This window comes from Sander vitreus, chromosome 22 (assembly GCF_031162955.1).
Source record: "Sander vitreus isolate 19-12246 chromosome 22, sanVit1, whole genome shotgun sequence".
Lineage (NCBI taxonomy): Eukaryota > Metazoa > Chordata > Actinopteri > Perciformes > Percidae > Sander > Sander vitreus.
Window position 1 is genome coordinate 16,792,927 of NC_135876.1, and position 60,948 is coordinate 16,853,874.

Consider the following 60,948-nt stretch of genomic DNA (forward strand, 5'->3'; position numbering starts at 1 on the left):
CTTCTTGGGTGTTTTCTTCAGTGGACGTGTCAACATTTTACAATCAGTCCTCATTTTTAGTTTTCCAAAAATGCTTTAGGGAAACAATACAACTTATTAACGTATTTTGTGAATTTTTTTTGATAAAATAGCTTCTGAAGACATGGTAACATAATGACAACAGATGTCTGAAGAGACATTTGCTTACGTAATTCGACTTTGGAGATTAAAATTAGTTAAAATAATATACATTTTCTTCTAAAATAGACTTTACGCACGTGTTTTAGATAAATGTGAAGGTTTCATTCTAAATGTAAAGTAGTAAAATAGTATACTAGTTATACATGGGTTGAGTATTTAAATGAGAAAACCTTAAAACGAATATATATTTTTTCATTTCATATGAAGCCGATCGTCTGATTAATGTCCATGTTTTTTTTTTTACCATATTCAAGACCATGTTGTGATACTGACAAACCAATGTCTGTGCCCCCCCCACCCCTATATCACCCACACTACAGGGCCAAGATCTCGCAAACCAAAGAAGAAAACAACCAGCAAAGAGGACAAGCGACCACGGACGGCCTTCACAGCAGAACAGCTGCAAAGACTAAAATCGGAGTTTCAGACAAATCGGTATCTGACCGAGCAGAGGCGGCAGAACCTGGCGCAGGAGCTGGGCCTGAACGAGTCCCAGATCAAGATCTGGTTTCAGAACAAGAGGGCCAAAATCAAGAAGGCCAACGGCGCCAAAAACTCTCTGGCCTTGCACCTGATGGCACAGGGACTGTACAATCACGCCACCGTCACGTCGAAAGACGAAAAATCTGACAGCGATTGATTTCCAGAGAAGTCACAGCAGCCTCCTGACGAAAAAGACCCTACAGTAATCCTATGATAGATTTTTTTATAGAGATATCACTGCAAAACTCTACCTACAGGAATATTTAAAGATACCACAGCAGATAAAAGTTCTATTTCTATCACTATAATGCTGAATCACCACAGTTACACTACAGAAAATAACAAATAAGATCATTGGACTAAGAGTCCCTACAGGAATATTTAATGATACCATGGTCTCTATTGGTTCCTATAGGAGTATTATAGCGATTTTTCGTTACATGGGAGGTTTTATCAAGCCTACAATGCAATAATTTCATCGAATAAAAGGGCCAGTGGAGTATACCAGCATAAATTGTTAAAAAAAATAAAATAAGAGATATTTCTGCAATATCACGTCTACAAAAGATGTTGTATAAAGGTATGTTTTCATTGTTTGTCGCCCCCCCACCCCTCCAGGAGGTACAAATGATTACACCCATAATTTTTTATATAGGCCTACTGCTATCCATGATTGTCATCATTTTACATTTAACTAACTGGCACTTGACGTTTCGATCTGTCAGCGAAGTGAACAAACTGAAGTCCAAAGAATATTTTTCTGCTGCATCCAGGCTACTGTGAATTTAAATAAATGCTAACCCGATTTTTATTTCGATGCTTGTTGGTTTCCTTGGTTGTGTTTTAATGTAAAAACGGACAGAGGAAGGTGCTTTTTGAGTGTCAGTTGCAGACCTAATTGGGCAGACAATGAATTTTGATACGTTTTTTAAAAGAAAAAAACAATCACAGGAACCGTTTGTTGTTATAAGTGACAGAGAGGTAGCGACTTTTTTTCTAACACGCCACTGAACTAAAATGCTAAGTTAGGCCTTGCTTATATGTATGTGGTCGTCTCATAGTCTTTCAACAGATATTATGTGCGTATTCCCTTCGTTATACCAATGCATCAGTGCAGCTATTATAGTTTTTAACTAGCAATATAAATCATCTTTTTGTAGCTTACTGAATTGAAGGCTATAATGCTGCCTATAAAGTCACACAACAACTCTGTAGCATAAAGACAATGACAACCATTCTGCGCACTCTTTGAGTATAGACTATAAAAGCAGGTTATAGGATGTTCTTGTTAAATCTTTCTCTATATACAGTTTTATTACATATCCATTTATCATTAAAGAAGGCAAATCCATCAGTGACCGTATTACAAATGTTGGAAATCTCTTATCGTTGTTGAAAGGACTTCATATGTGTATTTATATAGATTATATTGAGAAAAAAATCTATCCAATGGCCAGTGTTGCTTTAGAGTAGATATCTGAGGTGTTTACACTGCTTGTTTATCTTGCAATAACTTCTTTTTGTTTCCTTTTTTTGTGAATGAAAATAGTTTATGGGGCCTTTGCATGAAAGCTGCAATTTGTTGTACTTGGGCAAATAACTGTGTTTATAAACTTTGGTCTTTATCGACAGAAGTATGATCGAGCTAAGTTTTAGACTGTATCCATACCAAATTGTGGACTTTTTGCCTTTCAAAGTGTTTTTGTTGTGTATCTGCAAAAAGTGTGTGTGAATTAAAATCCACCAAACAGAAACACACTTTGCCTTAAAGTTCAAGTGTGAACTTTTTATGAAACAGAACTGTGCTGAATCAGAGAAGCAGTATTACTTCAAATGCATACTATTCAAGTTGAATGCCTTTAATGAAAACTGCTGGTATGACATTATGAATTTACTCATCAGCGTATATCTATCTATATATGAACATGTTTAAATAAAATTACAACACAGAGTTGTAGAATACAATGCTATTTTTTATTTTATGTTGGAAGTATTCTTTGGTATAAATGTACATAATTTGTATCATGTATTAATTGTGTAATTAACTGCCTCCTGAAAACTGCAAAAGAAGAGTACAGTAAATAAACCTTGAAGATTATACACAAACAAGTCTCTGGCATCTTAATGTGAAGCAAAGAGTTCATATATTGCCATTAAAGCACAGAAAAAAGAAAAGTGAGGCCTGGCTGAAGCAGTAAGTGTGACCTTCAATCAATGCTGAGCTTCTGCAGGCATTCTACTCTCGAAAAAACAAATGCATTATAGCTATAATTGTCTAGAAAAGAGAAATATGTACAAAAATAGTTTTAAACAAATGTTGCCAGAATTGCCAGATGTCAAATATTCACAAATGTAATCACAAACATTATTAATTTGCATAGCATGACAACCCTTTTCATGCAAACACCCACTCATTCTATGGGCGGTTCTGGATCACATTCATGGAGGATCAAATTCATGGGTTTTGAGATTAAAACATTTTTGAAAGCATCCAAACATTATGCAAGGGAAAGCCTTGAACAATTCCCAGGCATGTTTCCTCAACAATGCCTTATCTGCATTTCCATACTTGCACCGCTAGTCTTTGAACGCCATGTCTAACGGCCAGTGACTATAGCATTAGAGCGGATATGGCTGCTCCCAGCACTGTCTTCACGATGGTCAGTCTTCCTCGTCGCTTCTGGAAAGAGCCAGTGCTGCTACCACAAGGCAGGGGAGTCGAAAGGAAAGAGTGAGAGAGAGGGGAGGGAGGGGGTGAGAGAGAGAGAGAGAGAGAGAGAGAGAGAGAGAGAGAGAGAGAGAGAGAGAGAGAGCGCAAAATGAAGGTCAAAGCCTGTCATGGCTGCAGGTGGCTGGTTTCCCCCCTCCCACCCCTCAGTAACCCATTCTCCACACACAGCTTTCTCTCTCACTCACTCACTCACTAACTCTCTCGCGCACACACCTTACTATCACTTGGTTTTATTTTCTTCTTGCCTGGCATGCACACATCCCCACACAATTCATTCATTTCTGTTCCTACTCACATGCACACATACCCCTGTTGTTTTGGTCCTTCATTCAGCGCATCAATAGGAACCTTCATCAAAATATTCACCGGCAGAAAAGCTCCCTGAAGTTCAGATAGGGACACCAATGCATCAACAATAGCTGAAGCTGTAGGGCTGCATGGGCACATTCTCCTGGAACAAAAGCTTTTATCTGAGAATAATTTGTCTCATCACCAGAAGAAGATTCAGGTCGTGAGTGACCAGAAGTGGTCCTTGTTTGGGCCTCTATCTGCATCACGCAACAAAAAAGTCTTGCATTGCTGTGAGAACATGACAGTATGAATCATCATTAAAATGAGAAATAAGCATCTCTTCTGGAATAGGATGCAGAAGTTATAAAAATGCCTAGAATAAAAGTTATTTTCTGGAGCATTGCTGACAATTTCACAAAGTTCTTGTGCTGTAGAAATGGAAGTGAGCACAGGATACATCAGGAAAGTATCAATGTCTACCTCTAAACACAAAAGGGCCCCATCCTGCTATGACCTCTCCTACCATCCTCCCCCTCCCCTACTGTGTCATTTACCCAGTTTCTAAATGCTTCCTACGGCAAGAGTGGAATCTGCTCAGAGGTGCCTAGGCTTTGTGGCGGAAACATAATTAAAGTGGTGAAAGATGTAAAAGGTGAAGAATGGGGATGACATCAGGCCAATTTCACACTTGGCACTCGAATGGCTAGGTCCAAGCCAGGACTCTTGCCTCGCAACACAGATCAAAGCCCACCGTCACCGCACCAGTGCAGGCAAAAAAAAGAGGCAAAAGGACACCTAACTATGCTAATCCCCAGGACGAATATATTTTAATCTTGTTAGAATACAAGTTAATGCTGTGGCTCAGTGACTGAACTTTCTGGCAAGAATAAGAGGTGGACAGAATTACTTTTACCTTTTCTACATGAGGTGCCTCTGTCTGGCACCGGATAAACAGCCAGAGTCTGAACAAACTTTCTTTTGGGCAAACTCAGCACATTAGCAAGCCACATACTGTACAGGCAGCAGATAGTAGTCACAAGCCAATGAAAAAGCAAGCAACAGTTTTCATTACAATGGAGGGAGAAAAATTAAAAAAAAAAAATCAACCCCAGTTGATGTGTCAGTGACCCCGTCTGAATCCCCGCTAGGGCACCTAACATGCGAAGGAAATGAGTATTTTGTGGACTGGTTTGTCCCCTCTCACATTGAGCCCTCCTTTCTCAAAAGCACCTTGGTAACCCTTGATCTCTCATGTATGGAAGTCAGGGCACTGGGGCCTGCAGAAGTTGACTAGGCAGACAATAGCAAGTGGATGCTTTCTGGAAAAGTAACACCCAGGCAACTCTCATTTCACACACGGTGTTTGAGCGACCCTCGTAAAGAGATACCAGACTTTTCAATAAAAGATTATTTTTGTTCACTTAACGAAATTCAAGAAAAATCTTTTTTTCCCCATGTAGCTACCATATCTAGCTTTTTGGAGTGGATGTTTCCTGCTTAGGGGGATACATTAAAACATGAAATCTTGCACTAAATTTCACAAAGTTGTTCATAACATGGTTTGACCAGCAGTACGTCTGGTCTACACTGACTGAATCCTGGATGGGTCACAAAAGATTCTTCTCTTCTTTTTTTGTTGTTGGTGGAAACAGTACTGTGAGAAGTCTGTAGCAAATATTTCTTCATAAAGAGTTCATATTTGTTCAGAAAAAATCTAATTATGTTACATTTCAGATGATGACATGTTGCATTGATTGTTTCAGTTACACTGACTGACTTCACTTTGACTTTTTTGCAGACTGCATTTAAAATAACATTGACTACATCTTTTGGTAATATTACTTGCTCTCACTAGTAATTCAGGTACAACAGATCAAACCAAGCACTTCATGATATACTAACTTTTATGATATACTGATATGTTCTCTTCTTAGCAAATGGAAGCAGATATTCCTCACTGAAGAAAACAATTTTAACCCATGAAACATCAACAGATTGTGTTCATTTTTTAACTACTGTATATGTTTACACCTAACATAATGAGGGTTACAACTAGTTATTTATCATTAGTCGATTAATCGTTCAATCTATAAAATGTCAAAAAGTCCTAAAAATGCCTCTCAAAATTTCCAGAGCATGAGGTGACATTTTCAAATTGCTTGTTTTGTCCAACCAATAGTCAAAAATCCAAAGATATTTAATTTATGTGGACATAAAACAGAGAAAAGCAGATAATCCTGTTTAAAAGCTGGAAAGTTTGGCATTTATGCTTAAAGGTGAATTAAACTTATCGATTATCAGAATTGTCATAGGTTAAATTTTTTGCTCATCGACTAATCAATTAATCAATTGTTTCAGCACATATATATATATATATAAAAAAAATATACCAGTACAAATACTATTGTGTAAAATTCGTCACACTTAAACTTGTGTTCTTTCCTTAATACTAATGCATGAAAAACTCAAATTATATTCAATCCACAATTTCTTTATGAAGGGTTGCAGTTAAACTCTAATGCTTCTTTGGCCGTTTGCCCATGTGTCCCGTTCAGTAAATAACCTAATAAAGTTTCTCAATTTATCAAGTAAACTTAGTTTCGAAAATTGTTGCAGACGACTAATAATTAAAGTGGTGAAAGATGTAAAAGGTGAAGAATGGGGATGACATCAGGCCAATTTCACACTTGGCACTCGAATGGCTAGGTCCAAGCCAGGACTCTTGCCTCGCAACACAGATCAAAGCCCACTGTCACCGCACCAGTGCAGGCAAAAAAAAGAGGCAAAAGGACACCTAACTATGCTAATCCCCAGGACGAATATATTTTAATCTTGTTAGAATACAAGTTAATGCTGTGGCTCAGTGACTGAACTTTCTGGCAAGAATAAGAGGTGGACAGAATTACTTTTACCTTTTCTACATGAGGTGCCTCTGTCTGGCACCGGATAAACAGCCAGAGTCTGAACAAACTTTCTTTTGGGCAAACTCAGCACATTAGCAAGCCACATACTGTACAGGCAGCAGATAGTAGTCACAAGCCAATGAAAAAGCAAGCAACAGTTTTCATTACAATGGAGGGAGAAAAATATCAACCCCCAGTTGATGTGTCAGTGACCCCGTCTGAATCCCCGCTAGGGCACCTAACATGCAAAGGAAATGAGTATTTTGTGGACTGGTTTGTCCCCTCTCACATTGAGCCCTCCTTTCTCAAAAGCACCTTGGTAACCCTTGATCTCTCATGTATGGAAGTCAGGGCACTGGGGCCTGCAGAAGTTGACTAGGCAGACAATAGCAAGTGGATGCTTTCTGGAAAAGTAACACCCAGGCAACTCTCATTTCACACACGGTGTTTGAGCGACCCTCGTAAAGAGATACCAGACTTTTCAATAAAAGATTATTTTTGTTCACTTAACGAAATTCAAGAAAAATCTTTTTTTCCCCATGTAGCTACCATATCTAGCTTTTTGGAGTGGATGTTTCCTGCTTAGGGGGATACATTAAAACATGAAATCTTGCACTAAATTTCACAAAGTTGTTCATAACATGGTTTGACCAGCAGTACGTCTGGTCTACACTGACTGAATCCTGGATGGGTCACAAAAGATTCTTCTCTTCTTTTTTTGTTGTTGGTGGAAACAGTACTGTGAGAAGTCTGTAGCAAATATTTCTTCATAAAGAGTTCATATTTGTTCAGAAAAAATCTAATTATGTTACATTTCAGATGATGACATGTTGCATTGATTGTTTCAGTTACACTGACTGACTTCACTTTGACTTTTTTGCAGACTGCATTTAAAATAACATTGACTACATCTTTGGTAATATTACTTGCTCTCACTAGTAATTCAGGTACAACAGATCAAACCAAGCACTTCATGATATACTAACTTTTATGATATACTGATATGTTCTCTTCTTAGCAAATGGAAGCAGATATTCCTCACTGAAGAAAACAATTTTAACCCATGAAACATCAACAGATTGTGTTCATTTTTTAACTACTGTATATGTTTACACCTAACATAATGAGGGTTACAACTAGTTATTTATCATTAGTCGATTAATCGTTCAATCTATAAAATGTCAAAAAGTCCTAAAAATGCCTCTCAAAATTTCCAGAGCATGAGGTGACATTTTCAAATTGCTTGTTTTGTCCAACCAATAGTCAAAAATCCAAAGATATTTAATTTATGTGGACATAAAACAGAGAAAAGCAGATAATCCTGTTTAAAAGCTGGAAAAAGTTTGGCATTTATGCTTAAAGGTGAATTAAACTTATCGATTATCAGAATTGTCATAGGTTAAATTTTTTGCTCATCGACTAATCAATTAATCAATTGTTTCAGCACTATATATATATATATAAAAAAATATACCAGTACAAATACTATTGTGTAAAATTCGTCACACTTAAACTTGTGTTCTTTCCTTAATACTAATGCATGAAAAACTCAAATTATATTCAATCCACAATTTCTTTATGAAGGGTTGCAGTTAAACTCTAATGCTTCTTTGGCCGTTTGCCCATGTGTCCCGTTCAGTAAATAACCTAATAAAGTTTCTCAATTTATCAAGTAAACTTAGTTTCGAAAATTGTTGCAGACGACTACTTTCCTGCTCCCCGAAACTCTGAAAGCTTTTCAATTGAAAATATAAGCTATTTGAGCTAAAATCAGTATGCAACGAAACAAATCCTTTATAATAAACAAGCTTTAAAAACTAAATCTGACTCCACAGAAATAATACCTTTCTCTGACATCTTTTTTTAAAGTCCTAAAGTGGCATTGGATGTTTAATACTTTATCTGTAATGCACTGAAGTATACAATGTTGAATATCTACCGAAATCAGTACCAAGTTCATGTTTGAGACAGGTTCTAAAAACATCCAGTGCTCTGGAGGTAACAAATGCACACAAAGGTATCAAAGGTGCCGCCTGTAATGTGATATGCTGCATTATAATTTCATAAGATGAGGGAGTTTATGAAAAGAAAACCAGATCCCAGATCCCTTGAACAGAAATAGTCAAGAGGGTTGTGTTTCTTACATTCTTTTTCTATATACTAAATTAAGATGTACAATGTACAGTCATGCCATTTCTGGCCTTTGTTAGGGAGTTTGTGTTGCTTGCTGACACAGCTAGACAGGGTCAAGGATTCATCTGACTCACCTCAGGCCCCCTGCTCTCCCCAGGGACTGACCTGTCACTCACTTTGTGGTTACGCATCATAACTGACAGAGGCACAAAGTGAGAGCTTGACGCTGCATCAACAGCAGCAACATCATCACCAAAACCCATCCCTCGCATGACATCTTCCTCCTAGTCCACCACCAGCTCTCTACACTGTGGAGGGAAGGAAAGAAAAAAAAACATATTCACAACAAGAGCCAGTAATAAAATGCCATGGAGTGTGAGTAGGAAGACCTAAAAATAGAAGATGTGGACATTTACCTTAACATTCTCCACACTGCAGTTTGGATGTGGGATGCCTTGCAATAGAGTTGTTACGAAGTGGCAGCCCGACCTGCAAAGGTTTATTGGGTATAATACTTCATTTACAGGTTTATTTAGACTGGATACACACATCTACACTGTGATCCATTCTAAATGGGTCTCTAGCTCATGGAAACAGCTTTGGGTTGGTGTAGCGTATAGCCTTTAATTGGTATTAAGTAGATGATATAATAAGCACACGCATAGAGCTGTTTGACTAAGAGCAAAGGGTTTGAATGGCCACTGATCATAGCACTTTGTTCTTTCTACATCAAAAATGAATATAGTCATTGAAATGCTGTACCACTTCGCTGTCAGCATTGCCGCTATGGCCAACGCTGACAACCCAAACTAATACATATATACAGAATAATATAGCTTGTTTTTTACATGTTAGATGCTACAGAGCAGAAAATCCTGTGATAATCAGCAAGTGTCCGTTCCCCGTGCCAGCCTGCAACCAATAATTTGTTGAATAAAATGGCAGCCCACCAAAGACCGGGGTGAAGGGTTAAAACATGTTAACACTTTCTATTATATTGTAGTAATGGACACACTAAATCCAAAAAGCACATTTAGCGTTGACGTTTTTCTATTTGGCTGCATTTTCACTATGAAAATAATGTAGCAGTGGGTTTGCTAATTATGTTTGGATGGATTTAATTTATAAACATTCATTTCAAAGAGGAATATACAGCGGCATTTAGTTCTAAGTCGAGACAAATTGTGGCTGGAAATATAGCACTATCGTGAACTACTGATTTTGGATAAAGCGGTGACAAAAGAGGTTAACCCTTCACTGATTTCTGTCCAATCTACCTGTCTAGACTTCTTCAGATTGTACATTGTTCTCAGACAGCCGAATACACCAAAAATAATCATCTCAGTTTGAGTTGGCATACAAGGCGAGCTATGGCTCAGTCGACCGTGCCTTAGCTCACAGTAGTGGGCGTCTCTCTCTTTCTCCATCTCACTCATTTTGCTACATGCTGCCATTTTAACTGTTCCTGAGTGGCAGGCGAGAGGGCGGGGTTGGTAGTGGCGGCCATGATGGTGGAATCACAACACCCACTCCTGAGGATCAGCCTCAACATCAAAGCCAATTCACACATTTGGCAATGTTGTGGTTCAGGCCAAAACCAGGGATTCTAGGTATAGGACGAAGTATGACATGATAAATAAGAATAACACCAACATCCAACTGCATCCACAGCAAAACATTTCTATTAGATAATAAAACATACTAATTACATTATTTTGACAATTTGAAAACAAGAGAAAATGTTGTTCTAATTATTTCATAACATTTCTATAAAAATAAATTCTACTCATCTGATTTGTGATATTAGTATATGTTTAAATTCAAAAGTACATAGTATACATCAATAGTAGGCCAGTACAGTATATAGAACAACAGTATACACCAATACTGTATGTCAGTGCTGTATGTACTTTGTTTATTTACCAAGATTTGGGCTCAGATTTGCATTGTTTATTGCACTGCACTTCTTGGGCTTATATTTACTCATTTTTTTCATTAAAATCGTGCATGTATAAGCTCTGAACAAGTGCAAATTATGAGAAAAGTCCATGTTAAAAAGAGCTGCTCATTACTTTCATATAGTGAAATATATAAAATCACAATTTCATAAAGATAAAACAGAATAAAATAGAACGCAACATTACTGTCTGCCTAAGATAGAAAACTGCCTCGGCGTAACAAGGCACAACATAAAAACAGCTCAGTACGACGAGTTTTATCAGCAATGTTAAAAAATGCATGTCAATGTAAGAATATTTGTTTTACATATAAACCGCCTGTTGAGTATAATATTTAACAACATAAAACCTATCAAATTCAATGATTACTTACTGTGCATGAGAAACAATGTCCAAAAATGTATCAAAATCAAAAAACTATCATGATCCAAAAACAGCATGACTTCTTTTACATGTCACAAATAAAACAAAACTAAATCAGTCCCCCTTCCAAGAGTGTCATCGTGGGATCAGATGAACTAAAGCAAACAAATCAAAAAATGTCAGGAAAGTAACATTGTCGTTTCAGAGTTTAAAAGGCGAAGGATTTTGTCAGCTATATTGTTGTCAGCTATCCTGATGTCCTGTAACCAAACTGAAAATGTCACACAATTATTAAAATAAAAAAAGGAAGTTTTGCCAACAAATTCATGCTTGTGGTCCCTCAAAGCAGATTGTGTATTATGTGGGTCACATCAGTGCCCCTGCCTCATTTCCCCACCCCCAACCCTGAAAATTAAAAAGAAAAAAAAATGTCTTCCTTGGATGACCAGAGTGGCTCCTAACCAACTACATTTGAGGTCAAAGTTCATTATGTCCCCTTGGCAACACCAGGGCAACAAGAAACGGTGTCTAGACAGGTCATGGTATCCCCCCATGCCCAAACCAACCCACCACCCCCTGGCTCTTTCCGGAAGGAGGTGTCAGCAGCAGCCAAGTGCAGGGTAAACAGGGTGGAGGGGAGGGGAGGAGGGGAGGGGGGAGAGGGGTGGCCTTTGGCCCTCGCGAGGTCGGATAAGCACCTCCACCCTCCACTGATCAAAGATGAGGATCCTCCATGCCAGGGCCTTGGTCAAAGGGGGCAGGGTCGGGAGATGAACTCTGCATTTCTGTAATCTAGACGTGTCCAGACCTGATTGTCTTCTTTCACAGCCCAAAATGGACCCTTCCGGTGCCGCTGATTACATTAGGGAGCACAGCCTCTTTTCACTGGGGCGCCCGGACAAAAGAGCCGCTTCCGTGCCCCTCACCATCTGGTCCCAAAATAACAGAAAAGGTCCCAGAAAAAAAAAGAAAAAAAAAAGCTCAGCCAGCACACAGCATTAAATTAAGGGAACACTGTTTGAATAGATGGGATGGCTGGACCATAAGCAAACTTACAGTAAAGCCTCCCACATTTACGCAGAGATGGGAAGCTAATCTAAATCAGCAAATAAAGCAGTGTACATGGGCTCTGATGAGCAGGTCTGCAAATCATTGATGTATTTAAGCAGAAATGGAATTTTGCTGTGCACCAAATAGAGAACTTTGCCACACATTCATAAATGTTATTGCAAAATATCAATGACCAGAGGGTCTTCATTAGTTTAAACTAATATATGTTGTACCAGAGTGGCCCCCATGGATAGAATTGTGATGTAAAAGAGAAGAAAAACAAATGTGATAGTTTTGAGATTTTAATAAAATACAGTCAATAGAAGGAGGCAAATAATTTAAGACATAGTACATTGGGCATAACCATAACTAAAAAAGCCAATGTATGCGGTGGTTAGTAAATCACCATTGTTGCTACACAGGTGTGTCAAATTAGGTTGCCAATTAGCAACATTTGCAACCTTGAATAGTCTGCATGCTGTGTATCTGTCATATCCCTATTGATTAGTTTTACCCTGTGCCCAGTCCACTTGATCAAAGCTGTTTCAGTGTTATGACATGGCGTCATAACTTTTGGCTGTTCCTTTCACATATCAAATAATTGTTTTGTTTTTTTTACCGATGCAGCTGCTGTTTGGACACAGATCATTTGGCCCTAATTGCTGCTCATGTTGCCTGGAAAACTCCCAGAAATCCAAGTGCTGATTACTAGACTGCTATTATAGCTGAAAAATGCTGCTAGCTGGCATTCCCCATAATATTACTAGCATTTGTAACATTGTTTGCCCATGTGATAAAGTTTCTTTAGAGGTAAGATGAAGTGTTTATCGCCATTATGTGTATGTCCTGTAACTAGTGGAGTGACACTATAGAATAACAACCCATCAAATCAAGAGTCTGGGTTTGAAAAAGACATTACTGTTAAAATGATTAGTCACCAGGACATCTTTATTGTCAAAGTTGTGGTATTTTGACATAATCATCTGGGTTTTTGAAAACCTGACAGCGATAAATATAAAGTAGCAAATGTTAACAAAATGGGTATTGAGCACATTTTAAATTAGCCTTCAAAGTGCTAATCACCAGTCCGGAAGTCTTTATCGTTTTCCTTTGAAGATTATGCCATTTAAAATCCAGCATGACTTCAGGTTATAATAATGTGGTCTGTTCACTTCAGCAGCCTCTTTGAAAGGTTTACATGTCTAACATGCAGGTACTTCAGGTAAGCTACACAGCGTTACACGGTCACAAAATGTATAACCTGGAGCTTTTGGAGCCCTGTTTGCTAATGCTGATTATAGGCTCTGCATGGCTTGTTTCTCTCTCATAGTCCACAAGGAAATTTGGTAAATAAACAACCTCATTAGTGGCAAAGGTGATGCTGCCCTTGATCTTGAATGGTTTTGTCAGGAGAAAGGTGAATGTGCAGCATTGAGAAGTAAAGTTAGATTGAGTAGCCTGCCCATATGGGACCAGCTATGTTATGAAAACTGATTTCATAACAAAGCTAAAAATCTAATTCAGCTCTTGACTGGCACAAGCCAAGCAACGATTATATGGAAAGAAGTACAAAACTACATCAAAAACTTATTTGTTTGCACACATTATATGATTCTAACAGCTACAAATAACAGACACATAATGTGCCCCAGGCCTAAATTTAATGTTAAACTTCAAAATTTTGGGAATTCTTCAAGTTTGTCTGACAAATATGTCACACTGTCCACCAATCATTTCAGACAAGGTGGAATTATGATCCAATTTACTGTCCTCTCTTTAAACTCACAGTAAACAAAACCAAAACAAAAATGTTCAGAACAAATTGATGTTTTAATGAATCATGAGATGCATATCAGTGGTAAAACTAGGACACACAGAATATCCAAGGTAAAACTCAAAACCTAAACACAGTTTCTCGTATTAGCTTTAAACTGCAGAGAAATTATGTAAAGCTGATTTTAAGTACTGAAATTTCATGTAATTTTAATATCTTAAATAACGCTTCAGTGTTAAATTTACAGTATTCGAGGTCTGACATAACACATTTTCTATGTACAGCATTTGGGTGAATTAGTTACATGTACCTTCTAACTTAAGGTCCTAATTATCTACCTTTATCTCTCCCTTGCTGCTTTCATTTTAAAATCAAATCCAGGCCCAAAACTTTCAGTTGTCTGCTTTTAATCCACTTACAAATAAGTTAAAATAAAAGTGAAATGCATGAAAAGAAGCAAATAACTGAACAAATACCCAAAATAACTGTGGTTACACATTAAAGGATGCACATCCGAGTAACCGAAGATGGTCAAATGGCACAGATAAATAAGCCAATTCTTAAAAAATTAACTGAATGACAGCCTACAGGTATCCGTTTTGACAGCTATATCCTGAGAAGAGAGGAAATTACTGTAGACTTCAATGTCTTAAAAGACCTTCACACGTGACAACAAGCTATTGGCATCCCTGCTGCAGCAACATCCTGCAAGTGTTTTACATCGGATTTCTTCATCCGTGTCATTTCTACGAGAAGATAAAAACAATATGGAGAGGACAAACTGAAGCAGGTGAGGTGCTGTGATCTATCCGCTGTTGTTGGTATCAAGCTCAAGAGGAAAATAAGAGGCTTTTTATTCAATACCAAATAAAAGTTCCAAACTTCAGAGATGTGGCACATAACTGCTCTGTAATGCTTAAGACATGCACTCAAATAATGATTTGACATGAATAAGCATAGGTTGGACAGTTAGTTGTCAACCATATTGGTTGTTTTTTGTAATGATGAGAGACACACACACACACACACACACACACACCTTTTCTTTGTTTTCTCAACAAGTACTTTTCAGCCTTGCAATTATTGATGAAAAGCAGTCCAAAAAAGAGGTTTGTAAAAAATAAAATATGACTTTAAATGTTTGGCAGTAAGTTGCACACTGTAGATATATGTTGTTATACACAGCTACATTTTATTTAGAAAATCACTTAATGTATTTGTACTTGTTATATCAGTGCAACGCTGGTTAAACTTGCTCAATCTTACAAACTGAAAACTGTTTTATATTCATTAACTACTTTTTCCGGCAAGTAGAGTGGAGAAAATAATACAGAGATGAGATTCACAACCACAGCCAGAAGTAAAGCAAACTCCTCATACAGTCCTACATATGACCATAAGTCATGTTCCTGCCCTGCTAAAGATCTATTTCCAAAACCTTTGATTGAAATATTTTAGACAAAATGCTAGAAAACCAGAGCTCTTCCAGCAGCAGGTCAAGCCACAACATCTGACAAATACTGTCCAGCGAACCACATGTACTAGTACTACGTGCCGAGAAACACATATTAAACAGTATTTCTGGGACTTTCTCTCCAATGCTCTGACTTTCTCAATGTTCCTACAGTCCCAATAAAGGCAGCAACACTGGAGGGAGTTCTCTTCCTATCCTGTACGTCACTTCAAATCTTTTGTTTACGGGTAAATAAAATCTAAATAACAAACGCATTATCAAGTCCAACCCACTGCTGATTAACTGCATATGTGTCTGCTGGGGGTTGCACATAACTGGCAGACACCAGCTCGGTTTCACAAGTGTGGGATAAGTGAAGTGAGTGTGACATATAGAGGGCAGGTGGTGCCAGTCAAGTGAAGTACACAAGCAGAGTCCCAATCTGTAGTTTCTTAGCTCCATAATTAGTTATTTTTCCATAGCAATATCCAAATTATGTCATCAGGCCTTACAGAGAACTCATTATTCACTGCAACAAACAAGCTGGAAAGAACACTCAATCCTATGGAGACCTGAGAACTGCGTTCCAGGGAGGGACTCGAGTCGCTGTGTGAAACCAACAAGAACCAACACGACACCTGGCATTTTACAGCTAAAGTGGGCTGTTGCACACTGCTGAGCACAATGGAAAGACATGCTTCTTAATTGTGCAGGTTTGATTGTGCTGAGAAAAAAAATAGATCAAATATGGTTGGCCATATAAAAGGCTTAAAACCTGCCGATTGTTTCTTATGAAAATGTATTTATGAGGAAACTGGCATGAACGATGTTTGGACATCTTTAAGCGATGACAAAAAATTACCGAAAGTTACTGTGGCTTAGCAGCATCAGTTCGACGGAATATCACATGTGTGAATCATGCCAATGTACAGCCCCTGTCTAGTCAGAGTTTGCCTACAGTATATACTCATTTTAAGTCTACGCATTCAATAGTATAAACATATAGTGTATAACATCTGAGAAAATCAAATCAGGAAAAAGGGAAGAATTAAACCTAAATATCCGATGCAAAGAGTCAAATGTGTTTAAAAATGGTAAACTTTTCTTGGAATGTATCCACAGAACAACATGTTATTGTAAAAGGCGCTTTGGATCAATTACTGTGTTCAGTCCACATTGAAAAAAGTGAAAAATATCCAAAAGGTTACAACTTCTCTCACTCTTTACTCTTTTTTTTTTCGTAGCGTGCCTTCTAAGAACCAATTATTATTTTGCTATTTAGGATAACACTTATTAATACTTTTAATTCTGCCTTGCTGTAATCTTGAAAAATCACAACAGTTTTTGTTTATCAGCAATGCTCTGCAGGGTGTCAGGCATTCACCGTTACTGTCATTGTGAATGAATGAAAAATGGCAGGTTGTACCTGTCTCATAATGTGGTACTCATTTTAAGATTGAACATGGCTCAACATTACTTGAATTATTTCCTGTTGAATCCTAAAGCTTTCAAAAAGTAAAGGTTGTCATTATGCACTAAACACTTTCATACTATACAAAACTGTTTAGATCAAATAAACTGATCAGTGGATCCAGGCAGCATTTCTTAAAACCTCACTGAGTTCACCCCAACAATCTGAGTCCTTTCTTAATTTCTGATAGAACCTTCATATTGTAGCAACACAGTCATCATATCATCACAAATCAAATAATGTCTATGTAACTGGTATGTAAAAATGTAAAGTTTGTGAAAAGTTAATTTTGCATAGTATTTCTAAACATCCTGAATTATTATAATTAGTTATCTCTTGCATTATTGTAATCACTCGCCTCAGTTTCAGGCATTTCATGATGAAATCATTTGTTAAAATGAAAAAATACTGCAATTACTGGGTACAGTGTACATTTTAAACAAAGATGTGTGAATAATGTGAACATTTAGTATCAATGTTGCAACAACAATATAGTAATTTGAAGTGGTCGTCCACTTTACTAAACTAGAGTGAAACAACTATAATAGCTCAGCTATAAGAAGCAATGAAAAGGTTCCATTACGGTCTAGTGACTAGTGATACTAACTATAAATTGCTAATTCAATTAGAGCTTATAGGGTTTATAGTATGAAGATCCGAGAATATAAACATTAGAAGTTACTAAGGTGAAGCTCTTGGAAACAGGTACAGCTCCTGCACTTCGTGCAGTGTCATAAAAGTGATAAGGGTCCTGACTTAAAGTCCAAACATTTTAAAGAGGATAATTAGTAAACAGTTAAAGGCAGTAATCACCTAGTGAGGAAGATAAAAGGACTCAAAAGGAAAACAAACTGGAAATGGGCTGGTACCATTCACATCACAGTCGGATTCTAGAGGTCATGTGCTAAGTCCTGTTAAGATCCTCAAAAGGGCAAACGCTGAACATTGGGCACTCGTGTGCGAGTGTTTAGAGACACTGCCAGATTTTAAGCACACAAACATGAAAAATATCAATTTCACATTTGGTTTAACGCTTTCACACTTTGTGTCACTGACACCCAGAGAGAAGGGCTGTGGAAGACAAAACACAGCTCCTGGATAAGGATCATGTTAATGCCTATCAATTAGGATCAAAAAAGGATTAACCGGCATGGTTGCAGCGGTAAGATGGAGGCCCATGCAAAGTCACTGAATACTAGGGGTCACACCCCCGACTTCATTAGGCCTGACCTTTCCACACCATTGTGTGGCAGGAAAGAGACCCTGCAGTCTGTGTTTCCCCTTTACCCATCTTAGAGGGCTTACGGAGAGTCAAATATGAGACATGCAGAAAAGCTGTTAGAGATCAGTGAAATATGAAATATTCACTTTCAAAGTCCAGGGAGACTTATTAGGTTACTGCAACTTGGAGCAGGTGGGTATTTACTCATCAACCCCCAATCTCCCTGCAAAGGAAATCATTTTTTTCACCTTAGAGAGAAGTGAGATTTACTAATTAGTCATGGTGCAGCCTCCCCTCGCTATGATGTACCGCAAGCTTGACGAACTCCAACTCCGCCTTGCCATCTTAATTCACAAAAAGGTCAAATGGCAAAGTGGAAGGTGTGTCCAGGTGTGTTAAAATAAGCCCCAATTAAGGAAAAATGCAAGCACACCCTCAAGTCTCACATAACCAACTCAGAAGGAAACTTTCAGTAAAGCTCCTAAACTGGGGCAATTTTTAAGCTGTAGCATGTTAGAATACTTTTTTCATACTCATTACATAAAGAGAATTAAGAAATAAGTTTTGCACACAAGACCCTTGTACGATTATGATATTTAAACAAAATTATTGGTCACATAAATAGTGGGTTGTCGGCATTTACGCATGACGAAGTGTACAACTGTAGATTGTACTTGTTTTGGCTAAACAGGGTTTTTTTAATTCATTAAAAGTAGTCGCTGTAATATTTTTTTACACCTGAGATGCAACTGAGAGCTTAGACAAAACATGTATGACTTTATAGTTTCTCGTTAGTCAGTATATAAAGTATATAAACTTAATTCAAAATGTTACACTTGAGTTTAAGCATCTTTAAGGTTAAAAATGGCAAAATGTATAGCTTTTGAGTACGGGAAATGAGCACAAATCGTTTTACTATACAGTTCTCAGAATATATTACTATTATTATATTACAGTGTGACCAGATGCTTTTTTTTTAACTTCATTTACACAAAGAAACTTACAAAAGTATTACTATTCAAACAAATAGTAACATGGCAATGTAATCGCTCGAGGTTTGTACTCACTCTGCTAAGAACAATTACGTTATTGTTCAACTATCATAACTGAATTGATCCTTGATTAAAATGTATAGAAAGTAAACATATCTGCTGATGTATCATTATGATTTTTTGTTCTACTCCTAAATATCACTACCAGGCTCTAAAATCCAGTATTGGTCCAGCTCTACAGTATATAGTATAGGGTTTCAAGGACACCTGGTACTTTACGTTCAACCAAGCTGAACAGGTCTGGCGTGCATAAAACCCTGGCTGAGAGAAAGGTAGACCTGGGATAGATAACAGAGGGAATTGACCCATTCTCACCAATGGCAACAACTTTGTTTCCTTTCATCAGCTTTTGTGTAAAAGGGTAAAAAGAAAAGCCATTAAAATCTTTTAGTTGACAATTGAGTCCAAACATACATGTTTCAGATTATTTTACTATAGACACTGACCCTGCTATTCAAATGAACAATACAATCTCCATCAAGCACTGTGCAGTATGTTAAATGCTTATATGCAACAGTTTTTGTTGGACAATGGTAACTTAGACTAGACTACACCTCTTCATTTGCAAGACCTCCATTCAGCGCTATGTGTGGAGAACTCCGTGAAAGTTAAGTAAAAAAAAAGCAGAAGTTCATCTCAGGCCAAAAGTTTCTTCCCAGAGAGTAAGTACTTATTCAGGCTGCTGCAGTTTAAGCAGGCATGCAGCCTTGCACCACATTCAAACGGTGGTCATCCAGGACTACAGCCTTCTTTGTAGTGTTTATGAGGGTGTTATAGATGAGCACACTTCATTTCAAAGTCAATGGTGGATTTGCAGTCTAATTAAAACAGGAAGTGTTGCTGAAGCTGTCAATGCTACGCAGCTGAGTGGTAAGGAACATGCTGCATGTGCACATCTTAAGACGGGCTGGGTCACAAACATCGGAAAACAAATGCAGACAAACATATGGCAGTCACACAAAACAGCAGTAAAAGAAATCTAGTTATTTACTTACCTTTCACAAAGCTAATAAATAGGCATTTTAACAATCAACATTTACAGAATAGTCGCAGTGCAATTTCATTTGCAATTGTCTTCTTCTAATGAGGATCTAATATTCATCTGACAGTGATATTGATGTTGTGGCTGCACCTGAAATTCAAAACCTCTGCTCAGTCAGTGAGTGGTGTGTGGTTGTTTTAATGATAAACAAAGGTCTGCTATCTCCAGCCAAAGGTCTTACTGTTGGTCACTCCATAAACAAGTCTCATGTTTATATTCTAATATCAGGGTATCATGAATACAGTATGAGGGAAACACTCCACTTTACCTAATCAGTAAAAATATTAGATCTAAACAACAAAAAAAAACAAAGCATATTATCAAAAGGCATTTGTGAAGTATTGATATGAATAAATAACTATTCTGTCTGACAACAGCTGAAATAGTTTAGTTTGAGTGTGCATGCATGTCCATGCTGCCTGCTTGCAATATGGTAAAGTAAACTTGGTTGGACTGTGCAAGGCAATACATTAATAAAAAATAAATAAAACTATTTTAATCTATGGTAATTCCGACCTCCCTCCAACACATGCATAAACCCAAAGTGCATTTTCTCTCTCTATTTTCATGGCAACATATCAGAGGTCCAGCTTAATATATGTTACTGACAGCCACTGTTGTGTTACGTGGCATCAGAACACAGTCTGGCTTTCACACAAGGTCTTAACACTGGACGAAAACACGTATTCAAGAGTCAAGTTAGCAGTTCTACATCCCCATATACAGTACTTTTGAATTAATGTTGCAATGGGCTGATTTTAAATTTTAAGTGCAATTACATCCTATGCAACTTTAATATAATGACATAAAGATGACTTTTAAGACTTAAAATTATACATTATATATAGCTTTAATTTATTTAATTCTCACCATGTGTAATATACATAAAGAGTAAAATATGTGGTTACATTTAATATTTATGTGTGTATTGTTAGCTTAATACAACGAAAATGGCATCGCAATATTTGCCAACTGAAATAATTGTAATCATTTCTAAAATATATGCATGCAGTAATATGATCGTACAAATCAGACATGTAACAGCTACCTAACATTTTAATGTTGATTATTACACAGGTGAAGTACGGAAAGAAGTAATTGTGTTAAATAATGTTAATGTGTACAAGGCCCGACTCGCTTAAATAAAACAGCATTTTATTTAATGTGTATTTATTCTGTTGATGTCAGTTTTTTTATAAATACTGTGAAACACAATCTAACTACGTCGAGAACTTATATTGCCTGTAATATTCAGCTGGTGAAAAAGACCAAATCAAAGAATTATCTTTTCAGTGCTTTTGAAAATATTATTTTATTTAAGTACACTGCATGTCTTACTCGTCTTATGTTTTAGATGAAGCTTGGATCATTTTTGAAATAAAAAAATATAAATTAACAGCAACGACTGTGCATCGCATAAGAGTTTTTAAAGCAAATAACTTCACTTTATAGTGTCAATATTATGTTTCAGTAGTATATTATTATACGTGTGGAATTTAATTACTGCTTCAACATTTTCTTGTCTTCATCGACGTGCATTTTTTAGTAATATTAAATATTCCGTCAAAAGCATTTGCAAGATAGTTTAAAAAGAATGAAAATAAAATGGGAAACGTTGATGCTAACATCAAAATGCTCATCCAAATAAAAATGAATTGCGCTGCACTCGACAAAGTAAACCAATAAATCATAAAAAGCAATTTGATGCAAGTATTTTCCACATGTATCCATTTGTTCAGTATCATTTTTTAATCTGTTCCACTGAAAAGTTAGTTTACTCCACAAAAGTCAGGCCGTTTCCCAACTGAATTCATGCTGCGAGTTCAGATTTACTTTTCTACAAGCTACATTATAGTTCATCTCTTTCACCACTGCCTAAACCTAAAATGGACGCCGCTGGCTTTGAGTTATCGATGGCTAGGACTAGCTAAGGGTCACAGCTGTGCAGTTGTGCTCTTAAGAGGGAACAGGCAAATGGATCCATGTTTTGGCAGGCTGCCAGGAGACTTTTTAAAATACAGTGAAGGCCTTGATTTAAAATATGCCACCCCAATGTCAAAGGAAACTGCGTCATTACGCAGCAGAGGCTGGTGAGATAAACAACCCACCGTTTTACAAAAGACAATGGCAGGTGCTGCAGTTGTACAGAGCAATGCTTTGAATCAGCTCAAATGTTACTCTATATGTGCACAGAAATAACCCAAGAAATCTTTTCGTTATAGCTCAGCCAGCATTACAGCCTAGATGAAAGCCTGTTTTCTCCAGACAGCATCATGATGTTAGACCTCATGACTGCACTGTGGGTGGAGACAATGAGCCAATAGAAAAACAGGCTGAAGATTCAGAGCACTTCTTGCATCAGCAATTTCTGGCTAAGCCTCAAGTGAAAGTTACGAGATCCATATCCATGATTATTTTATGAAGAGATCACAAATCAGTGTTAATAAAAAAAAAGATTGCTGCTGACGAGTGAATGACACTGAATTTGACTAGCCATTTCTCATCATCATATCGTGTAGAATTGGAATTGCAAGGCCGATCTCAACCTCTGTAAATACTGGTTTGTGCAGCCAACTGATATTTCCCTCAGGCCATCACATTCACTCGCTGGAGCACCTTAAAACATTCCTGGAATAGCTTTTCTCAACTTTTAACATGCCCAAATGTGCTTTAATGAACAGGTCAACAAAGATCTTACCATTTGGGCTGACACATTCCAGCGTTGAAGTCATAAAGGCATGACAGGCTGCAAAAAACCATGGATCTCCTTTAAAAACGAAAAAAAAAATCATCATCAAACAACTGTGCATAACATTATGTTATCACAGACAAGGTAAATACAAAAACAGAAAGAAAACTAAAGCGTTAAATTAAAAAGCTGTTTTGTAGATGTGCCTTGTAACTCATTCAAGATAAAGTTGCAGTCATAAAGTTAAAAAACAAATAGATATTACGTTGCATAGTTTGCAAGAATTGCTGAAACGATTTGAAAGCAAATAATTGTTAATAGTAGTTTATCGTTGTAAAAAAAGTATGAGCTGTAGTTATATTTACTTTGAAATAGATGATAATTCAAGGCATATAAATTAGGAATATGAATTGTATTAAGGTAGTATTAAGTCCCTCATTACTTCATGTAAAATCTGCATGCAGGAAGCATACAAATCCTCATCCACTCAGTATTGTAGTCACTGCTATGAATAACATATCAAATAAACTGCTATACAGTATGCATATACAGTATGCATAACTGAAAACTGATTTTGTGATACATAATCATTTTATGTTTTGAAAACAATATTGAAAGCCACACCGTTTTGAAAACAATATTGAAAGCCACACCGTCAATAAGGCATAATCTAATAATATATATTTAGGAGAACTGCAATTAGAAATGGCAGCAAGTTACCCAAAAATAATGTATTAGATTCTATAACTCTGCTTTCCATTTTTCTTACCTTTTTTATTGCAATTCCATTGGTTTTTGTCAGACACAGTGGATCAGGTTTGGGACAGGCCTGCAAAGATACTGCATGCTTTAAGTGTTTCTGTACTCTCCTGTGAAAACATAAGCAACAAGCACTCAAAAACTATTAAGGAATATGACAAGACGAGACATCATACGAGTATGCACTAAGTAGGTGATAATGAAGAGATCTGTCCAGGCTGGTCACTGATATAGCAAACAGATAAACATCACAGACTCACTGAGTGAAAGTAACTTGTAATGTCAGAGTGAGGCTAGGAGCATTTTAGAAGCCAAAGGTAATATTGCCTGTACCCTCCCTCACTGAATAAGTGGACTGTGAAAACAGTGCTTTTACTTTTTTAAAACACATCTCAATGCTTGGTGCATTATATGACTTTTTAAAGCTGTAAAAAAATTGTTTTTGCGAATTTCATTTCCAACAACATTCATACATAATTTCACATTGCCTTCACAATGTGCTTTGTCACACGTTAAAAAATGCTGTAATTACGGGTAATAATTTATTTTTTTCAAACTGCGTGTAAGATATTGTAATTATCTTAGAGATACCGAGTATAAGTATGTGTAGTTGAAAGATACTGTATTAAACAGATATACACAAAACAAATATTTCAAAATCATAAAGCCCTGGAAGCCTTTGGCACAAATTGTCAGTGATTAATCTGACAAAATGGCTACCAAAGGTCCCAAATCAGAATCAAATAAGGAATAAACTTCCATCAAGTCAAAAATGACACAATAACATTGAAACTGTCCAGTCACTGGGTTGCGTTGACTTAAGGATGGAAACTAGTGATTAAATAATAATCCAAGCGACTAAACACAAAAAAAAATGTAGGTTAGAAAAACCTTTTTAAGAGTTAACATTCACTATACCTTCTATGTGCAATACTTGAGCACCTGTGGTTGGTTTCATTGAAGTATAATGTATCACCATGTATCCGCCATGTTTTATTTGCTCAAATCAATTCATATACGTCACAGATAACAACAATGCTATAGCAGCCATCTTGCCCCAAAAGAGCAGACACTGGGAGGAGGGAGGAAGGCTCCCCAAATCATATGACTGCACTGCCTGCCGATAACTGCAGTGACAGAGCGAAAGTGTCTAGACGAGTCAGAGGCAGCAGCAGATCAGGTACACATGCACTGTCGCACATGGCTTACTTACACATTGGTTTAAGTCAAAATGCACATTTACCCTCTTTTCATTTCTGCACAAAGAGATGCAAAAGCTCAGAAATTTGGGTAGGAAATAATATGACGATTACCAAGCATTGTTCGAGCTGAATTAGTGAACATTTCAAAATATATCAAATATGCCAGGCTGAACCACAGAAAATGTATCAAAACAATGCACAAAACATGTAGAATTTCCCATTTAAAGTGATGTAGCCTGATTTAAAATTACATTTACATTGTTGTGTCATAGCTATAGGTTTAAATATAGTGTGAAAGAGAGCAGGCACATCTACTGTAAATGATATTCTCAGACAGTGCGGGAAAATGATTTACTTTGAAACTACTTGTGGGAAGTTAAAGGTAAATACTGAAAACATTTAGAGTTCAAGTGATGTTTCAACAATGTTTTCAAAAATGTTGTTGGGAGACAAAATCATGACAAATGAATACATGCAATGGTCTGATAAACCCAATTAAATATGCAGTATCACCCTACATAATCCTTTAAAATGAACACACTTCCCCTGTCTCAACCAACCTTTCTGAGCTGATGGAGACTGCCTTCTGGATGGTGCACTCCTCTTGAACTCTAGGGCTGTCGGATGATTCCCTGCAGAGCATAAACAAGGGCAGGAAAAGAAACATTTCATACAGGATTCATATTATCTCACCGCAGGGTCACATAGTTTAGATTAGTTATCTGCACGTGTGCCTAAAATAGGTATTGTTCTGTACTTTGAAATCAGAAATGAAGGTGGTGTGGCTGAAATGGTTAAAAAGAGAATTAACGAGTGCACAGAAGAGTCTGCTGAGTAACAAGTATCTTAAGCGCGCGTGGAGTTAATCAACAACCTCACGTCAGCAAAGGTGCGTCACCTGCGCATCCTCCTGAAGTAGTGTGAATGAGGTCAAGTCTCCAAAACAAAATAGCTAACGTTACTGTGTGAAATTTGTAAGAAATAGGAAAACCCACAGCACACGCCTCGTTTTAACGGCAACAATTAATTAAGGCCACGCACGCAGTTTGTTACGGTGTTAGATCATTTAAATTTCAAGCTAGAAACCCGCTTTTTAAACACAAACGTACAGCTAGCTTTCACAAATAAATATCTTTATTGACGAATATATATATTGCCGCAGTATTCATTGTATGTTAGCCAACTTGCACTCAGGCGCCTGTCTTAACGTTACCTACCTGTGCATAAAGAGCTGTCTGCTGGTTGACTGCAGAAGAAAAAACTTTCACAGCGTTTATGTAAAAAATATTTTGGCTGAAACGTGGTGACTCGTGGGCGGAAGGCGTTTGAGGAGGAGAGCAAACATTCCCATTCCCAACAGGCGGCTTCCTTGTAAATGTGCAAACAGATGTAAAACTCCATCTCCAATTTTATCAATTTCAGACAGACTCCAGACAGTCTCCAAGCGGGTACGTGCCTGGTTGTCTTGCGCGTGCACGCTGAATGGCGCGGGAAGCGGCGATAACAGTTCCCGAGTGACAGAGCGAGCAGCCAATGGCGAGGAGTAGCTGAATCTATCATCCAATCACAGTGGCCAATAGGCATAAACCCCCGCCCCTCCTCCTCCTCACCAGTCTGTTGACAGTGCACTGAATAAAACAACAGTCTGAGTTAAGCAGTTCATTGCACTGAGATGTAGGTCACTGACTGCAGCCTATTCACTCATTGCAGATGCATGGTATTAGTTATTACAAAGACACGATTACCCCAGATATGCACATCACATGGCCTAAATGCAATTAACTAAAATAATCTGCCTTTTTCATATTATATATATATATATATATATATATATATATATATATAGATATAGATATTACCTCATTACATATAAATATTACCTCAGGGTATAAAGTAACCACAGTGTGGTGTGCCTTTTGTTTTAAAATCAGCAGAACCACTAGTTACAGTTGTCTGTGATACATGCAGCAGCCATTGTGTCTGTCAGCAATACTTTGTTGTGCATGCCTAGGCTACAGTTAACTGAAATTACTGCAATGGTCCTCTTCATCAGATTATTTCATGCTGCCCAGGTCTCTATCTATTTATACATTATTTGTGAATCACACATGTAGTTTATTTATTTATTTTAGGGTTAATCCCTGACCAGTTTCCAGTGAAAAATATAGCATTCAAACCCCAGACTCCCATGTGCCAGTGAAAAAGACATCTAGAAATCTGCCAAAAGCAAATGTTTCTGTTGGAGTATATTAAGCTAATAGTTCTTGGGTATGGCCACATGGTTACACATTCATTCGAGCTCCCCTCATTACAAAAATTGCTCCAACTTGGACGATAGTCTGCATTAAACACAATGTATAATGATTTAAAAAATGAACAGATTAAATCTTTCATTTACAAAATAACCTATTGCAGGCCTATACACTCCACAGCCAGTGTCACTTTCTCAAGGCCGTTGCTGACCCTCATGAATTGACAGCAAAAAACCATATTATGACACACAAAACAACTTCCAAGTTGGCATTAAATTTAAAGCCGTACAGACAAGTTTGTTGTAAAGAACCTCTGTCCTTTGGATGGAAAATAACAAGTATTGTCTCCTTCGGCTTTGCACCCTTTAATTTGCATTGTTATGGAAAACCACTGGATTTGGATTGGGCACAGAATCATTGAAGTCACCATAATAGAGTGTGACAGCTCCCCTTTTCACATCTATTTGGAAGTAAAATCAAAATTCCTGGGAAAGTGAATCCAGGGAGCATAAATATGTCATACAGCTTTGGAAACAGCTGTTTGGAGTGAATATTTAATACGGTGTGGAATACATATTGATATGAATTGCACCTGCATTCAATTCAAGGAGAACAACTGGATAGCTTGTGTGTGCACATACAACATGAAAAATTTTGGTTTGAGAAAGTTTAGAATGCATGTATTAAAAGAGCAGTTGCACATTGTTTTGTACACTAAATATTGACCTGATAGCTTGAATGCAGCAGTAACTGCACATGACATACAAGGACATGTCTGGGAACTTGCAATACTGTGGATACATTGCACTTCATATTACTTTTAAAGATAAAGGGAAAGCATTTGCCACCTCAACATCTTGTCTGTACAATTCCCACAGTCCATTAGAATTTGCACACTGTCTTTCACTAGGAAAACCCCTTTATGCTTTCTCAAATTAAAACTCCCATGGCTGATCCCCTCCATCGCGCTGGCTTTCAGATACTGACCTTGTGGTGATACAAAATAGCTTCTTCCTCACTGCGGGACCCCATAATGAGCCAATACAAGGAGGCTTCAGTTCACTGCTCACCTCTCTTTGGTGTCTTTTGGGGTCTTTGTTGACGTTTGTCAGCCCAGGAGGAATTTGGGGGTTAAAATTATGCTGTAGTCTCATACAACAACTTTGACTTCCAGACTTAACTACGAAAGAGAAAAAAAACTTGGTCAGAGATAAAAAGGCTTTGACCTTAGGGAAGAAAAATCAAAGGAGTGACTTGAATAAAGATTAAGCACCATTTTGAATTGCCAAATTGACCAAAATCTAAAAAGGACAAGCATTTATACATAGGCATATTTGCTGTAGCACTAAAATTGGAAACCAAGAATGGTCATATTTTTTAAATTTGACAAATTGTCAGGGTCTGATGCATGCATAGATTTGTTGTGCTTTTAAACTTGCATCAAATTGTAAATAAAGGTGGGACTGGTTCCAATGTCCATACAGATGTGTCAAATGCATGTCACCTCCAAACAACTCTACACAAAATCGGAAAGTTCAGAAACCCCATTGTAGGAACAACCTACTAGTGCCAGTCAACCCTGCATGATGATGATCCCAACCTCTTACTGTACAGATTTAAATGAAGTAGAACTAGCCAGAGAACAAAGTAATATTGAATTTGCAGATTGGCTATCATGTTAAAGGTGGCAACCATTACTTATTTATGATAATTGTATGTATTATCTTGTACTGTATAAAGCCACTACACTCAGAAGTACAACAAGGCCCATGCAAAATATAGTACAAGGCATTTACTGTATGTGAAGAAAAAAATATAGTATTTCCAATTCAGCCCAGGTGTTAAAGGGGTGATAGAATGCAAAACCAATTTTACCTTGTCATACTTGAATAACGACAGTTTGGTGGGTAAATAGGACATACATAGAACCTCAAAATCCCATTGACACCTCTTTCCTCTGCAAATCTCACAATTTGAAACAGCCTCTGAAAACGGGCAAATCTCAACAAATCTCATTTGGCTCTAGTCTCTACCTTTGTCACGCCCAAACATTTACATAGGCTACACCACTGACCTGAGATCAGGTAGTCTTCTGAATAGGTCACGCAGATCTCAGAAATTGTTTATCTGCTGTTTTACCACTAAATTCACTTCTGAGACTTTTTTTATGCGAGAAATCGACTGTGTAGAGGTCAAATATGATTGAAAATTGATAGCTAAACCGGCCTGCGGTGAGGTAGATGGAGCTCCGTCACAGCTGGCAGCCCACGGTGCTCGATACCCGCGCAAAGTCACCATTTCTGGGTTAGTGGACTACCAAACGCCGCTGCCCTGACAGAGCTCCAGGGCCTGTAGCTCCCCTCTTCCTGCTAAATGGCCGGTCTGTGTGAGTGAGGGCGCAGTCATCGAGCTTGTTACGCCCGCAATCTCTTACCACAGGTTCCAGTTAATCTTATTATGGATATGTGTATTGAGTTATTTAAATAAACGTCGGGGAAATAAATGCCTCTTGTCCGCGAGTGAGCTGGATTGAGCTCTATCAATGAGAGCTGGCTAGCTTGCCTCCTCCTAACAAGACCTCTAAAATTCACAAAAATGCATTAAATTGAAATCGGACAAAAGTGTTAGCTTTGTTAAGACCTTAGGGAGCTGTGATATACATGTTGTGATGAAATTCAAACTGTAAATATACGATAGTTATGCCGAAAGTGTAGCTAACTAGCCGCGACCTGTACACATAGGATTGAAGGGACACTAGCAGCTAACGAAACCCCTCGTGTTCACAAAAATGCATCAAATTGAAATCGGACACAATTGTTAGCTTTATAAGACCTTGGGGTAGCTGATATATAAGTGGCGTGACGAAATTCTAACTGTAAATATACTTTAGTTATGCTGGCAACTGGCAGCCGGCTAGCTCCGCGGAGCCCCGAGCCCCGGTAGTAAGTAACCGAGAAACGGTGACTTTCACTGGGTATTGAGCTTGCCGCTTTCTCGTCAGACTGTGTGGAGCTCCTAAAGTCCGACACGTCTTACCAAATTTGAAATTAGCCATACATTTTCGTAAAACGGCCCATATTTGAGCTTTATATAGTTGATTTATCGCATAAAAAAGTCTTAGAAGTGAATTTAATAACGAAATAGTAGACAAACGATGTATAACTTTGCAGTGTCTGAAATATGAAACATGCTGTCTCGTCTCCAATGTGTTTCTATGTGGTTCGCTCAAACCAGTCAGCGTGCAGCTCATCTAAATATTCATGAGCATACCATATTTGGAAGAAAAGCTCTTGTTACAAATAGGCCAATATTCACAGGGTAGTTAAGGGTCCATAAAATAGCATTCAGGCAATTTTCAGCCCAACCAATGTTACATACCCTATTAGGAGACCTTAAGGAACAGTGTGAAATAACCTATATAATCATTCTATCACCCCTTTAAAAAGAAGAAACTCATAAGAACATATAGCCTACCTGTGGGCCTACTAGAATTTATAAACATATACAGTAAGAGGCTTCATCATCTATAGGTGTCCGTTTCTTAAGCCAATAATGAGGCACGTGTTTATGGAAGCAATATTGTGAGCCGATAACCTATCCAACAGTATGCAACAAACAAGTATTTTCCACAACAAACACAGACACAAGTCAGATTCATAATGATCAGCCACTGTGTTTACCTGACCTGTCAAGCACAGCAGACCCACAATGCATCATCGCAGCAAACACACCTCGGCCATGTTTGGACTCTGGTCGTGAATGGAAGTCATTGCCGCATAGAAGCTATTCCCTTTGTAGTCTCACGTTTTGTACCGTCGAAATGGTGTAATACTAAAGATTAAATGCACTCTCCGGCTTTGTAATCAAACTCTAAGCGGGACGCGCCTTGCACCATGTCAGCCAACGCTCAGGGTGAGTAACGTTTATGTCAGCGGCTTTGTCGACAGTGCTAAGTTAGCTATGTAGCTAAGTTAGCTAACATGGCTAACTAATGTTAACAGGGTTTGAAAACACTAGGCCACATACTGCACTGTGGTTAACTAACGTTATAGTTAAATTAGCTTTACCTTGAACAAACAATGACACTCTTGGTTGTAAACAGAACGTTACGTTGAATCGAACGGTCGTAACGTTACCTAACGCTAGTAACTTTAACGTTATAACAGATAGAATAACGTTCCGTAACGTTAACGTTACTTGAATGGCTGATCGAGAGTATTTCTGGCGTCCCGTTTGCCATGTTAAAAGTTAACGTTACTCTTGAAGTGTTTACGTTGCTAAAATTATGTTTTAAAGGGATTGATGGCTCCATAAAGTCGGGTGTTTGGGCTCAAATGCAAGCTAACGTTAGCCACTGTAGCATTGCTAATAGAAGCTATCCGATTCCGCACAAGGCAAACATTCAGAAAGAACACGCAGTTATTTGGCTTAATATGCATCGTGGCATTTTGTCAACATTAACGTTAACTGTTACCTAACATAACTTAACAGTTGTTTTATTGTCTGTCCTTGTCGCCAGGGTTGGGACTGAATTAGCGACTGCATATGTGTTTGGGGGGCGCCAGTAACGTTATATGACGCAGTTTACGCGGTGTTTGTATTCCACATTTGCTTCGTCGTTTTTGATTAGCAATGGGCTATAGTTACTATCAGAAGTTATATGGCATGTCACTTATCATTAAAGATATGTTCATGTGAAAACATGCATCAGGCCTGTGAACACATAAAACTAGCACTCCTGGGGTAACGTTAGTTAACAAGCAAACATGTTCATATAACTGATATTTTTCTCTGTTGTCCTGCAATTAACAACATATCTATATTTGTTTTTTTTTAATGGTGCAGCTTTATCAGTTTATGTCTGGGTAGGTCTGGAGTAATTCGAGAGCTGCAAGTACAGAAACTTCAGTGTTAGACCAACAGTTTTAAACTTAATCTTGGCCGTCCATAACCTCGTCTTAAAGCCAGTAATATGCCTTTTTCATGGTACACATTTTGACGTAAAAGCGCATGTGTAAATAATAAAATGAATGGCTGGCTGAATGTATTTAGTTGCTTTGGTTTCAGGGTCCTGGTATTGTATACTGCTGGCACACTGTAACATTGTCATCCTTTTTGATTCACTGGCCAACTGGCGGGTCGATGAAAAAATCCACCGCCCAAGCATAATTTTTTTTTTACTGGCCAAAATATTAAATTGCAATTTTTTGTAACGTATACATGCATACATATACTTTCCGGTTTGGGTTTGCAAGTCCTGCTGGTAGGGATGTTAAAGGGGTGATAGAATGCAAAACCGAGTTTACCTTGTCATAGTTGAATTATGACAGCTCGTGGGTAAAATAGGCATACATAGTACCTCAAAGTCCCATTGACATCCCTTTCCTATGCAAATCTCACAATTTGAAACTGCTGCTGAAAACGGGCGAATCTCAACAAAGCCCAACGTCAACTCGGTGGCATTTTCAGCCCAACCAATGTTAGAGACCTTAAGGAACAGTGTGAAATACCCTATATAATCATTCTATCACCCCTTTAATGATTTAACCGTTAAACGACAATAAGAATTTTGACCTACTACTATCATTTTAACGGTTAAAAACAATATTATTAAAACAAAAATAAAAAAATTTAAAAATGTTTTTGCGTATAGAGTATTCCAGGCAGACACACACCTGACAACCTTGCAGGTGGACGCGGTGGAGACGGGCTCAGACATACCCGGTGCTGGCCACTGTAGACTTGTGTCGGCCCTGCAAGCGGTTTCAGGAGACAATGCCGCCACCGCAAAGCTCCGACGTGCAGACAGCAGAGGAACAGAAGGAAGTAGCTGCAGCTTCACCCAAATGAAGGCCGAAAAACATAACTATTTTGGTACAAACATTTACCTGTGGCGGATAGCCCTCTGAGATTTACTCGCCAAATGGAAAATGTACCCACATTTGGTGCTTGGCCAGTGTTAATTTCGGACCCTGGGTATGTGTAGATACCGACCCTACGCTGTACCCTATGCTGTAGCCTGACGTGCACCTCTCAAAAACTGTGACTACATGTTGAGGCGATGCAGACCGGGATCTCCTTCTGAGTAAACGACATGAACGCACGCACAAAGGCATTTATGCTCAACACGTTCGTTGCTGTAATCTCCAAGGATCATACAAACAAAACATTCTGCGGAGAAGCAAGAATTTAACGGTCCTATGACAAGCTGCTTTTTGGATGCTTTTATATAGGCCTTAGAGGCCAATGAGCTTTCCTTAGGATGTGTCATTTCTGTGTCTGTAGCTTTAAATACTAATGAGGAGGAGAGAAGCGGAGCAAGGTGGAGGGTGGGGGTGTGGCCTTGACCAACTGCCATGCTTCGCTTGTTTGCAAGCCATGATGTCTATCTTTCTCATGGGTGGCCCAAATTCTCTGGGATGGCAAAGGGGAGGTAACCTTTCCCCTTATGATGACATAAAGGGAAGATTCCAGATTGGCCCATCTGAGCTTACTTTTTCTCAAAGGCGGAGCAGGACACCCAGAGCTTGGTTTACACCTATCGCCATTTCTAGCCACTGGGGGACCATAGGCAGACTAGGGGAACTCATATTATGGCGTTTTTCCACTACGTGGTACCTGCTCGACTCAGCTCAGCTTGACTCGGCCTCAGTGCCCCGTCCTCCTTTTTCCATTGCAGATTTATTACCGCCTCATGCGTGAGGAGAGCGTGGCTGGTCGTCATAGTGACGCCGCAGGAAACTGACGTGACCAAACGCGACACACACACAGAACGTCGAATGTGTGTTGTTTTTGATTCTCAGCATGTGGCTGTTGCCACAGCCAGAAGACAAATTTTGTTTTCAAAAGAAGCTGGAGGCAGCAAAAAAACACAGCTGGCTAAACCATTTAAACCCCCGTCTGTCGCTAGCAATGATGATGCAGTGATTAGTGAAGATTCTCTCCGACCAATCAGTAGTCTGCAGGTTTTCACATCACCTTTTGGTATCGCCTCTGCTCGCTTGGAACCTCGACGGAGGTGATACAAAAAAGTACCTTTTGGCAGGTACCAGGTACTTTTTTCATAATGAAAAACCAAAAAAAGTCATGCCATGGGATCTTTAACCATGTCATAGACCAAGCTTGCAACTACTAACTGCTGAGGAATTGTATTTAACTGTAATCTTATATCAAATATTCATTGATATACTTATCTCCTTAAAGCTACATTCATCGATATACGTATCTCCTTAAAGCTACACTGTGTAAGAATTTCTTCTATCTAGCGGTGAAATTGTATATGACAACCAACTGAATATTACTTTCTAGCCCCTCCCATTCCGTGCACATTTTAACTCCTACGGTGGCCGTATTATTCCAAGAAGTACGACTTCGTCTGTGAGTGTTCCTTCCAGGTTTCCAAACATATGCAAGCTAATGTTAGTAAAGTATCAGTGCTATCGTTAATCTGTATATTGTACGAGATTAATAGTGTAAGGCAATGTTTACAGCGTAGGAGAGAAGAACGGAGGTTTGTGTTTTTAATATATTTCTCTGAGCAGTATGAACAATGTCAATGAAACTGAAATTAGCTCTTATCTCCATCGTTTACACGCAGCTGTTCTAGCTGTAGCCTAGTCTGTGTTACAACTGCACATGATGTGAGTTGTCTGCCAGGGAAATTACGACACATATGATTACGTTTATGTTACAAGGTAGACAATGCTTTTTCATCATTGATGCGAGGAAAAGTATCCTAGATGTCGTTCTAGAGTTATGCACAACCATGCTATAGTTAGCCAAGCAACTATAAAACTGTGAATTTACCCAAATAGGCAGAATTACCTTTTGAGAAGAAAGCAGGCATCTTCGGCGTCCCTTTTTAAAATCCTTGCTCCTTTTTATGAGCTCTTTCCATCTTGAAAAGCCACTCCAATATTAACTTTGGTCTTGTTGCTTTGCCTGTAGCGTTGTCGTTTTAATTCTCTTTTTAACTTCCTTGGCGACTCCGTTACATGTCCTTGAGAATAGGTGTGATCCTCCATTTTGAACAGGCTTTCAAATCTGCCGGCAGTCGCGAGTAATCTCCCGGCTGGCATTCGTCACGGTGCCACTGAGTGTAAAAGCACGAAAGGCGGAGGTATGTCCCTCTTTGGCTAATGTATTTTAAAGATGGAGGCGCAACATGGCAGCTGTCAGTCAAGCGACTCGCTCGTATGTATTCTGATTGGCAGATTCTACGCTTACGAGAATACTTTGATTAGTTGGTGGAAGTAATTACACATGAATGAGCACATATTGTGAAAGAACAAAGGTTTTTTTTTGTTGCTAAGAATCAACTCAAAAAATTACACGATGGAGCTGTGATACAAAATCTGTAAAGAGAGCAGTCAAATATTTGGAACAACACATGTATTATAATGAAACAAATGTTGAAAGGTTGAATATCCTGTATGTAAACAATTTGATCTAGCTGGCAAAATATTTAGCTAAATGTACATTTTAAGATCTGTTTTTACAGCAATTAAAAATGTATTGGTATCTAAAATACTAGATATATAATTATTAGTAGTAGTAACAATTTATTATTTGACTTCTTGATTTAAGTAATTTGCTTTTATCAGTATTTGTTGCACTCATGTCCGAAAAGCCATGCACGCAGTGGGAACCAATGCAAATCTTTGTTGAAGTAAATAGAGCAGTTATTATTGTCGGATTGCTTACAAAATGGTGTCGTATTATGTGAGATAACTTGAATGGGAATGTCTGTGGAGTCATCATTCTGGTTATCCCTCCCATTTTTTCCTAGAAGATGTGTGAGTTAATCGTGCCCTTTGGTTGATATTTTCTCCTTGCTGTTGGTACACATGGCATTTGTGTACTTGCTGCACAAGTTGTTGATTCAGATTGGTATGATGGTCATGCCAATCTGAATCAACAATGTTGTGTGCTAATAGTCTCTACATATCAAATTGTGCAGGACAGAGTGATATCAGCCTATGATGATGGTGAATATTAGTATAGTCCTGCCTTTCTTTTGCAGATTATGACTTTGATGAATATGACAAACCTGGTGCTGAGCGGTTACGCAGGAGGAGAGGTGAAGATGATGATGATCTAGAGAGGTAAATCGTCTTCTCATGTTCTAATTTCTCTAAAACAAGAGGACTGTAGTGTATGTAATTTACAATCTGCTAAGGTAGTCAAAATCCAAACCTGTTAAATGCAGCATAATACTCCTATCTTCCTATAAACAAAACATCACTATACTTTAAAAACCATGCATCTACGAAACAACTTTTCATGAGATACAGTGTTTCCGCTAGAATTTTCTTTCAGCAGGTGGGAGGCTGGGATATGGTGAATGAACAGCTGGAAAAAGTTGTCAACAGTAACGTTACCTAAGTGAATACAGCCTGTAGTTCCTTTTTCAGCAACAGTTTGCTTTATTTGCAATCGTTTCTTAAAAATCTTCATATATCTTATGATTACATTCCAGGATATAATGTTAGTGTCCTTTCTATCACAGAATGTATTTGCTTTACAGATATCTATCACACATACATAGCTCAACCAATTTCAGATACATAACACATACGGTGCACAGTTCTAAGAATAAAAATAAGTATGGTTTTATATACAGTGTGATATGCAGTGTGGAGTAATGATATTGAACAGTATACAGATATTGCACATTGGTGAAATTGCACAGTATTATCAATAGTGAAGCATTTTTACTGGATAAAATTATATTCTCACTTGTTAGAATGGTAATTAAAGAACAGTTTAACTAGTAGAAATTGTATTTCAAGATATCTACAACTTTGACTGTACTGGTCAAAACTAAATAAAAGATCTAAAAATCGTTTTTTTTTATTGGCAGTTTAAACATTTCATAGCTAGACTAGATATTTATTGCAGATATCCATAATTCAACTATTCCTAGTCAAAAAGAACAATTCAGATATCCACAATGACAGTCTTACTACTACAAATGACGTCACGTTTCCCATTCATGTGTATGGGGCTTTCAATTTCAGATATCCACAACGTCATTCTTCCTATCCAGAATGAACATTCCAGATATCTGCAATAGAATTACTAGGAAGAACTCCCATTTTAGATATCTACAATACAATTGTTACTAGTCAAAACTCTAATGACCAGATATCTATATTGTAATTTTGACTATCCAAAATACATTCTGACTAGTAAAAAATGTCATCATGGATACGTACAACTGCAATTTTACTAGGAAAAATACAATTGTGGGTATCTATAATAGAAATGCCGTCCATCCAGAATGTAATTTTATATATCTGAAATAGTAACTAACACAGTGTTTGACGTTAAGCAAAAAGATAATAATTAATGCCAAAATGGCTCACTTTAGTTTTGACTAGTAACAATTGTATTGTAGATATCTAAAATGGGAGTTCTTCCTAGTAATTCTATTGCAGATATCTGGAATGTTCATTCTGGATAGGAAGAATGACGTTGTGGATATCTGAAATTGAAAGCCCCATACACATGAATGGGAAACGTGACGTCATTTGTACTAGTAAGAATGACGTTGTGGATGTCTGAAATGACAATTGTAGATAGGAAGAATGTCATTGTGGATATCTGAATTGTTCTATTTGACTAGGAAGAGTTGAATTGTGGATATCTGCAATAAATATCCAGTCTAGCTATTAAATGTTAAAATGGCTTGCCATATCCTCTCTGGATCTTTCACAGAGAGTGGGGCTCAGCTCTGACACACACGCAGAGCTGTGGTGCTGACGGAGCGAAAGCTACATTGCCTCTGCAGTTTGTTAAAGTCACAGTGAGACACGGCAATGCGGGTAAAGCGGACACAAGTGTGGTTACGCTTTTCAAAACTTCGCGCAGACACATAATAGCTAGATCGCCGTGCAGTAATGTTACACTTCTGAGACAAACGGGTGTTCTCTATTGCCCTGGTGGCTGACTGACCGGCACAAGACAAAAGCGTCCATATGCCCTGGTGACTGACTGACAGGCTGAGGTTGTAGGGCAAGCCAAGGGAACTTCATTTCTGTAGCACTTTTTAGCAACAAGGCTATTTAAACTACCTGGCATAAAACATTAAAGAGCAATTAAAAACGGTCATGAAAATAAAACAGGCTATAAAAGAATAAGATACAAATACAATAATAAGTTATAGTGCAGTGTAAGAAATTAATTATTTGATTTGATCCGTTTTAAGGTTATTGACAGGCAAGAAGTCATGCACAAAGAAAGCAGTTGATAGACCTCACTGGGACATACAGTGAAAACAAGCACAGTATTATATGCACAATACCATAAATTGTAAATAGAAATAACTCTGCACCATTATCTGACTCAGCTAACTTGTTATTGTGTTGTTTCTCCTCAAAAGTGATTTGGAAGAGGGTTTGTTGGAGGAGGATTGGCTGTCAGGTAAAAAGGTAAGATAATACAAACTCTCACCGTTTTGTTTACTTTGATTTTTATACTTGGTGCCAAAAAACACTTGGATTGTCATTATGTTGTCTATGCTTACACACAGGAAATTGAAAATAATATCCAAAACATTGGGTGTTGGTAGAATATTTAGAAAATTAAAGTGAACAGTTGACTTGTAGCAGGTGGCTCCTCTGTGGGGGGAACTGTTGATGTGAACCAGGAGGAAGTACAGTGGACATAAAAGGACTGTGTTGACCTGCCCAGATTGCCTTCACCACATGGGAATAGAGCATCCTTTGGGGTTGGAGGTGGTTCCCTGCCCCCACGCCTCACACACGGACAAACACAACGGAGAAAGAGTAGAATAGTATTTTAAAGCACACCATGATGGTTCTTTTTTTCTGTTTCAGAATCCCTCAGAAGTGTCCGATGAAGAGCTGAATGATGACCTCCTACAAAGTGATGATGAAGATGTAAATATGAGGTAAGCTAATGACATAAGTGCTACGTCTGTGCCAAGTTTGTAATGTTTTCAGTTTTAAATCTGACAGAGTTAAGATTTAAATTTTGCATATTTTATCGTACTGCATCACTTTTTTCTGCAAAGTCCGAATGTTTGTTTGTTTTTCAGTGGTCAGGATGTGAGCCTCAATGCCACATACAGCATGGGCACATCCTATGACCAGCAGGGCAATGCGCAGGAAGCAGACTACACAGATGACGTTGTGAACCTGGGTGGAAAAGGTGATGTAGACGAGGAGGGGTACCAACAAGAGGGGGAAGAGGAGTACACACAGGGATACAGCCAAGAGGACAACGCAGAGATGCCTGATGAACAAATGGATTACACTGGAGAGCTAGCTGAGGGTGACGATGGCTACCAGGATGAAGTGCTAGACATCCAAATCAATGAGCCCATAGATGGTGAATTTCAAGTGAGTTCTCACATTTGCTTACTCACATATAAAAGCCTGTGGATACACACACACACACACACACACACACACACACACACACACCTCCTCCTCCTCCCACTCTTATTTCTGTCCAACTCTATTGTATCAAAGAGATAATATCAGTTTTCTTTTCCCGGCAAGGGGACAGTCGGGATTAAGAACCTATTCAGAAGAAGGAGATGTTGGTTGGCGTTTTGGGACAGGGGAGGATTAGATTCATTATCACTTCTTGCCATTTAATTTCTCCATCTTGCTGACAAAGTTTGTGTTGACAGCTTGTTTGGCATGAGCTAATGCTCTGCTGTCGCCTCCAAATCCCCGTGCCATTGTGACCTTGGGCCCTGTATCTTTGGGGGAGTAAGAAGCTGCTTTGTGTTGGGGAGATGTGCTGCCAATCGGCGGAGGTTAATGTGGGGGGCTTTTATCTCTGGCTTTAGACTGGATCTGATAAAGTCTCATGCAGGTGAAAAGATTATTGACCTTCCTGAGGACACCCTATACAGTTTTCTAATGATTGATGCGAGTTTCCCTTTTATTCCTTTCCCTTCCCTCTTAGCCAGGACTAAGAGGATCAAAGATAAGACCAGATCCATGTGCAAATGTCCGTTATGGTCCATTTACCAAGGTGTGATGGTGTTTGGCACCTGACAGAGATATATTGCCCTACCTCCTTTTTCAAAACAAAGATAAGATGTTGACCTTCTTACTGAGGGTGTGCGGCACAAGTGTATGCGTATTTTGGGAAATGTCTGGATTTGTGTTATGTGTAATAACTGTTTACAAGGTCACTAAACCTCCTGGCCTTGACATTTTACTCTGTGTGGTATTCATTGAGTACTATGTGGAACAGTTTAAAGGATTAAGCTGTTGTGTTCCCTTGGGGCAGCCTGTCCATTCGTCTGGTTTGCTGAGTGTTTTTTTTTCTTCTTTTCTGCATTAATATGTGCTGCTGTTTGGCAGGTTAATGGAGCGCAACACCAAACACCATGGTGTGACCTACAGTCTAACCTTATTTAGCAGTGAGTTTTTGTTAGAGGGTGTTATGCAGATAGAATGTTTAAATTAGGAGCAACTCCCATACCAGTAGTATGAGGTTGTTGGTTTGCTGGAATGACTGAGATGTGTATTTGGAATTGTATGAAATGATTGCATGATGACTTGAACTGGAATTTTCTTGTGGCTTAGTAAAACTGATTTGTCATCTCCCAGAATGTTTGTCTGTGAAATGTTTTGGCATGGAGTCATGGACTTACAGTGCGGCCAATAACAAAAGTGATTTGCGAGCAGTCAGTCAATGATATTTTCACCATCATTAGAACTGGGGAGGAGTGCTTTTATCCGTGCCTGCATTTCTGTATATCATGTCAAACATTTACATCTCATTGAATTTCAAATGCTGTCAGGAATAGAAATGAAGCCTTGCTCCCACTGTTATGGTAATGTGGGTTGGGAGGGGGGGTTACATGGTGTCTCCCCAAAATCCTCTCCATAACATTTTAATGTTTGCCTCTATGCTCTGTATGATTGTTTTTCATTTAAAAAGGTAAAATGTATTTTTGTTTAAATTACAGATACTCACAAGTATACATATCATAGAGCCACCTTGTATTTATTTTAGCCACTCAGATTAGATAAAAAATTTGTACATTTATATTCATAAAATGTGCTCTTGGATGTCAGTTGAACTCATCCATGTATCTCCTACCCTCATATATATTTGCCGTACATCATAACAGCATGTGTAGCATAAATAGATTTTTCATTTTCAGCACAGACACCAAGAGAGATTGTTTTCCAGCAATGGCTGAAGCAGTCAGCCATTTCTGATCCTTATCAAAGTGTTGCTACCACTTAAACTAATCAATATGTGTTATCCATGTAATCTTTAAAGGATGATGAATACCAAACCTATGATGATGAGCGTCTGGGTAAACATGGAGTCCAACAGGAGGAGGTCCCCGAGGAGCAGAGGGAGGTAGGGGGAGAAGAGCAGCAGGAAGAGGAGGAGGAAGACACAGCCGAGGGCTCTCAGGTCTTTGACACAGAGGAGGTGTGCTGACACCCTCCGTACTTCATACCATCATCGTTTAGTGTGTGAACATAGGGCTCTGTAGTTATGTGGTGCATTCAAAGCAGTGTAGGTTAATGTCTGAAGTTAATTTTATTTTAATAAATGTTATCATACTTTTATAAGTTCATGCAGAAGGTTTGAAGAATGCTATTCAGTGTTAAATGTTGACCACTATGAAGATTATTTTCATTATTGATTAATCTGTTAATCACTTGGTCAATTACATTTCAAATAGTCACAATTTTCTAAAACTAAAGATGTCATTTTCAAATGTCTTGTTTTGTCTGACTCACAGTTCAAACCCCAAGGATATTCTGTATAATGTTATAGAAGACTAAGAAAGCAAGGGAATATTCACATTTTAGAAACTGGAACTAGATCACTTTTGGCCTTTTTTGCTTAAAAAGTTACTTAAACTATATATTGATTATATTGATTATTTGAAAAATGTTAATGTTCAAATTTGTTCGATCAACTAATAGATTAATTATCTAATTGGAGACTTTGTGATGCACTGAAAACCATGATGAAGTTAAACACTTTTGTTTTTAACCTCTGAAAATGTCCTCAGGTTGAAAATGAAGGTGTGCCCGAAGAAGAGACAAAGGAGGAATCGGACGAGGAGGATGAGGAAGATGAAGAGTCTGGTCGCATAAGGTTTAAATCTGAGAGAAAGGATGGCGCCGTTGTGCGGTTGGCTGATGCAGGCAGTAACAGGAGGATTATCCCTGAAACACTAGGTACAAATTATTTCTGGCTGGGCTATATTTATCCTTTATTCAATAACAACCAGAGTGAATTCTCAAATATTTTCTGATCTTTGCGCCACACTGTAATTGGTTTACTTGAACCTGTACTTTTTGGTTAATGTACAAGTGTTCTGGTTTCCTGTTCTACCTATCATTAGAACTGTCAGAGAAGGCTAAGCAAGATCTGATGGAGTTTGAAGAACAAGAACGGCAAAAGAAACAAAACCGATATGGAGGCCGAGGGATGAGAGGAGGAATGCGAGGAGGCAGAGGAAGAGGAGGCTTCCCACCATTTGGAATGGTAGATTTTAGAGGAGGAAACAGAGGAAGAATGATTGGCCAGAGGCTCCCCCTGATGGGAAACATGGGCATGCAGGTAAACCATTGTACAGTCATACACCTGAACCCTTGCAAAGAGATAATCTTTGTGGCTACACTGAGTAATGCATCACTCAACACTGAACCACTCCTCTTGAAGAGAAGCTAAAAAGAGCATAAGAGCTTCACTGGATAAGATGATTTGAAATGGCTTGACTTTTTACCTTCCTGTATTTGTCAGTTACTACAAGAATGGGTGGCTTTGTACTTGATGTGTTTTATTCAGTGCTGCTCTCTTCACTATCTAAGACCTCAAAAGCTATGGTCATTTACGCATGACAAAAGTCAAAACACTCTGCTCCCCCTTATCTATGTTGATATATGGATTATAGCAATTCATTTGGCAGTAGTCCATTTAGACAGTATTATACAAAATTAAATTTGTTCTTTGCCCTGGATTTAGTTTCTTGTGGGCTTTTATTATTAGATATCACTCCAAGCATTTAATCCTTTGATTTACATGGCTTATCAGGTCATACAAGATATTTTGAAGGTCAAGGGAAAAAGTCACTTAGAACATGTAACCTACATAAAAAGAACTAGTAGTGATGATCTTCAGTCACAAAGTGGAAGGTTATCAAATTTCGGAACTGGGCCAGGTGTAATTGTTACCATCATTTCCTGTGGACGTGACGTCAAAGATGCCACATTTCCATTTTTTATGTTGTTTTTGTATACCATTATACCATTGTGTTCAAGCGATTTTTCTCAAGGCTGCATGACATTTTACTCCAGCTCTCCATTATTTTGTTTTTATTCATTGATAATATGCTGTACAATTCAAAACAAAACATCAACACTGAAAATGAATATTTAATGACAGATGGACAATATGCCAACACCACAAACATTCTGCTGATTGCTGTTAATGAGCTCGTACTTTTTACAACATACTGTATGTTTAACTACGTAACTAATTTGGTCACTGGCATGTTTGTTTGGTAGCTTAAACAGACTGGCCAATTATCAAGCAGACAGCTGACTTTTTCTTCTTCTTAATAGCTATAGCTCACTTATTTACACACACACACACACACACACACACACACACACACACACACACACGGTCAAAAGTTTGGGGTCACTTAGAAATTTCCACTCCATTATAGACAGAATACCAGCTGATATTAGTTGCATTGTTATTTTAATCAGGGCAGCAGTTTTCAGATTACATTATGTGCTTACATAATTGAAAAAGGGTTCTCCAATGTTTTCTCAGATTAGCCTTTTAAAATTATATCAGATTAGTAAACAGAATGTGCCTTTGGAACATTGGATGAATGGTTGCTGATAATGGGCAATGTAGATATTACATTAAAGATCAGCCACTTCTTTCTACAACAGTCGAGAACCCTTTTGCAATTATGTAAGCACATAATGTAATCTGAAAACTGCTGCCCTGATTTAAAAAAAAAGAAGGTATTCTGTCTGTAATGGAGTGGAATGGAAATTTCTGAGTGACCCCAAACTTTTGACCGGTCAGGGGAGCCTTACATTAAATTACTTTAGGATACCATCTTCAATCTTGCTTGTGAATTGACTTGTTGGTGTGTCATCGCATCGCTACAAGCAGTGATATCAGAATATTACCAGAAAGAAATGTGTTTTGACAGGTTGTTTTGATTTTCCCTCCTCTCCATTTCCCCATCTCTTTCCAATTAGCAGCCATCTCTCCGAATGCCTCTTCCTCATCAGCAGCAACTGCACTCCCACCAGCACCACCCTTCCCATCCAAGAGGACCTCCTCCCTTTCAAGACCATGGGCGCCCACTGGCCCAGCAGCCCCTTCAGCCCCTCATCCCCCCACACATGGCTCACCGCTCCCCGCCGTTGCGGCCCCAGATGGAGCCACCACCACGAATGATGAGCTCACCGCCACCCAATTTCCCCCAGCATCACCAACAGCAGCCTCCACAGCCCAAAAACATCCACATTAACCCCCATTTCAGAGGGCCCACAGCATCCTCTGTACAAGGTAGGTTAATTCACTATCACTCAAGTGATTTTTATGGGACTGCTTTTATTCAACTTCTCTGGCTTTAAAATAATTTCCCCTCATTTCCAGTGTTCTTCTGGATTCACCACAGTCACGATATTGTTGACCAAATACCTCAATATCCATATTGTGGCGATATTGTAGGGTTGACAGTTGGTACTTACAAAAAAATATTTACACAATGAGAATTTTGATAAATAATCATCATCAATGTGTATATAATAACTAAGTGGGTAAAGGCAAATAATAGAAAAGCTAGAACAGTCTGGTAAATTCTAAAAATTACATCACTGTAATCCAGCCATTAAAACCAGGGACCGATAACACTTGTCATATCACGATATTACGATATCCAAAATCTAAGACAATATCCAGTCTCAAATCACGATATCGATATAATGTCGATATATTGCCCAGCCCTACCACAGTGCTGACCGATTAATAGTATAAAGCACAAAACTGTGATATTGCAATCTCATTCATAAATGACAGCAGAACTCCGCCACCTATGCATTAGCAAGGAGATATGTTGGATCAATCCAAGCTCCCCTGATAGAACATTTGTGCCTCCCAGTAGCTTACCCGGTGGAGCGGATACCATTAAGGCTTTGTCTGTGCTGGACCTGGGTTTGAGCCCGGCCAGCGGGCTCTTTGCTACAGATCTTGCCCCCTCTCTCCCCTTTCCTCTCTGTCACTATCTAAAAAAAGCAAAACTATCTTTACAATTTTTATTTTTTTATTTTGTAAGTTTCATAATCTAAATTCTGAGTAATAAAATCAGATTTTCAGTTTATCGAAAATTGTGTCATAATAGTTAATCAACAAGATGCTCAATTGAGGTGCATATTATGGCTGGCAGTTATCCCTGCACTGTCCTGAAAGGTGTCTGGATTAGAATGTCATTTTGTTGTTTGGTTGAATGACAAGTGAATAGCTCTCTTAGCCAGTAATGGGTTTATCCTCCATTTTTCTTTTGGCAGCATCACCATTTCATTTCCCAAGATGGGTTTATCTGGCCTGTCTGTCCAGGCCAAGATTGAAGTGTGTGTGTGTGAGGTGTGCAAGTGCACATGGGGTTTGGGTTTTGCTCCTGGGAGGAAAATCAGGGATTGCCTGTGGTTATTATTAAGTGTGTGGGTGAGTTTTTATATATGTCTGTGTGTGTTTATTTATGTATATATTCAATGAAGTAATAGATTCCAGTTGAATGTTTTCCAGTTGTAGATGTTGACATACAATTACAGTAACCAGCAATATGACAATCCAGTTTATTGATTTAGTTTGTGCCAAATGTTGTCAAACAGCAAATTACGTATTCATTTCTGTTTAAGTTTGGCAAATTATTCTCATATATTTGATATTTCCTTGAGCCCCTGGTCCGTGCCCAGCTGTTGGGGTGTGGAATGTGAGGAACAACTCTGATATAAAATTTAACATGTAGGCTTATGTCTGTGTAACAGCCTTTAGCATGGAGATGTCTAATGGGCTCCTCCCTTTCTACTATCACCACCCTCTCTCTGCCTACTGCCCCTCTTTTTTATTTTTCTCCCCCTCCTCTATCCACCCCCACTTTCTCTTGCTCTTTCTCTCTCTCATTGCAGTGCCCTTGATGCCTCCTGCTCAGAGCCAGCCCAGACCTGCTGTGGGTCCTCAGAGGTTCCCTGTGAGTAGCAGCTGCTCCTTTCTCTCTCTTTCGCCTCACTTACTCTCCCTCTCCACACGGTTAGCGTCCCTTTTTGTAAGGGCAATATCATTACGGCAATTAGACTGCCTGCCCTGGCCAAATACTGTTAAAGCAAATCTGTAAACACTGATATGAGTCTGGCTGCACAACTGGAAATGCGTGATAGGGGCTTTAGGCAGTAGACTTTTCGAGGTCAAGGCTGCAGTGGCGGGACTTAGTTTGCAACTGTTCATGGATGGTCTGGGGTTCCAAATAGCCAGCTTGGTACATAATGGAATTGTGAAACCAGGATATACTGCCAGTTAAAATTCACTTTCCACAAGTTTATGTCCCAAAGGCACAGAGACCTTTTTGAACGGTATTTGAATTAATGAAACATGCTGGCGGTTTGATTAGGCTGGGAAGAGCCTCATGCCTTTTTCCACCATCTATTCCGAAGGCTGAATTTCACGTCAGAGAATAGGGATCTTAAGTCAGTGATTTCCTGGAAGAAAAGGTCCTTTATTTCACTCACAAAGAATCCATCCAAGGGATGACGGAAATGCCTTTAAAGTAATTACTGTATTGAGGGTCAGCCAAAATGCTTTAAATTACTCAGTGCTTCTAGTAAATGATGCCCAGGCATCAGGTGGTGCTGGTACTGACTGACATCTTCCTGGAAAGTGCATTTTTTTATGGATTTATGCAAATTAGCCATTGGAAAATAGCTGCATCTAATTGCGTTTATGTGGATTTACAACCATGTTGTAAAATGAGCCAGGCTTTCACATAGTCAATCTTTGTCCAACTGTATTTTTACTTACCCCTTTTCCAACCTTCAATATCAGTATCGTGCAATTCCTGTTCCCTGAGGTCTGTGATTGTGCTAGATATAGATAGCACAGTAGCAGGGAGCTGTTTTGCCTCTTATCAGACAGTAGAAGGTGGGGTTGGAAGGGTTTGCAGACAACTGGCCGGGTGAATAGCATAGTGTTGGATTCCCCAGCTGTCAATCGCGTTTAGGCTGCTGTTGCCAAGGACACAATTTGAAATGCAGGTGACATACCAGCCGGCAACATTCCATTTACCACTGGGCACCTGATTACTCATGATTATCATACATTATCATCCCATCAAATTTAATTGTTAAAAGACTGGGCGAATGGGGGGTCATAGCCTCTAGTATTACTGCATACATTTTTTGCTGGTGAAGACTGGTTTTGAAATATTAATCTCAGCACCAATTAAAGGCATTATAATTTTTAATCTGTTTAGATAATGACATTCAGTTTAACCACAAAATAAAGAGGCCACCAACCACACTATTTGGAAATGTTGTCAGTAAGGGCTGTAATTTCTAGTAGTTGTCTATATACATCTTTTTGAAATCCTTTATTTCTTGTTGTACATGTTGATGATTAAATTCTTCCTTGATAATAATGTAGGTAATTGGTAGCACTCACAGCTAAGGTTATTATAGTTTGGCATTTTTATTTCGTTTTTATTTCGTTTTGACTTTTTGTTTTCAAATTCAGTTTAGTTTTTAAAGCGGGTTTGCTAGTTTAGTTTTTAGTTTTTGAAAATGCTTAGTTTTAGTTTTTATTATTTATTAGTCATTTTTTGTAATATGGGTTATTTGTCAGGGGCAAGATTCAAAAAGGTCAGAAAAAGTATTGTGTAATAATAATAACTCAACAAAAACATCATACAATTTTAGAAATATGTATTCACAGTGTATTCAACAATAACACCAGTAGGCTACATAAAATGTACATATGATGAGCACAAATATGTAAACAGTCGCCACAGTAAGTGCAAAATGTGTAAATGACGTGTGCCATGAAAAAACCTAAATAGCCAATAGACGAAAGAAGACATACACAGTTGTATAGACATCCCGGTATCAGTACACCTATTAACCCACGCTTACTCCTGCTTTTGGTGTTCCTGCATATTTACTAACCAGCAGCTATCGGGTCTCTGGTGAAAGCCCGCCTGTAGTGTTCTCTGTCCTACGGTTGGCTCCGTCATGCTGCCTGGCCCTGTACCCATACATCCATGCCCTGTACCAGGGTTAGCTTCTATTTCCGGGGAAAGGGGGCTTTGTGTTCTCCTTTACCTTGTTAAGGTAAGCTAGGTTAGCCTCCTTGTGCACGCTTCTCAAATGTACTTTCAAATTTGTGGGATTTTTCCCTTTAATAAATTGTCGACATATTTTCCCACCTTCCACTGCAAGGCACTTGCTTTTATCAGACACAGTCATAATCAAATAGGACTCTGCCGCTTTCTTCCGCTTTCGGTACCGCCATGATGCCAGGCGAGGGGCATGGACTATGTTGTGTTCAATTTGACATTGAATGTCGGAATTTCTGGGTTCCCAGTTGGAAACTATATACGTCTATGGCATAGATTGTATAAAACAGGTCTGTTGTCGGAAATGTCAACTCTGAAAGATATAACGTTATTTGCTCTATGAAAGACATTGACAAAGACGAAAACTACTACTTGATCATTTTATTTTAGTTAGTTTTGCAAACAGACATTACAGGTTTAGTTACTGTTTTTTTTGTATTGCCTCGTTTTTATTTTTATTTCAGTTGTTTTTTCCCACCTAGTTTTCGTTATTTCGTTCATTTTTGTTAACGATTATAACCTTGGTCACAGCTCCTTAACTCGCTTGTGAACATTACCATATCCCGAAAACAAAGAAAATCTGATATTTCTATTCTTTATTAAATACTTTGACATTTGCCCCCTCTCCACTATATTTGTCTTGGTTATCCCCTCACTGCTGAGAACTGTTGTAGCAGCAGTTACATATTGAGTGCCCATAGCCTGTTTATCAAGGATTAGCTTTGAGCTTTGTTATTTAAGAGGTATTATATGTACACTGGAGTCCTCATTGTGCAAACCTGCCTGTCTGACCTTTTAAAACAGTATGAGTGCACCCTCATTGTGATCCCCTGTCTTTGTAAGCCCCTTTGATTAATTTTCTGTTAAGCAAGTTTTTGGGACTCTGGCCTTCTAGCTTTCTAACACCTCTTCTCTCTAAATACCGTTATGCAGCAGTGGTATAAAGATGGATTAAGCCTTGATAGCATCTTAAGTAATTTACAATAGGCTTGGAGGAGGCAAGCAGCCCATTTGTGGAAGTGCCATGTGTTGAATAGCAGGTTAATTTTTCAACAGAGATGGATATTTGAAAGAATAAAGGATACGGTTATGAGGGGGATTCGAATTCCACGGAGGGATTAAAGGGTTGTTATCTAGTTTTCCTTGGAAGATAGATGGGGAGTAAAGTGTATGCAATGAGTAGAAAGCTGTCAAACATACGAAGCAGTTGAAACAAAGGTGAGGGCACTTACCCCTCCTGAAATACCCTTTTCTTGTTAAAGACTTTTAGAAGGTTTATCAACAAAGCCCCAAGTAGCATTAATGCAGGTTTGCTCACAAATTCAAGTCGAAGGGTTAATATTGGCACGCATATTGATGTTTACAACTCAAGATTCCGCTTTTTTTTTTTTAATGACCCTAGCCTTTTAAATTACAAGCACTCCCTGCCAGCTGCAATACTTCACAACAAATTCCCATTTTTCATTAGTTTAATTTGTTTGTGATTATTGAGTTCCCAGTATGGCCTATAATTCATGAGTTTTGTGTTTTCCCAGGGACCGGGAGACTTCCAGCAGCACATGTCTGGTAATTTTGGTCAGCCCCAGCGGCCCCCTCATCACATGGAGCCCTTTAGGAACCAGCCACCTCAAGGCCCCCAAGACAGAGAGCCCCTCTTTATGGGAGGTGAGTACCACACCCATCTTGGACGAGGGTTACAAAGCTCTCTTGACATATTTAATCCTATTCAACATCACCTCTGGCAGTATACCTACAGGGTATGCTGCTAGCTTTCTTGTGCTGCTCTATCAGTAGCACTCATGTTAAATGCATGTGTGTACCTGAGTATATATACATCTGAATGAGCCTTGGAAATTGCATTAAACAACTATATTTCCGATTTTCCATTCACAGTGTGAATGCAGAATTAAATACAACCCACTTTGTTGTTTACCTTTTCACCTTGATAGAATTGTCTGTTTTCGTTTCCCTTTGCCATAACACTATACATCTAGAGAGGGATTTACTGATGCATTGAAATTGGCTCACAAGGCAAAAACTTACATTTATGTTGTGTGGTTGTTTGGTCTTCCTCGTGTGGGCACAGAGCGCACAGAGTCAACACGGTTTCCAGGGCAGCACATGTTTGATCACCAGGGCCCCAGTCCTCTGATGAACAGCAGCCACAACATCCACCAGCAGCAGCAGCAGCAGCAGCAGCAGCAGCTGCCCGGCCAGGGCCACATGGGCTTCGGCCCACCAGGCCCACCCTTTAACCAGCCAGGCCAGGGTCCGCTAGGGCTTTTTCCAAGAGAACCCCCAAGGCCCAACCTCCCTCCGCACCAAGGTCATCAGGGGATGGTTGGCTTGAATCAACAAGGTGGCCCCCCCAACCAGCCCAGACCCTTCATGGACCCTCGTCAGCCTTTTGGCCAGCAGGGGAACCTTTTCCCCCCTCCACAAGTCCAGTTTGGGATGCAGGTACGACTAAGAGTAAGTGATTTTAAAAACCTGCTGATTTTTGTGTATTTGTGTCTGTGTGTTGCGCAACAATTTTGTGCTGTTTCTTTAGTTCCTCCCCAATTGTTTCTTGAATTTACTTGCTAAATATGGTAATTTGATCTGAGTATCATTATGTTTTTTTGTAGCAGCCTGTCTTACCTGTGACAATTCTTGTAAAGGAGGCTGGCGAACAATTCACATGCTTGGTCTGCCATGAATTTTTGTCGGTTTTGCTCTGGATTATTAAAAGTGCAATGACTAGACAAGAGTACTGTACACAAATAAACTAGACTAGTTATCGTATTCACTGTTACTGAAGCGTTAAGGAAAAAGACTGATGTCTGTTTGGTACCTCGGCATTTTGTCAAGAGGCATAGACAAGAGCTCCCTCTAGTGATTGAATCACTATTGTTGTACTACTAGGTAGATACTTTAGGATACCAGTTAGAGGTTAATTATGTGCAGGAAATTGCCTTATTTACAATTAAGAAAAGCTATATAACGGTTAGTGGTTGTTTTTGTCTGTCCAATGTTATCCCTATGGAATGTCTTTGTAAACAACCCATTGGACTTCTAATATTATTTTACAGTCATATTCTGTTGATTTGATATTGTGTGTAATTTTAGTTTGGGCTTTTTTTCTCTTTTCTTTTTTTTCAGTATTTTAGTTTGTTTCTATTTTAATTGGATTATGCATTGGAGAGTGCCCAGATTAAGCCCCTCTGAGGGTTTTTTGCATCTCCATCACATCTTTTATTGATTGTGTATATTAATCTGTAGTATTTGTATATGTGTAAACCAATTAACTAAACTATTTAATGTTGAGATTAGCGTTCATAAGAAGCTATACTATTGCTATCGTAAAAATGACGTACTTTTAGCATCATATGTAATAATAACTTCTGATTTTTCCGGTTTACTCATGTCTCCTTTCTCTGATATTTCAGGGCTTAATGCACGGCCCTCCTGTCTCCCAGCTTCAGCATCACGACCCCTTGCCATCCCATCAGCCCATGCATCAGCAGCAGCAACATCATAGGCAGGAGTTACCCCATCATCAGCAGCAACATCTAAATGTCAATGAGCCCCGCCCCATGATGCACCATGGCCAGAATCTCTTCCATCAACAGCATGCTCATGGTAGCCCCAGGCAGATGACTCCCCGCCCTCAGAACTCCCAACAGCGCAACATGTCCAACAGGCAGAGGATGGTGAGAGATTAACATATCAGCTCATCTATTTTCTGCTCAAAGTGAAGAAAAGCAGTAGAATGGGGTCATTTTAATTACTTTCTTTCTTTCTTCAAAAAACACAAGTAGCATGTGAAAAATGGATAACCCTCAATCCAAATATTAATATCACATTGATTGTAAATCCAACATGAAATGTTTGTTTTGCCCTTTCTTCAGAACGCACCCGTCTCCAAACAAATGCAGCAGCGCAACAGCAACCTCCGGGAGCTCCCTGTAGCACCTGGCAACACAAACATGAACAGTGCCCGCCCCGCTGCCAACGTTAGGGCTGTTGCCAAGGCAACACAGGGGGTGCGTCCTGGGCAGAACACTCAGCTGGTGCCTGGTGGTGGCAGAGGAAGAGGCCAAGTTGCTGCCAAGATCGAATCACAGCCTGTGGGAGCAGGCAGGACAGTGGTTCGCAAGGAAATCACAAGCACACTGTCCAGCACGGCACCACAGGTCAGCTTTTTAGCACTTATGTGGAAAAAAAGGAAGGGGGGGGGGGGAAATGTCATAATGGCACAATTGACAAATTAATGTGTACTACTTTTTTATGCATATCCTTCTGAAATGGTATTGTAAACTGTGAGTATTTGTTACCTGCTAAATTCCCAGTTACACAGAAATTAGTTTGCTGAGAAGTACCCCAATTCATTAAAAGCCCAGTCATAAGGTTGTTAATGACAGCAGTTTCACTCAATTGGAAAGACCAGATCAATACTATTGTATTTTTCTCTTGGGTTTTGCCTTTGATTACATCTGAGTGCCAGGCGAAGTAATATGTTCAAATAGGACACAGTGGCTCACGGCTCCCCTTCCAGTAATTGGAGACAGGTAGTCATATTGTCAGTTTGTGTGTTGTGCCACAGGACCGTGATGAGGATGAGGAGACACGGCAGTACCGTCTGAAGATTGAAGAACAGAAGCGTCTGAGAGAAGAGATCCTGAAGAGAAAGGAGATGCGACGGCAGATGCAGGCTGGAGTTAGAAAGAAGGAGCTGCTGGACAGGCTCAATGCCCAGGCTCCTAGCCAAGACCCAGCTCCTTTACAGATTCAACCCTCACAACAAAATCAACAAATGCCACACCCTGTACTACTACAACAACAAAAACAACAACAACCACCACCACAACAACAACAACAACAGCAGCAACATCTACTACAGCCACAACAGCAAAGACAGTTGCCTCAGAGAACACAATCATTAAATCAATCATTTAAGAATTCTAACCAAGCCACCCCCATCCCGCCCAACGGCACTCCTCAGATCCCTACACCACGTCCCAATGTCAAGACACGGCTGCAGATGGTAAAAGGTAGTGCCCAGCAGCAACAGACCCCTGGGCCTGTTCCAGACCAGCAATGGAAACCGCCTCAACAAAATCAGCAGCAGCTGCAACAACAGCGAAGAAACAGTGCTGTGCAGAACATTAACATGCCTGGTGTTCAGATCCAGGCCAATCAGGTCCCCCAAAAGATAATACCTGTAACTCCCTCTGTGGGCCCTGGCCAGGCTCAGGCTCCAACTCAAGGACCTATACCTGGGACTAAAAGAACTGTGATGCAGCGGGCCAAGAATTCTGGTTTTGAAGACCAGCAGGTGCCACCAAAAGTCAGAGTCGTCAAACTTTCAGGAGCGGTGAGCACACTTTCTTTTGTGTTTTGGTCCGACATTTATTTAATTCTCTTCAACAGATTTTACCCACAGGGAAACGACAGTGTTGAAATGAAATGCCACTGATTGGCTTCACACTGTCTATTTTGTAATCTAAAAGATATCTAACCTATGGGAATGACAAGGTGATGGGGGTGTCATTTTGGTAAAATTGATCTGTTAAGAGTTTCCTCTCTAAAGCTTTGGAAACTGGTATTTAAGACACAATGCCTTTACGCACATTTTACCTTTAGAACACAGAAAGGCAGTAGGCATTAAAGAGAGCAGTATGACATTTATCTGTAGAGTTGGGGACACCTCATCACTGCTCTTAAAGGTTGATATCCTCTTAAGGGCAGACAAGTATTCTTTGAAAGATAGAGGCCTTAGAGAGGGTAAAACAAGAATGACAGTAACAACAACTAGTCCAGAATTACCACTGCTGGCTATTTTATACTCACTTGATAAGTTACTGCTGTGGCCTTAATTACACATTAATCTTATTGAAAAACCACAAAGGCATGCATGTTAAACATTCATACTTGTCACTGATGAGACATGTTGGTGGAATGTGATAGTATTTGAAATAAGCTGCTTTCCGACTCCATCCCAGAGGATCAAGCCACAGAGCCAAAATCACAGGCTGGCTGCAGATGAAGATAACTGGGTGTCAGTGCGTTAATGGAAACCTGTGCAGAGCTATCTGATGTACCGCATCTTGGAGAAAAAAGGGGTGTAGGATGTGAGGTGGAGAAAGAGAGAGATGGAAACAGAAAGAAACGGCTAAGGCCTATAGCCGTAGTGAAAAGAAGATTGTCTAGATGCTCCCTCTTCCACATTGTTCTGCTGTCATCAACGGGCACTTGACAATGTTATCTCCTCCCTCTTTTTTTTCTTTTTCTTGCTCTCTCTCTCTTCCTCGCTGTCATCCCTCGGTTGCTTTTTTCCATCAACCCATCTCTCAGGTGCAAGGCAACAAAAGAATGCCAATCCCAGACCCTTGTAATTAATCTTTCTTGGTTGAACAGGGGGCAACATAATACCTGTGTAAGAAAGTTGCCACTTTTGAGGATTTGGATTTGTATGGCTTAGGCACACAGATAAGAGGCAAATTATATTTTCATCAGGGATAATACAAAGCAGTGCAAGACACAAAAGCTGGAGAGGAGGGGTATAAGGGGAATCGGGTACACATCGAGCCTCTGTCGTTCCAGTGTAATGCAGCTTAGCATTTGATGGGTGCAATCAGAAGCTGTGATTTCTATAGGAGGGATTAATCCATTTACTCTCAACTGGGGACAGGTCAGAGATATCGCCTCTTTTCTTCCCCTGTATTGATCTGTCACATCTCTCCGCAGAGTCGGGGAAGAGACGACCTTCAATTCTTCCGTGCATGTCAACAGAGTTGAGCTGTGACTTTATTTGATAATGAGCACATCACCTTGTTGGGTTGATCTTTATTCCCCGACAGCATGTCTGATAGGGATCCAGTGCCAATGCGGGCCCTTTTTCCCTTTGCTTTGTAGATATGGCCTTGCATTTCTCCCTTTTTGTCCATAAATTTCAATTCAATTTTATTTATAGTGTCAAATCATAACAGGAATTATCTCAGGACACTTTACAGATGGAGTAGGTCTAGACCACACTCTATAATTTACAAGGACCCAACAATTCCAGTGATTCCCCCAAGAGCATGCATGAATGCGTAAGTGCGACAGTGGCAAGGAAAAACTCCCTTTTAAGAAGAATCCTCGGACAGACCCAGGCTCTTGGTAGGCGGTGTCTGATGGTGCCGATTGGGGGTATGATGAACAATGGCAATAATAGTCACAATAAAGATATAGTTATAATAGTGCATGGTGTCGTAGAGCACAGCAGGGCGTGGCAGGGCGTTGGCCGGACATAGCAAGTCGAGGCCGGACATTGCAGTGCGTAGCAGGGTGTAATAGGGCACAGCAGGGCGTAGGGCAGGACCACGGCGACAGCTGCCACCATGATGTAGGTGCCATCATGATCCAAGATGATGATGCTGGGCGGAAAAAGAACATAAGGACTCCGGGGAATAAGCTCCCCGGAGCTATGTTAGTAACAAGCATTTCTGTGACACGAATACACACCGATGGAAAGAGAGAGGAGAGAGAAGCTCAGTGTGTCCAAGGTGGTACCCCGGTAGTCTAGAACTATAGCCGCATAACTAAGAGCTACAGAGAAGGGGAGATAGGGAGGCTGTGTTCCGTGATTGTGGCTACACACCTTCCCCCGCCGGTCTAGACGAACGCTGCAACTCCTCATACCCTAAATATAGTAAGCTTTCTATGAAGAGAAGCTGAGATAGGGAGGCGGTGCGTCATGACTGTGGCTACACACCTTCCCCCACCAGTCTAGGCGAACACTGCAACTCCTCACTCCCTAACTATGAGCTTTATCGAAGAGGAGAGTTGTAAGTTTACTCTTAAAGGTGGTTTGTGTCTGCCTCAAACACTTTGCCTAAATGCTCAATGTGAATAGAAGTTAGTGATGCCTGCAGATAGATGGAGATAAATGGTGGGATTTTGTGTGAGGTGCTAAATTAGTGGTCTCCTCCATCATCCCCATCCAGAGTGGAAAGGGGCCAGTGGCAGCCGGCGGCCCATTGCAGCAACAAGGCACCTGGTCGGCAACCCCGCTCAACCAGGCCGTGCAAAGAAAGGTTACCATGACAGCGCAGCAGCAACAGGGACCAGGCGGAACACCACAGGCTGGCCGAGGGGTTATGAGCAACCAACAGCAAAACAGGGTATGTCATAAATGAGCACACATCTTGTCACCTAAGATGTGTATATATTATTATTATTATATATTAATGGTGCAGAATGTGGGGTAATGGCAGTTCTGAGGGAAAAAAAGAAGCTAAAATATCTCCTGTAAAGTTGTCCTATGCCGCTGGCGCTACCCTGGCATTCAGTAGACATAGCAATCGAGCAGCAGCGGTGGTAATAAGACAGGACAGTATGCCAGGTGCAGGAGTATTGACAAGCTGAAAGCAGTGTAACGTGGGGGGCTACACAAGGTCCCCTGGCCTCTCTGCACGCCTGTCACCACCAGACTGCTGTCACAGTTACCATATTCACTTATGCTGACACGGTAAGGCAGTCACCATAACGCTTGCATGGCTCTTCTCCCTTTATGCTCCCCCAACGCAAATGCGCGCACACACACACACACACACACACACACACACACACACACACACACACACACACACACACACACACACTCTACCTCCTCTCTTCTCTTTTGGGGTCTCTCCCTCCTCTTCCTCTGCAGCTGAAGAAACATACCTCTCACTCTCAAGCATAAATGAAGATATGCCATGCCACAAGCATCATGCTCTGACGTTGATGTTCTATGTAGAACTATGATATCTCAATCATGTGAAAGCTTGGTGTTTCTGAGAGGTGCGAGAGGAAAACATAGCGTTTTTAAATTTTCCTTTGTGCTGAGAAACAGTATAGCTCCTCTCCACATGGTTGAATGTGAGATTAAAACATCAAGCATGCCAGTGAAAGCTTTAGTCTGTGTTTTCGCCTGCCATCTTTCTCTTAACCTTTCCCCGATTTTTTTTATTTATTTATTTTAACCACATTTGGGCAATTTTTCTCACACCTGGCTTCGGTGTAGGTTGTCGTTTCGGGCCGAGGTAGAGGGGGTGGTCAGATGGGTCGGGGTCGTCCGATGTCCACCAGACAGAGCCAAAGAGGAGCAGAGGGCGAACGCTGCACTGTGTCCATAAAGGGCCTCTCCTCATCCACAACTGACGTTCAACTGCAGAATCTTCTCATGTCCATCGGCCCCATAGAGGTAGGTACCGAAGCTTGATACTTAAGTGTGCGTTTTTATTGTATTCAAGTACCTTTTCTTAGTACTGTTATATGCTTGTAAAGCATCCAGTTTGTATAAAGAGTAACAGTCTTTATATGTACCTCATGATGAAAACTTAAAATATAGATATGTACTTGCACCAATCAGAGGGGCAGTAATGACATTTCCGTAGTGTGATCCCATAGCGCCCTCTGTTGTAGTGATAAGGTAGGTAGAGAAAGGGAATGAATAAATCAATTTCCTGATACCACCCCCACTCCCTCTTGTGGATAAGGGGAGAATATAGTTGTACTAGATCAACCTTTTTTCACAGCAGACATTTTGACTTGTCACAGTAGGAAAAGCACAGGTGTAAATAACAAAATGAATGATGGCTGAATTCCATTTAGCTGCTTTGATTTCAAGTTCCTGGTATCATGCATGCTTGCTCATTGTCACTCACTGAAGCACTTAAATAGAACAGAGTCATCATAAGTTATTAGTAACACCTGTGCTTTTCCTACTATGACAAGTCAAAATGTCTGTTGTGAGAGAGTCCTATTTGTATTTTACTGTTTGTTTATTGCAGATGTTCAAAATGATGCCCCAGCAGAGAAAAGCAATCGCCACATTTTCCAGTCCCCAGCATGCAGCAAGTTTTCAAATGAGCTTCCATAGGTAATCAATATTCCTCCCTCTTTTCATCATCTTTATAGAAATACCAATTAAATGATTACATTCTGTGGTTGGTAGCCTTTGCATTTTGCCAATGTGCTGGTCATGGAATTTAGCTGCTGTACACATTGTACCCAGCACAACATAAGTGTTCATTAGTATCTTTACCCCAGAGACGATGGCTCAAACATTATTATCACAATTACTACACAGGCACATGATTGATTTGTCCCACATTGATGTGTCGCTGATTGATGGATGAGGAGCACAATAGAGCCAGGGAGTCCTGTTACAAGAAGTCACTTTCTCCCAACGTGGGAGCCTCTCGTGCACAACTCCAACCTGGCATAGGAATATTTCTTCAGCCCTTCGTGGTTGTACACCAACGTCTCTATACAGAACCATAATTCATCTCCTATCAACTTGGAACAGTGAACTTAAAGACCGTAGCTGCGAGCATGCTATTGTATGATTTTGTTTACCAATTGTCTATTGGTGTGTAAAATGGCACTGGAGAGACACTGGACACTTAAATCTACTTTGATGTAGTTTGTGAAAAATGTTTTGTGCATCTTACATGGACACTAAGTAGAATTTATCATGGGATAATGGTTGCTCCCCTCCTCAGTTAGACTAATTATTAAAACCAAACAAACACTTTAACTTTGTAATTGAGATATGACCACTTCACAGTAGTTTTTTATTATTTGCGGCTTACTGATTGGTTTGGATGCAGGAAATTGTTGTGGCAGGCTGTGGTTAGCAGTATTTCTCCCCCTCTATAGATGGCAGTATTTCATCACTAATGGTGCTTCATTTTTCCAACTCAAGCCAGCTTTCAGGTAGTGAGGAGTCTCCAAGATGTTTTTGGTTGAATGGCACTCCCTAGTGGAGAACTTGCATACAGGCACAGAAGTGAAAGATTTAACATTAGACACATAGCAGTGGCTGGGACCAAATTGGCACTGGATGTAAAATGAATACTGGTTTTCTAAATTCCCAATGGTTTTAGGAATTGTAAATGTTGTGACTTTTGTGTAGACTTTGTGGTGCTTTTCAGTTTCAGTGCTGCTTCTGGGAAAGATTGTTCAGATCATCTCTAGTTTAGGTTAGTCAATTTGGTCAGTTGGCATTGCTCCTTGTTCTAAACTTAATGAGATCTTTTAACTGTTAGCTGGAATCCATTTCGGAATAACCTTCCATGCATTTTGGATGTATATTTTAGTTGTATGTCTGATTATGGATTAGTTGGCTTTAGGTTTATAGTCGGTGTTGAGTGGTCTTTGAGGAAATGTGTTTGCAAGTGTTTTTTGTTGAGTTTTTTTTTTTTTTTTTATAATTACAAATGTATATTGTTTGGAAGATGTATTAGTCATTAATTTTGCTTTGTCAGAGAGGATTGCTTACAATTCTCCTCAGGATACATTTCTGTACATTAGGCTTCCTCCTTTTGCCTATAATTGTTCAGAATCTGCGTGACTATCAGATTGATCATTTGGTTATAGCTGAGCTGCATGGTTTACCTAGAATAGCACTTTGAACAGTTTTTCTTCACGTTGAGTTGATAACATAGATGTTTGGCAGTAGAGCAGAAAACTAAAACAAATTCACTGTATTGCTTTGCCCCATAAATTGAATTCCCCTTATTATAATAAATCATATTGATATTGTACTCCTACATAAAGATTTTTTTTCTTGAGAAATTCTAAGTAACACTTGTACAATCTCTCATACTTTTTTAATTTTCTCTGAGCATGTGCCCTTGTTTGGGGAGTGCTACCACATCACTGAAATTCTTAAATTTTCTAAATACTAGTTTCTGTCTCCCAGTTAGATTTCATGAGATATCACTACATTTAGCAAGTTAGGCTCATTTACGTTTTTCACAATTCCATGATTTCTTTCTTCATCACACAACATTTTTGTCCATTCCGGGTTTAAATTTTGTTAAACAAAAACAGTTCTTTTAAATCTTAAGACGTTGTTACCCATGTTAATGTGACAAAGAAAGCCGAGGGGGCAACCATTATCTATGTAGTGATCATGTGCATAAGTAGACCAGAACTTTCTCTCAATATTTATCCTGTTGAATTTTAGTTATTCTTTACTTATGTTGTATCAAGTTAAGCATTTTTATATGTAAGGATATGCTAATGTGTCCAGACATAAATCATTTTACTAGTGTTATGTTTCTAATTTAGAGCCAAAATGAAGAATGACTGGACCACAATTCTGTTTATAAGACATTTGACAACAAGTTTAAGGTAAAATAAAAACATGGCCAATATACCGTGAACATGCAGGTATGTGAAGCCGGTTAAACTTTAGCCCAAAGATGTGTGGTTGTGTGTGATGTCCATGTGTCTGGTGCCTTTACGAATAATAATCTTTCTTATATGTGCTGCTTTTTATTAATTGATACTTCTACGTATCTTGTAAGTTCTTGGTTATTCCTCTTACAACTTATCACATATACTTTATAAAACTTTTTAAACACCTTGTATGGCAAGAAATACTACCTCATATAGATTTAGGGGGATGCCACTGAATTTTGGCATTGAAATGATTTGCTTCATAGCCAGAAACACAATAATTTTTGTCCTACCCATTTAACTGTGATGTCATACTAATGTTCAGCTCCCTACAGCCCTGACATGCTAGAGGTAACGCAATAGGCA

At 39.2% G+C, this 60,948-nt stretch overlaps 2 protein-coding genes across 7 annotated transcripts in view; both read left to right on the plus strand.

The window, feature by feature from the left end:
* Window positions 1-820, plus strand: part of en2a (engrailed homeobox 2a) — a 2,736-nt gene extending 1,916 nt beyond the window's left edge. The window contains exon 2 of the mRNA XM_078281031.1: window positions 501-820. Within this exon, the coding sequence (XP_078137157.1) occupies window positions 501-820 (320 nt within the window). The remainder of the gene's footprint in view (window positions 1-500) is intronic.
* Window positions 821-30,721: 29,901 nt separating this feature from the next.
* On the plus strand, window positions 30,722-60,370 carry rbm33a (RNA binding motif protein 33a). Of its 6 annotated transcripts, none has more exons than XM_078280138.1 (19): window positions 30,723-30,920; window positions 36,031-36,112; window positions 38,392-38,440; window positions 38,849-38,922; window positions 39,070-39,373; window positions 41,286-41,444; window positions 42,037-42,205; window positions 42,373-42,590; window positions 44,255-44,567; window positions 46,190-46,251; window positions 49,920-50,049; window positions 50,471-50,856; window positions 51,813-52,076; window positions 52,275-52,559; window positions 52,970-53,740; window positions 56,355-56,531; window positions 57,416-57,595; window positions 58,185-58,273; window positions 58,484-60,370. In XM_078280138.1, the coding sequence occupies exons 1-19, from the start codon at window positions 30,902-30,904 to the stop codon at window positions 58,530-58,532; spliced, it is 3,780 nt and encodes a 1,259-aa protein (XP_078136264.1). In that variant the 5' UTR covers window positions 30,723-30,901; the 3' UTR covers window positions 58,533-60,370. The 6 variants fall into 6 exon arrangements, with proteins under 6 accessions (XP_078136269.1, XP_078136264.1, XP_078136266.1 ...); XM_078280140.1 differs by having other exon boundaries at window positions 50,471-50,844; XM_078280139.1 differs by having other exon boundaries at window positions 44,258-44,567.
* The last annotated feature ends 578 nt before the right edge of the window (window positions 60,371-60,948 follow it).

Bases quoted from the DNA above. Each gene is read 5' to 3' on its own strand.
- rbm33a (XM_078280138.1), top strand. The intron at 36,113-38,391 runs GTAAATCGTCTT...TCTCCTCAAAAG, and splicing joins GATGATGATGATCTAGAGAG to TGATTTGGAAGAGGGTTTGT. The intron at 53,741-56,354 runs GTGAGCACACTT...ATCCCCATCCAG, and splicing joins TCGTCAAACTTTCAGGAGCG to AGTGGAAAGGGGCCAGTGGC.